The 60,948-nt window shown below is 35.8% G+C and overlaps 2 protein-coding genes across 4 annotated transcripts in view; both read right to left on the bottom strand.

Moving 5' to 3' along the window:
- Positions 1-568: 568 nt before the first annotated feature.
- Positions 569-45,286, bottom strand: LOC117333302 (carbonic anhydrase 2-like). Of its 3 annotated transcripts, none has more exons than XM_033892535.1 (8): positions 45,185-45,286; positions 5,132-5,161; positions 4,707-4,877; positions 4,361-4,509; positions 4,125-4,217; positions 3,668-3,731; positions 2,558-2,715; positions 569-2,059 (listed from the first exon to the last, which is right to left on the bottom strand). In XM_033892535.1, exons 1-8 carry the CDS (start codon positions 45,276-45,278, stop codon positions 1,835-1,837), a joined length of 984 nt encoding a protein of 327 aa, XP_033748426.1. In that variant the 5' UTR covers positions 45,279-45,286; the 3' UTR covers positions 569-1,834. The 3 variants fall into 3 exon arrangements, with proteins under 3 accessions (XP_033748426.1, XP_033748428.1, XP_033748427.1); XM_033892537.1 differs by lacking the exon at positions 45,185-45,286 and adding an exon at positions 32,812-33,009; XM_033892536.1 differs by lacking the exon at positions 45,185-45,286 and adding an exon at positions 9,300-9,405.
- Positions 45,287-52,565: 7,279 nt separating this feature from the next.
- Positions 52,566-60,948, bottom strand: part of LOC117333301 (mesenchyme-specific cell surface glycoprotein-like) — an 11,461-nt gene continuing 3,078 nt past the window's right edge. The window contains exons 5-10 of the mRNA XM_033892533.1: positions 60,654-60,768; positions 60,095-60,277; positions 58,060-58,143; positions 56,284-56,519; positions 54,550-54,770; positions 52,566-53,540 (exon numbers count right to left, since the gene is read on the bottom strand). Coding sequence (XP_033748424.1) covers positions 53,411-53,540; positions 54,550-54,770; positions 56,284-56,519; positions 58,060-58,143; positions 60,095-60,277; positions 60,654-60,768 — 969 coding nt within the window. The 3' untranslated portion in view covers positions 52,566-53,410. The remainder of the gene's footprint in view (positions 53,541-54,549; positions 54,771-56,283; positions 56,520-58,059; positions 58,144-60,094; positions 60,278-60,653; positions 60,769-60,948) is intronic.

The raw sequence follows: 60,948 nt of genomic DNA, 5'->3' as shown, positions 1-60,948 counted from the left end.
TCTCAAAAATTGCAAAATATTATGATATTTGACCCAAAATGGCACAATTCTCTACACAATTTTTTTTCTGAAACCTATTTAAAATTAAATATCTCTATCCCAAAGACAGAATTAATCTTGTTTGGACATATGTTGTAAATTAAGTTTTTCCGCTATCTTACCTTTTCTGTGGGCTTCCATTTTGCGCTGTAGGCAAAACTAAATTTCCTGTGTAAACACACGTTCGGAAAATCCGGATATTTAAAATCCGGAACCAATTTATTGATTTTTGTTTTAATAAATGTGAAGCCTGTATGTACTACTTCATACTGAATATACCAATTATAGTGTACATTTATTTTTTCATTTTTTATGCATATCATAATACAGGAGTTATTTGCTTAACAAAAAAATTGCCCATGGCCAGGCTGTCTTACTGTTGTGTGCTACCTATGTAGTCGAGTAGGAAATGAATCTAACAATACGGCGACAACTGCTTTGCGTGTCAGTAAAGGAAGTGATCTTCATGATGGATGGATGGAGTCAGTCTTTAGATAATATTAAACAACTGAAATAAATCTTCAAGACATTTTATGTTAAAATATAGTTTATTCTATTTCATAATTCATTAAGATGACATATTGTACATTAATATTATTTTAGACATATACTTCATTCAACAAGACAGAAAAAATTCACGTGAAGCACATTTCGTGATTAAGTATTGATCGCTCTATTAACGTATGTACACCTGTGGAACAACGACAGCCAAGATTTATATAGCACTGATTTGATCGTGGTTAACTGTAATATGTGTATCGTACCATAACGTAATAGACACAATTGGAATGAGAAGCTACTAATACAGAGAACAAATAAATGTTGACAATAAACGAGACAAAGCCAGTAGACAACTACAAAATAATACAAAGACAATATCACAAAGGAAAGTAACAAACACACATGTGCAGATTGGAGGTAATGCGGGACCGAAACCATATGGCTATATATATATATGAAACTAGTGCATTTTCTGTGTTCTATCGAATAGTACTGTGGTGCTTGATAGACTCTTTCTAAAACAAGTTACCCAGAACCTCTATATTGCTCAAACAACCACAACATTAGCCGGATATAAACGGCTAAAGTGAGACTTTGCGAATTGAAAATATGACGAAATATATTGATTTTCTCTTGAAAAGTGAAATTTGAAACTGATCGAAACACATTTAATTTTGATATTCATAACCATATAAAGACCAATGATGACTTGATTTTCAGGATCCCAGTGAAAATCTCGTCTAGCCATAACTATGCTTTAAAATATCCAAGCTATGGTTGCATATCTACCTTTTCTATCAGACCCTAGGTTCAATCCGTCTTTTTGTAACGATTGATCATCTCCAGATTAAATCCTATTGCACATAACACATTCAGCAAATGTCGCTTTGTTATTCCATTCGTATAATTAATAATTTAATACAAGATGATATACTTTTCTGAAACAATGCTGGGATTTCAAAATCTTTCATTGGTAGGCACGTCAATGTATGTAATTAAATGTACATTGTCCATCGAGTCAACTGTAAGTTTACCTTTTTATCAAAATGTCCATCTATACATCGATGAAAGCAAATCGAAAACGATGTTTCAGTTTGTTATGACCCATCAACAAAAATCAACGTACTCTGACTTTTTCTCGAATCTTCAAATAAACAATGATCAGTTGTTTTCACTATTATGATTTGTATCAAATATCACAGATTTTAGCTTATAACATGCCTCTTAAGTTTTAATCAAACGACATTGCCTTAAATCAACAACCGTAGGTTTACTTATAAGATATATCAGATCACTACAGTAACAAACTTATACAGACGGATAAGACGATGATGTAAAGCGGAATCATTATTTGGCCTGCACCATTTTCGCCCCCAGACTGGTACGGCAGCATGGTGTCGAGGTGACTCCCGTATACTATACGATGATTCAGAGGCTGGACTGGGCGAAAGTCATCCGTGAGATCAAGATCCGGCTCACCCGGGTAATTTTTCTTCACTCTATTGCGGAATTGTTCCAACTGTATAAGCAAGAGGATAAATGTAAACAGTTCAATAATCGTATGCAAACAACAATTCAACCCGAATTATAATATATTGTTATCACCATATTAAGAAATATTAGACTTAAATTTCACCTTTTCCTTACAAAATGTAATCTATTCCGTAAAATTTGTAATATCAAATCACATTCAACAAGTAAACGTGTAAATTACGCATTAAATGAAATATCGTGCATTGTATCAGAAAAGTCATAACATGGTACGCAAATGTTCTTAGGTCCTAGATCTTATTTTATTTTTATTTTCCTATACTGATCAATATGTGCTAATTATATTAATTCCGCCATCTCAGAGGATATGTAATGGGATTTCAACTCGATCTTGGTGAAAACCAACTTAGTTTAATTCAAATTGTTTTTGTTAAAGTCTGTCAGATGTCGGATATCTTATTCATTTTACCAACAAATTGTTACCAACGATACTATTTCACTGGGAAGAATTTGCAGAAAACCCTACCTGGTACTCTGATACTTCAATGGGTTCTCTGAATACGGTCCAAATCACACTCTCGTAACAGGGTGGTGTAGTGAGACTTCCCTGATATCGGTAGTACAGGTCAAGGTTGTTTGCCATTAACTGCCGGAGAGGAATTGTGGGGATATTCACGTGATCATCTGAAAATATTCCATTTCCTGTTTTAGTTATGACCTACCAACTTACAACGGACGAAATCACGTGCCACAAATTAAAAGTGAACGAATCAATATGGGGATGTATTATCCCCTTAATTAAATCAGTGTCTAAGGTATATTTGCTTATATCGTATATCTATTCATTTACTTATGTAAAGTTATGAATTATTTTCCCTCGAACTTAAGTCATGAGATTTTTGAACGTTCAAAACGTGACAAAAATGATGTTATCACTGTAGGTTGTTGTGGAGTTTAAGATAGTTTTCGAAAATAACATAGAATACCGACATACTAATGACAACTGAAATTCAATGAAACAACATACAAAACATATACACTTGACCCATGAAAAGCACAAGAAAAATTATACCAGGTGATCCTAAGGGATAAGCGTCTATTGCTTCATCAACGACAACCGCCATACAAATCTAGGTTCAATCTAGGTCTAATCTAGGGTCTTATCCATGTCTAATCTAGGTCTAATCTAGGGTCTTATCCATGTCTAATCTAGGTCTAATCTAGGGTCTTACCTAGGTCTAATCTAGGTCTAATCTAGGATCTAATCTAAGTCTAATCTAGGTTAAATCTAGGTCTAATCTAGGGTCTAATCTAGGTCTAATCTAGGTCTAATCTAGGTCTAATCTAGGGTCTAATCTAGGTCTAATCTAGGGTCTAATCTAGGTCTAATCTAGGTCTAATCTAGGGTCTAATCTAGGTCTAATCTAGGGTCTAATCTAGGTCTAATCTAGGGTCTAAACTAGGGTCTAATCTAGGTTAAGTCACAATCTCTAGGGTGGTAATAGAGTGACCACTCGGCATATCAACACGAATCAATGACGTCTAATCCTGTACGGATGACTTTAAATGATTTCTAATACATTTATTACAATAAAAACACGTGTATTTGGATGTTTTTGTATTTGGATTTACCTACCTTTATGTGTTATATCACTGAAATGACCCAATACGTCATCGAAGTGTCGATTGTGTCGTCCTACCTAGAAAATAAATCCTAGACGATATCACATGTCGAATTATACAAGGACAGGAGGGATGTTACCCGATAACAAGGGGATTTCAGCTATAAAATGTAAGTGAGCATACAAAAGTAAAATTCGGAAAATGGGAAAGCGATCTTGATGACATAATGCCTTATTTAAATGGAAATGAATAATGATTGATTCAGTTGTAATTATGGAATCATTGTTTACGAGCAGGGGATGAGAATAACATCGGTATGGTTTTATTAGCATCGATTTACAAATTTCTTTATCAAGTGGACTCGTTCGACATGTCTAATTCAACATTTCTGCTATGCTTTTGAAAACTTCTCTTTTCTGATGCCTGTTTCCATGTAGCAGAATGTGATTGTGCGGACGTTTCTCTCTCACCTTGAAAAAGAAACCGAGAACCATAAGACCTTCATCATGAACCATAGCCTCCTTTATACTTGTGTACTTGTTCTGGTAATGGACGATGTGCATCTAAAAAGAATATAAATTGATACTAAAATAATCATAGTTAATCAGCCAAACTAATTTTTATATACAGATGATGTTCTTCAGATGAAGTTTTAGAAATCCAAATGCTATGTCCAAACGACCTTTTTGTTACATGTAATATTTACCTCCATGGGAAAGTTCTGGTTGTCGAGATTGTGTTCGGAACCACGTTTGTCTACTGCTCCCCAGTGGAAATGGAACTGAGCGGCCTTGTAAACACCAGGTAGCCCTCCACCCTGGACAGTGAGTGATTTACCATTAAGGTCTACTTGAACTAAAGATAAAACAGGAAATGGTCAAATCCTGTAACGGGTGTTCGTATCTGTATCATTAACCTAGCTATATAAGACTGTTATTTTCTTAAAATCTATTCTAATGATTCGATATGCACTTCCTATCAACACATCTATTTGGATACGTATTTTACATATGAATACCTGTGGTGTTGTTAACGATATATAGCATTAATACCTGTGTGTCCGTTGTTGGTGAGGCTCATGTTAACAGCCGACACACTGTTGTAGCCGTCTAACTGTAGTCCTTTTAAAGCCTCATCATATACTACAAGCGTCGTGTCGATACTGACCGGGGACTGGCGCTTTCCAGCGCACTGAGGATAATTCTTATGCCATTGCCGAGGGCCTGTAAATTAGAAGTCACTTTGCTATACTTTGTACTATTGTTTGCAACAGTTTATGTACAAATACTTTCAAGAAATATAATTACATGGAAATATCTTTTGCTATACCTGAACATATAACTCGACAAGGTGATGTATGTCTTAGACAAGATATTAACGTTAATGTTGCCATATTTTAACATTAATAAATGATAAGATAGGTGATGTAGTGGTTTTTTTTATATTGTTATAATAATTTACGTGATATGGTACTCACCGATATCTCCTTCGTAGTCCCACTCATTTCCTGCAAAAGTCAAAACAAACCAGTGATGTAGAAAGATTTCCCATGTTTTACTGCTGAACATATTGCAGTTATTTTGAATGAAATGTGCAATGCGAAAACGGAAGTGTCATCGAGTTCCATACATCCATTCACACTGATTACATCGTACATAAATTACGCAGGTCTTCCTCACTCCAAACGTTGAAATAAATCAGACTTTTTTGCCAGCTGTGACATTTTGTAACCACAAGTTAATTGTAATCAAGGATTATGATAATATTATGATCAGAACGAGTGGTGAATACTTGTCCGTAGTTAAAATAATTACCATTTAAATGATGCATCAAACAAAGTAATGACGCCGACATGTGTACCAGTTAGGAAACAATAGAATAAATCAGCAGAAACCAGTGTTATACCTTATTTAGTATGACACAGGTCGTCGTGCCGGAGATCGACATGAAAATGAACCCATATACATTATGCAGATATATTTCAAAATACAATTAAATTGTTGACAGGGCAATGGCTATGCCACTTTTTCTTTGGGAAGGTCACTTATCCATGTAAAATTCAAATTACAAAACCGTATGTATTGACCCTATATTACACGCGTTTTCTTATTAATGGATGCATTATTTATCAACCAACGATGCATCCATTATTATGTTAATTTATCCGTAGATTTGATTTCCAGCGGCATTGTCAAATGTCTATTTTCAGTACAATATTTGTTGTATTTTCAGTACCAGATTTAGAATAGTTTTTATAAGCTGTTTTGTCTGACAACAGAAACCTAATGAGACTACAGTTTTTTATATCAAAATCAGAAGTCTGGACATTTTTGTAGATAATGACAACGCCGATATGTTTGCATTTCTGTAAAATGAGATATATATGAACTATACATACGTACACACTTGTTCAATAAACAATTTTCCCTGTACATCAACAGCTCGCATCGGTATAGGATGAAAGAATTTACTATCATATCCTATATCGATCAGGGTTGTTTCGACTTCTGGTATCGTGATTAAACCAGTACTCCTCTCAACCATGTCCTGTTGGTCAGTGGAGTGTGATGATGCTTGATTTCCACCTCCAACCAATTCGAAAACCCGATCCAATAACACTTTTATTTACAATCACCCGATTGTATTTGTTTGTAACAATTGTTTCATTCTAACTAAAGCTGTAAACAAATCACAAGGATAGAGTTTTGTATCATTGATTAAGTCTTACATCTGTTTATATTAATTATACCGTACTATAAGCCGATAAGCAGGTGAAAGGCCACTGTAGTTATATCTATTAACATGTATAGCGTAATTTTACTGTCAATACAAGTAAACACATTTTCTACGTTTCTGTCAACAAAATTTAAGTATAATCCCGAACTCGTCAATAAAGTAAATATCAATTATGAAAAATATTTTGTTTATCTAAAAAAGTGTAACATGTAGTGACAACAAGTGGTAGCTACCGATACCATAGTGTTATATCCATTGATTACCGGTCCATCAATTGTATTTCTTAGCTTGTATATCATTTTAGACTAGCTATATTAGAAGGTTTGTTACAATCCAATAAACAAAAACTTAATTCGGTTAAAAAGCTAAAAACATGTTATAACTATCTGTCTTATTAGAAAACATGTCATAACTATATATCTTATTAGAAAACATGTCATTGCTATCTGTCTAATTAGAAAACATGTCCCAACTATCAGTCTAATTAGAAAACATATTATAACTATATGTCATTTCATATAACATGCCATAACTATATGTTTTATTAGAAAACTTCATAACTATCTGCCATGTAAGACACCATATTATAACTATATGTCTATTTAGAAAACTTGTCATACATAACTATCTGTCTTAAAACATGCCATAACTATCTGTCTAATTAGAAAACTTTTATTATAACTATGTCTATTCAGAAAACATGCCATAAAAATATCCGTCTTATTAGAAAACATGTCATATCTATCTGTCTAATTGGAAAACAATCGAGTTTGATACCCAGTGCAATGTACATGTATCAAAGACGGTCGGTGCGCACAGCTATACTGTTATCAGGCTACTGGACGACCAGAGAGTGCAACACCAGCATGTTACTTTCGTTTTTTAGCGACATCCGTTCAATAAATGACTATAATCGCAACAAAACATAAACAAACGAAGAATAAAGACAGAATATATCGGATCAGCAACAATAACAACATAAAGGTATATGAGAGGATGCGACATACCGGTCTAAATCGTTTCCATACTATATTTAGCGTACCTGTCTATCGGTTTTTCCATTCAATAATCCGTTCGTTTGATACGTCAGTTTAACACTGAGATAAAGTGTAACACAGGGTCCTTTGAGAATGTTGTTAATACATCAGGTATCATTCAGTTAATACACGCCGGTAATTATTGAATGCGATTCTAATTGATATACAGGTTTTTAAGACAAGTTAATGTAAGGACAAAGTTTAGATAAAAATACAGATATTGGTTTAGGGCAGGTAGGTGAGAGCTTATCACATTAGGTTTTTAAAACTAGCACTTGGCCAGCGGTAAAAACTATTGTTCAAATTCAAGGTATATCTTAAATAGATTTGTAAAAGTAGAGAACATAAGTCCACTTTACTATCGCAGACTAGTGGGAATTTCCCTTTAGCTTAGTGGCCTTGAGAGCGAACGATTGCTAGTTCGAATCCCGGCTTAGACATGGTATTTTTCATTACTCCTTCCTATTACAAAAATTAACTCTCTGCTGCCCCTACAAGAGGCATCGGACCGTGACTTATCAGAACACAATCACCTGTCTTGCTCGTGTTATATATATGCTATTGCCTTAGGTTTCTTCATAGCACGACTAAAGTAGATTCTTAAACGCCGAGGTAATTATCGGATACCGGACATATTCGTTTGGAAGTTGCATAATGGACGGACAGGTTAAGAAGTCGGAGAGGTATACCATTATGTACTAATATGTTATATATACAACAACCCAAGTAGAAGACGAATACTATTTTGTACTAATATGTTACATGTATACATATAACAACCCAAGTCGAAACAAATACTACTTTGTACTAATATGTTATATACACAACAACCCAAGTCAAACACGAATACTATTTTGTACTAATATGGTATGTACGCAACAACCCAAATCGAAGACGAATATCCATTGTACTAATATGTTAATATATATATATAACAATCCAAGTCGAAACAAATACTATTTTGTACTAGTATGTTATATACACAACAACCCAAGTCGAAGACGAATATCCACTTGTGTTATTATGTTATAAACAACAAAAGAAATCGTCATACCAAAGATTTTATCGGCAAAACTATTCAAAACTTAGATAAACACAATTATTGAGGGTCAACAGAAATTAAGAAATAACCCGTCTAGGCATATTTAAATAAGTAAACTTTTACTTGTTCTCCAAATACCGTTATTATGTAATGGATGTATTAGGATAATGGTTTAAGGATGCCGTAAGGTATAAGCCTTGTTTATGCTAAAGAAAGGACGCCTATAAAGATGTAACTTTAACTACCGAGTGTTTAAGTTTTTGTACAGCTTCATACATGTTTTGCCGAATATAGCATTATTTTAAAGGTCAAAAGTAAAAAAAATTGATACACGTCGTTTGTGTGAATTTGTTCTCAAGTTATAAAGACAAAATGTTTCAAATTATAAGTCAGCCAATAGGAACAACATCCTTAGGCTGGGTAGTGTTAACCCTCACATTAATTAGCGTGACACTCATCTGCATTGTCAGACAAGTATATATATATATCCAATACTCCAATCGGCTACAATACGGATTCCTTGTAAAAGCGTTATTATGAATGTGAAATATCTTAACCTAACGTAGAAAATAATTAGTTACAAGTGAGCAGTTCACATTGATGAAAAATTCATGACAAAATTAATATAAAATCCAACGCCGTTTTGTTCGCCATGAAATACCTTGGTATTCTGAGCGAAGCGGTGATTAGTAACAACACATGACTGTATGTTTGGATTTTTTTGATACCTAAACAAGCTCTTGAAACCAACATACATAACATATTACCAAAAACAAACAAATATATAACTAAATACGAATGATTAGGTAAATATATAAAAATCTACTGACCTACAACACCATTCTTGGCGAATCCCAACACAGACGAAGACAGGCATGTACCCAATGCTAAGAACACGAAAATATCTGCTGCAGTGGCCATGTCTGACACCTTTAACACAATCACTGCATTCTAAAGTTGGCATCGCTTTTATTTCGCTTTTGTTACGACCAGTGAATGCTGAAACTCTGGTCATTCACCCATAACTGGATACCTGGTATGCGTATTGAACCATGAGTCCCCGGGGTCCCGATAAAAACCTGACACACTGTAGATACATCTACTCCAAGGCAGCCACATTTAGGTTATCATTATAGATATTAATTCATGATATTCATGTCTAGAAGTTAAGTTGTGTCCTGTTTAAAGATGTTTAAAATGCAAGGAATGTTGCCATTGGTAACGGATCACAGAGTAACGTACACTGGCCATGTAATATATGGATGATCTCATACTAGTAATATTTAATTAAGAGTTCCTGTTCAAGGGTTATTATCACAATATATAACGATCGTTTTAATTGAATTGACATACTAGTTTGATTAATTATATATTCCAGGAACTCTCGTGTAAAAGTCTTCTGTTACTACTGTCGGTAACGAAATGATTATCACGAAATGTATTTTACTTGTTTTTGTAGGACATTTTTGTATAAAACCGCTTCATATTCATATGGCATCAATTGGTCTTAGGTGTTAGTATTATATGATATCATGAGTTATTAAACTACAGTTAATCATGAAGCGCCTTAACCACATTTTACGTTTCCATATGTTAAGGTTCCATAACGTGAACAGGTATTCAATTTTATGTAAGTAACCGAAGTCCTTCCTTAAGGTTTGGAAATTAAAGTAAACAGTAATACATTAACATTGACCCAGATATAAAAATATACGAAAGTAACGTTCAACAGAAAAAATAGCCGATGCACTCTTTCGTAAACAAGATCAGTATGGTGTCGCAACAGCAATCGAATACTACCGAATAGCAATCTAAAAACCATAATTAGCCATTCACCCGATTCAGACACGTATAGAAATCTAGATGATTCAAATACAACGATGAATCATCATTTCCCTACAATTGCTCGCCATATAATGAAAGTATAATAACTGTAGCAAATCGAGACACCTACTGACCCCGAATCTAAAATAGCACACCTGTAGGTCAAAAGAGGGTCGAGGTTGATTATATCTCTAGCCCTTTTAGCCGTTTTTTTTCAGAATAGAATATCATTGCTGTTTTGTATCAATCAAATATCCAACAGTCCCCGGACATTAAATGTCAAATGAGGTCCATCAACTTTGGTACTCAATTATGTATTTGCTAATAATAAAATGAACACAGCACTATAATCTAAGACTATTGTATTACCATTTCAAAAACCTGAATTTGAGGTATCAATTGTATTGATGTTAGGGGGCAACTGTTACAACATAAACCTTGTTACAAAAAATATACACCGATTTACAGGTTAACACTTACAGATACATGTGGCATAACTTTATAACACTAGCAAGCCGAGAATCAAGCATGTATCCAAATATCTGCTATGTTCCACTTTGTTTGCGCTATTAACAATAGTCATAATTGTATAATGAACTTCTTAGCGGACTGAAGTTAGCAGCGGATTCGTTATCCTGCTGGCAGTGGATTCGTTATTCGAATCCCCAATAACGAATAACGAACCCGCTGCTAACTTCAGTCCGCTGAACTTGTTAATGTCTCATAACACTCAACAGGCTAGCCCACTCAAGGAATCAGCGTGTAGATGTGTGGTTGTTAATCAGGAGTCAGAATCACAAGCTAGAGGGCACATAAGAGGAGCTCAGAGACATCTTTATTGAAATTCATGGAAATAAATCAAATAAAATGAAAATTAGAAATTTTAAAATTTATGATTAGATAAGCATCTTCAAGAAATGTGTCCTAGCTCTGCATGAATATTATCAATGACTTAACTTTATACATTTAAGACACCACTGATAAATTCCCAAAATCTGATAAAAATACCACCAGGTACGTAAACATAAGACTAGTTATACATTACACTTTTAAAATAATTCATTTTCACATCACCTATTTGGTTACAAAATATACCTTATTTCTTACTTATCAAATCTTTTCTGCTGTATCGTAATCCATGATCCAATCTTTAAACACTCTTTAAGTCAAAAATCAGCTCATGAACTTAGATGAGTATATATACCTCTTAATCAAAACAATAATGACATTCGATAAGGTTTTCTTTGACACTGCCAAAAATAACATTTTCAAGCTTAGTTCTGGAAAATATGGAATCAATCACTGTTTAACTGCCTTCAAAGATTTAGCAACTAGTGTACATTCTGTGTACATTCTGAACAGAGATGTTTGCTGTTGAACACTACAGAAGTTTCAATTTGACTCAACAAGTTTCAAACGGTGTAAAAAAGAATCATTTGAAAATATTCTGTGATTTAATCTATACTGAAATCGCCTCAGACTAATGTCTTCTTTCTTCTTCTTTTCGATTGTCGAATTCGGTCACAGTTTCTACCTATTCTTTTTGGAATATTGATAAGGAACTATAGCGGCTCGTGTGAACGATGTCATTAACATAAAAACACATTAGTCACTGATTACCTGTTTAGTAGGATCTGAGGCTGTGTAAGCGTGTGTGGCTTATGTAAAATCTTCTTAGCTTAAAACGAATCAAAGTAAACAAATGAAATGTTTATTGCATGGAAAAACTCTAATTGTGAACTGATGAATTGTTTGTCTGTACAAAGGTTAACAATGGTATCATCTTGCTCCATCCATCATGCGGAGACTCTTAGTGGTGGCGTCTCAATGGTTGCCTTGGAAAATAATAAGATATCGTTTCTTTTTTAACATTTAAATAAAAACAAATTGAACCTATAAATGTGTGTATCATATCAACATTATATACATAAATATATACGTTGTATTCTAATCAGGGGGTTTCGGAGAGCCCGCAAATAAGGTCTGCTGTTCCCCGCGCCATGATGATCGTAGAAAGCAACTAAAAGTGCTCAACGGAAGAATGCTTCTCTTTTTTTTTTTTTACTTCGGTGTATCTTTAAGGAGACATTGAAGAGACCAAAATGGGACTTCTGTCCCAAATTAACAATTGGGATCTGAAATCTTTCCTTTCTTTCCACACTGCCGTGTCTTCCTGTGCTTTGGTATCCTCTGTATGTCAACTGACATATCGCTGTGTTTTTTATTGTATGAAATGTTTAATGATATAATTAACATCATACACCATTATAAACATCCATAAATCGAGCGAAAACTATCAGATTTAAACAACCTACTCAATCAAATGTAATAAAGATGTAACTGGGACGTAAGTGGACGATGATGCCAGTTATTACAGACTATGACAGTTTTGACACTTTTTGTCAATTAAACTGGGTTTTGCTACAAACAAAATCTGGCCTTAGTCATTCATCATCTAACCAGAGTTATTTCCCCCTTTTTATGTTGAATCCTGTCGACGTGAACGTATCAATGCTGTTTTAGTTCGTTTACATGGAGACTGTCCCTATGTCAAAATCTCCCAACATCAACATATGTATTTATCCAATAATACTTCAATAAATACTACTTTGAATGCATAACAATCGCCTTATATTGCTCTTTTATAATTACTTTGATTATAATAGTAATTCTACTTCTTATTTTAGTCATACAAAACTGTAAACTGTTTTTTTCTTACCGATTACGTTTTTTTATCATGAGCAACAAAACCATGTGATAACATGATAGAAAAAATACATGTACAGTGTATAATACCATTCATCAACAATACCTTTTATCTACTGTATCCTGTTTGTGTTTAAATGATTTTATAATCTTACTAGAGCATTTTGGATTGTTTTTTTTTTATTATAGGAAAATGGCATGAAAAGAAGGGGGGGGGGGGGGGGGGGTTAGGAAGTGATAATTAGTCGAATCTTTCCGACCTTCTCAAGACGTTTTGCACAACTTTAGCGATTTTTATATTGTCAGCTGAGGAGATATTCCTGTCATCATTGCAAAGTATACCTACATTAACAGGACCGTACCAGGTTAAATCAGCAATAAGAGTTCCTCTTAAGTTGTTGTACAGGGGAGAGTTAAGGAAAACATTATGGGAATCTTCACAGGGATGTCCACATTGACAAGCAGGTAAATCAACGAGATTGGCTCTAAAAATATCATAGCTTAGTGCACCTGTTCGATTTCTTATTCAGTTATGTAGAATATAGGACCATAACTGATAAAATGCTTGTCATATATACTGTTTACTGTCATATATCGTTTTAGATTAGATTTGAAGGAACTTAAAGTAGGCGAGTTTCTGATAGTGTTATTTAAGTCATTCCACAGTTTTGAAGTAGAAGGAAAGAAAGAGTTTTTGATAGTTGTAGACGAAAGTGTTGTTCCCTAAATAAATCTGCATTTCGTAAATTATAAGGAGCTATGTTGCCAATATACATTAGTAGTAGGTCGATAAGAAAAGTAGGTGCCAGATTATTGACTATAGAATAGAATAAGGAAAGTTTCCGAGCATCTCTTCTCTTCGAAAGAGGTAACCAACCGGTTTCTAGATACATGTATAAGAACTCTGTTTTGTGAATATGGGCAGCCCTGTGACTATTCTTGCGGCCTCTAGATTTATCTTTTCTAATAACAATGAGTTTGTTGTACCGCAGTTGTCCCATACTTCACATGCATATTCAAGTAATGGTCGTATATAGGTAAGGGACATTTTTTTCTAATGTGTTCCTGTCTAAGATAAGTTTTAATTTACGGAGGGTGGCTATATATTTAGTCACCTTATTTACTATAGATTCTACGTGTATGTTCCACTTACAATCATCAGAAAGAATGTTTATGGTGGTTTGTTATTTTAATCGGGGTTTTGTCGAATGTAAAGGACGGAACAAAAGGAAGTTATCTAGTTGATATTACGAGGGCCTCGGTTTTATTAGGATTAAAGGACATTCATTGGACCAAATTTCAAGTTTTAATAAGTCGCGTTTAGCCTCCGTCTCAATAAGGTTGAGGTCATATGACGCGTAGGATAGAGAGGTATCGTCAGCGAAAAGCCTAGATAAAGATGAAAGATTACAGGAAATATTATTTATGTATAGAAGAAAGAAAAGTGGACCAAGAACTGACTCTTGGGGGACACCAGTATTTATAGGCTTAAGAGGGGAAAATGAATCATTGATAAATACGGCTTGTTTTCTTTTTGAAAGATAACTACATGTAACCACCCAACGAAGAAGAGGTCCAGAGAAACCATAATTGTCGAGTTTATGTAAGAGGCCTTTATGCCACACGCGGACAAATGCCTTAGAAAAATCACAAAAAATTAAGATAGAATGTTCATATTTTTTTATGGAAGAAATGATTGAATGATATATTTCAATAAGTTGTTGTGTTGTGGAGTGATTTGGTAGGAATCCAGACTGATACTTATAAATAAGGTCTTTTTCGATTAAAAAAATGTAGATATACTTATATACTACACGCTCAAAAAGTTTACCTATACAACTTAAGCGAGATAGGTCTGTAATTAGAGACAATGCTTGCGTCATTGGCCTTAAATATAGGCATGACATGAGCAATTTTCCAGCTCTCAGGAAATATACAGGACGACAAAGAATAATTGAATATAAAAGAAAGTGGTATAGAAATTTCACTTGAGAGTAATTTTAGCATTCTGTGGCTAATACCGTCAGGACCTGACGCCTTTTAAACATCTAGAATGTTTATAATGTCTTCAACTTCACTGGAAACTATATGAATTTCTGATAAAATAGAATCTGTCCTCTTTTCAAAAAAGGGCAATTCTTTATCTATGACATTTTCTGACAGAGTACACACAGAGCTAAAATATTTATTCAACAGTTCACATTTCCTATTGTTGTCATATATAATTTCATTTGTAGTACTATCAAGTAGGGGAGATATATCTGTGGTTTTTTTGTTTTTTTGTTTACCTCTGATAAGGTTTCCTAGAAGTTTCCAATACACTTTTGGGTTGTTATTACTATTGTCTATAACTGTGTTAATGTTTTCATGGAATATTTCTTTAGCCCTCTTTATCATATTATTTACTTTATTCCTCATATGCTTGTATTTATTCTTATTGGACTCTGAATTATTATCAAACATTATTTTTTTTAAGTCTGTCACTTTTCCTTATATTACGTCTTACCATTCCATTCATCCACCATTAATTATGTCATATAATCATTACGTCGACACTAGTTTCTTGGAAAGGTAATGTTCCCGTATATAAATAACCATTTATGAATGAATATGCCGTACCCAACAAACCTATTTTTCTGGTACTGTTTGACCCTAAATGGCTCCAACTGTCCATAAAAGCAATGCAAAAACAATAACGAATATTACAATAACCGTTTATATTGATATGTCTAACGGATTGACTTTGATATTTTTATGTTCCTTTCGGTAAAAGTCCCGGCCTATCACAAGGAGACTTCACACCAACATACCGCAGACTCCAAAAACATGCATACATACTCACCACACGTATGTATATCGCACGCACGGGAGGCCGCCTTTAAATGACCTTGACGGTTAATAGGACGTTAAACAAATAAAAACAAGAAAAGTGTACATTCAATAACATATACAAATCAAGTTAATTCTGATAATTCAATCTGCTGTGGAAATTCACTTTTATTGACCAAATGTTTTCTCTAAGAAATTTTCACAACTGTGTAAGCCAATGAAAATACTTGTTACAAGCAAGATTAAATAATGTATATAGCATGATTCAATAATGTGATCATATATATCAAATATCATGGATTTTCACAAAGACGGTAAACCTAATTTTATTTTCAGGCCCATCGACAATGTCATGGTCATTTAGGACCAAACTTCAATTTTCAAGGACGTTCAAGGAAAGAAAAAATAAAACTCAAATAAAAATGTTAAAAGGTAAAAAGCTTATATCAAAACGAATTAATTGCAAAACCATATTTTATGATAAGGTTTTAATGCACATAAGTAATCAAACATATGCGGTGCGGAAATTATATCGAATAAGCATTTCATAGAGGTAACATTATGAAACCATCATCTTTGTCCTTGAGTAATGTTTAATTCATCCTACGTTTGCCTCCAGCTTAGAAATGACCCTTTTTTGATTGGTATCTTAGAAACAATAGTCAAAAGTGATTCCATCACAGTAACATCGTAGACAACATATGTTATCATCTGGTATATACCTACAGGGCTTTTCTTCCTCTGATTTAGATAAATATGTATTTATGGACACCTATCAACCAGCGTTTTAAGTAATCTAGATGAGGGACAAGGCCCGGTGAGACAGAACACATAAGTCGTTAGGTACATTGTAGTTCATATGGTAACATCATCTTCACTGGAACGAGTCGAATACTATAATGTGGCTTTTATAATGTTTAATGTATTGATAATGATATCAATTAAAGAAAATGTACAGAACTGCTCAGCTGAGGAGGGTAATGGCTAATATTATTATTGTTAGGATTTTATTGAAAAATTCACACTGAATTTATACATGTAGCAAGATTACTCGATATGTTTTATAAGAATCACATCTAACGCCAGCTATCGCAATGTATATTTCATAATATATAAATAGGAAATATCTGTTATAATTACTTAGTTGGATAAAGTGCTTAACGGCCCATCAACACTATAAAGGTCATAAGGGCCAAACAAGTGATTAAAAATACGAGCAAAATGGGCAAGAGACAAAATGACATAAAAAACCGAAACATGTAAAAATGTAAATATATATTGGTAAAATTTGGTACACTCACGATCAGTTTAAAATAAAAAAGTGGCTATGATTACTCAAATCTTGTGATAAAGATCAATAACTTTCAGATTATTCAAAATCTTGGTTATAATAAGTAATAATTATTTTCACATTAACGTTACTGGTCAATTTGGTAATCGTGTAACCCACTCATTTACTGTAATGGATTTAATGGCTAAGTTTGGAAATAATAAAATTGTAAAATAAGGTCATGGGATACTGGGAGTATTTGAAGTCGCAAGCTCATCATATCTATATATATTAGAACAAAAATAGCACATTCAGTGTGACGACCTTACGTAGATTTAATCTGAACCGACATACATTGGCGTACGTGATGTACCAACTGATTTAGAAGATAACCCGGGCTAGAGTCATTTGTCACCCAACCTTGGGGCTATACCTATAACGGACATAATCATATCACACGCCCTTCTTCTAATTGATCAAGACACTGAACCGAGAACACTGCTTCAGAAAAGAAAATAATGAGATATTTTTTCAAATATTTAAGACTATGTCTATTGAGGATACTTATTGATTTTGATATCCTATTTATATTACGAGTTATTTAGATTTATTGATATAATTAGGATCAGAATATTACGGCATCTGACGTATTCAGAAAATTGTTCCAATATGTCGGCTTCAGACCTCAGCATATCTACATGTATATATCATATAACAAAAATAGCACATTCATTTTAATCTGAACGGACACACATTGGTGTATGTGATGTACCGACTGATTTAGGAGATAACCCGGGCTAGAGTCATTAGTTATCTATTCCTGGGGCTATACCTATCAACGACATAATCATATCAAACGCCCTTCTTCTAAATGTGTCATAACATTGAACCGTGAACAATGTTTCAGAAAATGAAATAATGGTATTTTTTTTTTAATGTTTATGACTATGTATATTGTGGGTATTTATTTTCCGATATCCTTTTAATGTTACGAGTATTACAGAATAAACTTTCGGCCGTTATTTAGATTTATTGATATCAGTAGCACCAGAACATTACGGCGTCCAACATATTCAGAAACAAGAAATATCTTTAAAAAAGATAAACGGCATAGTTTTAATGCTGGTGGTTATAATGTCAAACTGCTGGTGAAATAAATTATAACCACTTGGCCTAATGCGTTTCAGCACGGATAACAAGATTATATCAGTTTGAATCATTTTTGGTAATAATAAGACTGCATTTGAATCAGGAATATTTATTAATGTGTCATTTGAAAAGATGCATCCACGTATTCAGCTTGCATTCAATCTTAACTTTGTTTCGTTTTTAAAGGCATATCTGCATTTTGCATTTACCGCTACATTAACTAATCACATACTTCATCTTGACCAGTAACGCCATCTGTCGCGTCATATCCGGGGCCAAAAGAATATTATAAGGTTATGCCGAAAAATTGTTCCAATATGTTGGTTTCAACATGCGCCAACATAACCCCATATGATGTATATTGTCTATAACGTTTTAAGTCTCTGTATTAACAGTTTACCTAACACAAAATGCAAAAGTCAAGCATTTAAAAAATTTAAAGCCCCATACTCCCAAAGAAATATATATATAAATGTTCAAATTTTGAACTCTTCACAGATTTCAGACTTAATATATAACTAACAAATCATTGCGAATCAAAAACTGCAGGAAAATGTGTATTTATGAAAGTATAAGGGAAATTCTCAAAAATAATAACTTGGTCCCACAACGCAACGGGCGGGTTAAAAATCAACAAAATAATTGCGGAACGCCGAAAGCCTGCCAAAACGCAGACAGATTCTGCCAAAAAGAAACGTAAAAGGGATTCGAATCGGCAAAACCACAGGATTTCATTACGAGAAGAATTGATTCGTTGGAACTTACCAAGTGAAGAAAAAGGAACAGACTCGAATTCCGATTTTGCCGGACGTTAATATGTTGATATGAAAGCATTATTAGGAAAGTTCACGTATACTCGATATGTAAACAATGGCCATGTGTGTAGTTTATGTTTAGTGTACGTTGTTGTAGCCTCGTTCTCGGCTCTATGAAAAATCTGGCGATATGAATAAAAGCGGCAAGTTTTTTTGTACACTGATGTCGCAAGGATTCTCCCCGTTCAGGCGTCCAGTCCACGGTCATTTCAATGTTAGGAGAGCGTGAATCAGCATCTTAAGTTGCCATTAATACATGTGTGTAACTAGAATTTTAGGTTATTTGGGAGAATGCGGCTTTAAAACGACTATAAGAACCTCATTATAAACTAATTAGTACAAGTCTCTAAAACAGTGTCTCTAATAAAAGTCAATTAAATACAAACTATAAAAAAATGCTCTATAATAGTTTTACTAAATATATGATGTGGAAGGATACGTTAACTGAACCTTCTGCTTATATTAGTAATACCCATCAAGTATATACCATGGGGCCGCGGTGGACGAATGGTTAAGGTATCCCGACACTTTATCACTAGCCCTCCACCTCTGGGTTGCGAGTTTAAAACTTACATTTTGTACGTGGGGAAGTTGCCAGGTACTGACCGTGGGCCGGTGGTTTTTCTCCGGGTACTCCGGCTTTCCTCCACCTCCAAACCCTGGCACGTCCTTAAATGACACTGGCTGTTAATAGGACGTTAAACAAAACAAACCAAACAAAAAGTATATACCTCGTTACCATATACTTCTTGTAATGATACTACCCATGCAATGGTCATCACCTGTATGATGGATTTGTGCTGCTGCTGTAGTTGGTTTCATTTTTAAAGCCTAATCCCACTTACGTTTTTTTTCAAAATTGGAGCGTAGCCGTTTATCTTAGGAAATGTTTTCTTTAAGATGTCCTGAACATAACACATAGTATTTCCGCAAAGTTTTCTTTCAATTTATATATTTTTTCTTTAAAACGTACTGTACTCTAACCGTTGCCTATCCTATTACGTTTTGTTAGATCATCTAAAATTTTCAGTATGAATTTTAATTAAAATCCGATTATATCATACTAGTGTTTGTTGTTATTATTATCAATCAGTATTATTGTTATTACCCAACAAAACATTTAAAACCAACACCATAATCAAGTAATTACATGAATGTATCATTCACTGGTAATACCCTTACAGCTTGGTCTCGGTTCCCAGGATGTCTGCCCTAAGTATGGGCTCGGGTGAAAAATGCGAGTCCAGTGATCGTCACTGCGGTTACAAAAAAGTCACGATTAGACAAAAAATCACCTGAAATTTGTTATGAAATTTATATTTTTGAAACCAGTTATGTTTTCGTGTTGTATGTATCAAAAATATCACAAAATTAAAGCATGTCTCTGGAACGTGAATAGTTCCGCTTGAGGGCGGGCTTCACAAAATCACCCCCTGATAACTGAACATCGTCGACTTACAGCAACTCGAATTGTTGTAGAAAAATGACTTGTGCTCGGCCTCGGCTCGTGATACACTAATTCACCCCCATGCTATCCCATAATGCAAATTATTGGACATATATACAAATTACTGAACATGTATACAAATTATTGAACACATATTAACAAATTATTGAATATATATTTACAAATTATCGAATATATATTTACAAATTATTGAACATAAATATAAAATATTGAATATAAATATTAATTATTGAACATAAATATAAACTATTGAATACAAATATAAATTAATGAACATAAATATAAAATATTGAATATAAATATTGAATTATTGAATATTGCAACGTTTGACACGCCATAGAAGGAAAACCTCTTTGATATCAGTTTCTTAAATTTCATTTGATCTTGAATGGTCATTTTCTATACAGATCATTTTATTTGGCTTCGTGTTCGTGGAACCAGAGTTACAGAATGAAACATATTCGACCGAATGTGTCATACATAGATGATCCAAAATAACATGAAAAACAGAAAGAGAATCCAAAATGCAACATGCACAACTAGGGACCAAGGGAAACGTACATATGAGATATGAGAAAGATCCGTTGAGGACTTTCTGAGAGACAGCGACCCCAAACTTTAATTCTCAAAATCCCAGATAGCTGACTGTCTGCCACGTTGTTTTCCGACTGGTCCCAAAATGCATAACTAAGAGGAACCTACATATGAAATTTGAGAAAGATCCTTTTAGTACATTCTGATAAATAGCGATAACAAACTTCAATTGTCAAAATCCATCTGAGTTTAGCATCAAACTGCCGTCTTTGGAAAGTTATTGACATATAATTCTCACAGGATTTCAGACACGTTCCTCTTATTAAACTTGTACCAGTGTTATACCATTAAAAAGTCAAATTTCGCGCTGTTTTTGTGACGTCATCACTACAGGCGACCGTTCCGGCTTTAAATATTGTTCGTGGAAATGAACACAAAACCTTCAATTTAATTTCCACATTTTAACAAAAATATTCCGCCTTGAGGAAATTCACCTTTTAGACACTGTAATTACATAAATGTTACAAGGTACATATACATTGATCAATCGGTTTTTAAATCCGGCAGCACAAATTTTAATGACGTCAAAAACACTTATCACAGTGACGTCAAACAAAACGACGTAACGAACAGTATTCTTCATATCAATACATATAGGGAATTATGGTCTGATAACTTTCTACTTTGTTCGGTAAGGTGATATAGTGACAGTGAAGAGCAAAGGGGGACATATAGGGCGCTAAACAATAAAAAAAAATTTATCTTTGACGTCGAATTCCAACGACGTTACGTTTCAAAACCATGTCATTTATTAATTGGATGTTCAATTAAAGAAAACACTGTTAAAGAGTACATAAAAGGACAATGTTAGAAACCAGTCCAATATTTCATTAAATTTTTAGCAAATATTTATATAACTCGACGTCTTTCCGAACACGTAGAGTTCATATGCTGTGTTTGTTCAATTATGTCGCCAGTTCTGTTACAGCATCACGCATCGTTGGATAATTAACATGTTTGTTTCCGAATCGGTTTTGTGAATTATTTATTTTCGATGATTTTAATAGTTATAGTTCGCCACATTTGAAACCATAACCATGCTAATTATAAAGCCTAGAATGTCTGTGAACGAGTCTCCATAACTGTTCAAATGTTCAATGGTGACAAGCCTCCTTACACACAAGTTTCTATTAAGCTTTTTACAGATTTACCAGTGAGGCTTTTTATTCACTCAATATATTTTGTTGCATGAATAATTTAAATATCTTAGCCACACGATCATGAAACACAGACCTAATCCCGATATTTCAACTCCCAGAGCTAAGCAGACAATGCGATTGTAACACGTGCGTGATCCCAGCTTCTCGTGCGAGACTAAGGTCTAAGGGAGACAAATCGAATACTGTCATTGGGAATAGTTTCGCCATTACATATAATCGCATATTCGTTATGTTACTAGCAGATGGACTGTGCTAACTAAAATCAGATATCACAAACTCATCTGTATGCTCCTAGTATTATCTCGGTTTTGGTTTGGTTTGTTTTTGTTTAACGTCCTATTAACAGCCAGGGTCATTTAAGGACGTGCCAGGTTTTGGAGGTGGAGGAAAGTCGGAGTACCCGGAGAAAAACCACCGGCCTACAGTCAGTACCTGGCAACTGCCCCACGTAGGATTCGAACTCGCAACCCAGATAATTTAGTGTGCGATGAGCAGCAGGCCAAACAAGTGAGAACAACAAAACTCTTTACAACGTATGTGAAATCATAATGATATACATGTGTGTATAACGGCAGTACGGATTTGACAGATGTCGTAATTTTTTTTAGGAATTATCTCCCTTGCATCGTGCTTTAATGTTTGGATAAGGACCAAACACGGTTGTAAAACATCAAAAAACTATCTTCATCTGGTGGTTGTATATACCGGCAATGCTTTTAAAATGGACAAAATACAAAAATGCATGATAAATGAATAGAAGTGAATATGCGTTCGTTACACCTCTGCACCACAGTACCAGATATTGCTATAGTAACTTTAAATCGTTGGTGTTTATTTAATCAGGCTGTGCCGAGGTACGGACAAAAGCCCCCCCGGACATTAGCCCCCCCGGACATTAGCCCCTAGGACAAAAGCCCCCCCGGACATTAGCCCCTTCACACTAATCAAAAAGTGGACAAAAGCCCCTTCATAAAAAAAATTATATTTTTTTTTTTTATTTTTTATGTTTTTATTTATTCATTTTTTTTTAAATTACAATATATGTTTTAGCAGTGGTTATATTAAGTGCTACATATATATGTAAGTGACTTCAGTCACCAGTGGCTTCTGCAATGTAAACAACTACTTGAACTGTTACATAAACAATAAGCTGTTACACAGGTGTTTGGTAGGTTTTTCATTGATTTTACTGTTACATAAACAATAAGCTGTTACACAGGTGTTTGGTAGGTTTTTCATTGATGTTGTATTCTCCTCGAAGGAAATATATCATTAATAGCTTCATGTGTATCAACAGTGAAATTTCTATGTTTGCACAGGTATAAATTGTTTTTATATTGTTTCTTTGATTTTAATCATTCCTAAAATTAAAATTACAACACAGAGCAACATGTTTTGTAGGCATTTCTTTGATTATCAATATTTGCAGTATATTACAAATTTCAGAGATAAAAACAGCAGTATATATACAGTTTTTGTTTTTCAAAAGTACAGATTTATATAAAGTATACCAGCTAAATTTATAATGAAGGGGCTTTTGTCCGGGGGGGCTAATGTCCGGGGGGGCTTTCGTCCGGAGGGGCTTTTGTCCTAGGGGCTAATGTCCGGGGGGGCTAATGTCCGGGGGGGCTTTTGTCCTACACTCGGCTGTGCCTGTATTGTCGTGTGACGCCTCTTTTCCTCTATAATATGTCACGGCTATTTGATCTAGATCTCTGACAGTGACCGATGTGTCAGTAACGCAGACACGATTGGATTTGAGAGACGATCATTGTAAGGGCATGATTTGCTTATAATTATTAAAAAATAAATAAAGAAAGAAAAAAACTATAAAAAAAACCCGTTAAACGCGAACACTCTGGAAAAAAAATTCATCGGCGATAATCGTCATGTAACACCTTAAACTGAAAAATAGATTCAGTACATGCTTTTTGTATTAACACATATCCACATTGATCAAAATAGCGACAGACATCAATGTTTTCTGGATACCAGTGGTACAATATTATCGACAGTGTTTCCTGTTTGTGGTTCAACCGATCGAGATCAGATTGCAGATAGAACTGTAAACCCCGCCGTATTTTAGTTCCGCCATGATCGTACAGGTTATGTAGCACCGAATCCACGATCTTCGTCGGTATCGGCGGAGTCGCCGTTTAACTTATTTCATATTGCGGTTTACCTCGCAACTAGGGCTGTTCAAATGTGTTTATTTGTAATTTCAGTTGAAAGTCACATCTGACATTGTAGGTCTCCGCTAGGAGACTGCTGTATGTTCGAATAGTGAATTATACCGCTGAAGACACCCAGCCCTGTCACATACTACTGACTCACTCTTGAAGACACCCAGCCCTGTCACATTATACTGACACTCACTCCTGAAGACACCCATCCCTGTCACATACTACTGACGCTCCTGAAGACACCCATCCCTGTCACATTATACTGACACTCACTCCTGAAGACACCCATCCCTGTCACATACTACTGACGCTCCTGAAGACACCCATCCCTGTCACATTCTACTGACACTCACTCCTGAAGACACCCAGCCCTGTCACATACTACTGACGCTCACTCCTGAAGACACCCAGCCCTGTCACATACTACTGACACTCACTCCTGAAGACACCAAGCCCTGTCACATACTACTGACACTCACTCCTGAAGACACCCAGGTCTGTCACATACTACTGACTCACTCCTGAAGACACCCAGCCCTGTCACATACTACTGACGCTCACTCCTGAAGACACCCAGCCCTGTCACATACTACTGACACTCACTCCTGAAGACACCCAGCCCTGTCACATTCTACTGACACTCACTCCTGAAGACATCCAGCCATGTCATATTCTACTGACACTCACTCCCAATATACAGAGGGGGTGTTCTCTGAACGCCAACATTTTTTTAACAATAGGTAGGTGTTGTTTCAGGAAACAATGGGAAGGCAATTATATACTGCTTCATATAAGTTGTCTTTTTTACCTGTACAGTCACCTGAGATTTACCTGTGTTCCACGCGGCAAACAGAATTGTATTTTCCCCTATTTTCTTACAACATACATGCATGCATTAAAGTTTAAATATCTGAAACATAAATGTATATAGAGAAAGTTAAAAATGAATATACATGTACATGTACCTCTCAACAAAGGCAATATAGCCAGTTTGAGGGCGATATGCTGGAGCACCTACGGCAAAAACCCGTTTTTTGTTTTTTTTTAAATAGTAATAAAATAAAATAAATGCAAGAGCAAAACCCCATTTATAACTTTTGAAGATCTTTATAATCACTTACAGTCAAAATTTATTAACCTGAACTCGGATTACTCGAAGACCCTGTTTACTATAAGTATTACTCCGGTACCGGTCAAAATCCTTCTTTTTCTTAGTAATACAAACTCGGATAATTTTAATTTAGTTGATGTCTTCAGAGAGAGGTACGGACAAAAGCCCCCCCGGACATTAGCCCCCCCGGACATTAGCCCCTAGGACAAAAGCCCCCCCGGACATTAGCCCCTTTACACTAATCAAAAAGTGGACAAAAGCCCCTTCATAAAAAAAAATTATATTTATTTTTTTTATTTTTTATGTTTTTATTTATTTTTTTTTTTTTTTTAAATTACAATATATGTTTTAGCAGTGGTTATATTAAGTGCTACATATATATGTAAGTGACTTCAGTCACCAGTGGCTTCTGCAATGTAAACAACCAGTTCGAAAAACAACTACTGGAACTGTTACATAAACAATAAGCTGTTTCACAGGTGTTTCGTAGGTTTTATATTCTCCTGGAAAGAAATATACCATTAATGGCTTCATTGTTTCTTTGATTTTAATTACATTGTATTCCTAAAATTAAACGTATTACAACACAGAGCAACATGTTTGGTTAGGTACATTATGTACTTATTATATTATAATTTGAGACACTGCAAATAGGGATCAAATGTTTATTGCTTTTGTAGACATTTCTTTGATTATCAATATTTGCAGTATATTAGGAAGTCAAAAATTATGTGTAATCAGTAACAATTTGTTCATCATGGAGAACTCTCCTGAAATTTTTAGCTTACTTAATAATATAAAGTTTGAAAAAAAAAATTATGATGTTTAACCACAGACATATAATGATACACTGACATTGAACCAAGGACCTTCATTTTGCACACAATTATTCTCCAAATTTCAGAGATAAAAACAACAATATATATATATATAGTTTCTGTTTTTCAAAAGTACAGATTTATATCAAGTATACCAGCTAAATTTATAAAGAAGGGGCTTTTGTCCGGGGGGGCTAATGTCCGGGGGGGCTTTCGTCCGGAGGGGCTTTTGTCCTAGGGGCTAATGTCCGGGGGGGCTAATGTCCGGGGGGGCTTTTGTCCTACACTCCTTCAGAGAGCAACATCCTGATATTTCAAGAAATACATGGCAGAAGAGTAGACCAAGAAAAAGCCAGACTCAATTTTTTTTAGTATTTGTAAGGTAATACTCTATTATTTTAGTATCTGTAAGCTTATTACCAAGTATTTTTGATTCAGGCATATATTCCGGTTACAGATCTGACCATTCCTTCCCAGAAATTACATTGAAATTTGATTAGTTTAAAAAAGGTAGAGGTTTGTAGAAATTTACTAGTTCACTGTTACATGACCAAAATTATCTTGATATTATAAATAATACCCTTAAAGAAATAAAAGCCCAATATTGTCTTCCTATTTACAATCCTAAAATGATAAATAATATTCCAGACAGATATTTACAATTAGTTAAAGACAATCAGGTATTGAAATTATAGGAAAAACAATTTTGTACACATCTTTAAAAAAACCCAAAGCAGGTTAAGTGAAAACAATCTCAGAGATGAAATGCAGCAGATGGAAAGTCAGAATAATGGAGATTAGGGAAAATTGAGTAAGAAAAAATAAGAGAATATTTTAGTAAATAGAATTAAGGGAAGTATAATAAGGGCAAAAGCATTATGGATTGAGGAAGGTGAAAAAACCAACAAATTGTTTTTACAGTCTAGAAAATAGGAACTTTATGTCAAAAGTAATTCTAAAGTTACAGCGAGATAATGGGGAAGTAATAACAGAACAAGGGGCTATTTTAGATGAGGTTAAATCTTCATACAAACAATTATATGGGGTTCATAGTGATATTAGTGAGGTTAACTCGGATGATTTTTCTGATATATGATATTCCTGAATTAAATGAAGAAGAGGCAACTTGTTTAGAAGGTATGATAACTCTTAATGGGGCAGCTCAAACACTTAAAAACATGAAAAATAATAAGAGCCCCGGGTCGGATGGATTTACTTCAGAGTTTTTCAAATGTTTCTGGAAGCAGATCTATACATTCTGGTTATGTAAACGGTCAATTATGTGTTACCCAGCGTCAGGACATTATCACTTATATACCTATGGAAAATAAATCAAAATATTTTAGAAAGATGATGATGATGATGAGTATGATGATGATGTTATGATAAGTGTAAATCATATCTGTTGGAATGGATCTTATGTGTTTATGCATTAAAAATGTCCTTTAAAAAAAACAAAAAAACGGACATACAATAATTTTCACACGTATAATATTGTATTGCCATTTTTAAATTAGATATTAGATAAAATGAATATTTTAGATATACATATAAATGCATTATGTTTGGTTATAAATCCTTAATTTAACCTCCAGGTAAGTATCAACAGGTAATTTTTACAGGTAAATTTACATGTTGGCATTGAGACTCATTTTAGGAAAAAGACTATAATCACTATCAAAACAAACTGCCCTAGAGGTAAATTCAAAATGTTGGCGTTCAGAGATACACCCATACAGAGCGGTAGGCTGAGTTCGGAATGGCGGTGTAAAGTTTGGCGAATTAAATGTTGTGATTGTCTTTGTCACATGTTTGGTTAAACCCTTTATCGAAACCATTATCTTAGCTGGTTAAGCGAAGTCAAACAAACCGTCACGTAGGCGTGTCTTGATATAAAACAATGTTACAGAATCGAACAAAGGCTATCAATAACAAAACAAAAAGTAATTCTTATCTTCTCAAATATATACTTATCTTTGTAGTTGTGGTTGTTCGATTAAAATTATGGTTTGTTTAATATGAGAACAAAATAGAAGCCACCAAAAAATGGAAATGCTTTATTTTTCGTTCGAATTATTATTTTTTTTCATAAAAAAGAGAGAGAAAAGAAAGAAATTCGTCGCCTCCTAGGACATGCAGCAGGATACAGCTGCCATATTCTTTACCCGCTCCTGAGGCGTTTTATGCTAACGTGCCAATAAATACAGCAGTTTTATTGGAAATATTTGATATCAGCTTGCTATTACCATCGTTCTTCTGTATCTAACACCCAATTTGTTTTGAAAACAGCATATGTCTTATGTTTCATGTACTATCAATTGAAATTGCAGGCGGTAGACACTACTGATTGCACCCTACTGTACTGTTTGTGTAAAATCTCACTACTGATGGCACCCTACAATATGTTCTTTTAAAATCCCACTACTGATGGCACCCTACAATATGTTCTTTTTAAATCCCACTACTGATGGCATCCTACTATATGTTCTTTTTGAAATCCCACTACTGATGGCATCAAACAATATGTTCTTTTTGAAATCCCACTACTGATGGCATCCTACATTATGTTCTTTTAAAATACCACTAATGGTTGCACCCTACTAAATGTTCTTTTGAAATCCCACTACTGATGGCACCCTACTAAATGTTCTTTTGAAATCCCACTACTGATTGCACCCTGTTAGACGTTATTTTGAAATGCTACTACTGGTTGCATCCTACTAAATGTTCTTTTGAAATCCCACAAATGGTGGTACCCTACAATATGTTCTTTTAAAATCCCACTACTGATGGCACCCTACTATTTGTTTTTTTGAAATATCACTATTTGTGGCACCCTACTTTATTTACTTTTGAAATAAATTATTGAAAATTTTGAAATGTTTTGCATTATTGGGCTTTGCACCTCCGCTTCTAGACTTTAAAATTTTGTTTTGTTAAATGTATCGGAACCTCAGGTCCTAGAATCACTGACGAGTTCTAATAGGAATACACACCTGTATGGTGACCGTACCATCACTGACGAGTCCTAGGAGGAATAAACATCCAAAAGGTGTTAGTCTTGTGTATCTATTTGTACCATTCAGAGACGCGGTAAATTAAAACGTACATTCCAGAAATATAATGATATACTTGAGAAATAATATGATTTTGGTGTTTCTATATATTTAAGTAAATCTAAGACCAGTTTATTTAAGTGCAGATATATCTTTACAACCTATGAACCTTAGGAATTTATTTCAGTTCGTTAAAAATGTCATCACCGTCATTCCATGGAATAAACTACCATAAAATGCACACCTTTATGCAAATAACCTAGGTGTAAAGCCCAATCGTCACGTAATCCTTTCTGTATTTTTTTCTTTTTTTCATCCGCTTTCCTATTGGACGCTTTGTACATCCTCTCTTTTATGTAACATACGTAACAAGATATATGTAAAAGTTTACATCATATAACCGGATCTACCGTTCAATAATGACCAGTTACTGGATTACACAGGCTTGATAGATCCGTGATTATACTTTTCATGATAAAACATATTTGACAAACAATTTTCTTACAATGTATAAGGTGATCGTTTATTAGGTAACAAGTCAGGCGTTAACGTTGTATACCGGTGACTTATTTGAAACCTGGTCTTTCTTTTTGATTTTATACTGATTCTGATTAAGTAGAAAAATATTTAGGATAACCAAAGCGTCCTAAAATGACGAAACCGCTGAATGGTACAGTTTCAGTATAATTATCTTAATACTAGATACATATTATACATACCTATGTTCAAGTTCAAGTTCATTTATTACTTTGAGTCTTACGACTCATCAGTGTAAACATATGATCTACAGGATATTTACATATATACAAAATGTTAAATTGGCCACAGGAGAATGAACAAAGCAATAATATGATATAATAGTAACATCAATCAATATTATTATTACAATATATATATATCTCATGCTTGTGATCGGCACTTATTTGCCGCTAACAGATATTTCCCAAGATTACACAAGTCTTTAACATTATTTGTATTAAGTAATTGAGTAAGCTTATATACACTTGGATTATTTCTATAATATTATTTGAAATACTTCTGTCTTAAATCAGAATACCTAGTACAAACTAAAACAAAATGAAATTCGTCTTCTATATCATTAAGATTACATAGAGTACAAACTCGTTATTTTCTGTCTTTGTGATACGTGCTAGATAAACTATATACTATTCATTACATACCTCCGCCGTTATTTTCTATTTTTATATTATACATGTCCTTATTTTCGCATTTGAACATGCCTGTTTTGTCTTTTATTTTCATGCCATAATTGTCGGTGTATAAACATTTTTTTTCTGAAGTTATATTGCACAAATGTTATTTCTGATTAGAAAAATGTAAACTTTATTTATTTTACAACACGAAACAAGTTACATATATCATTTGATATTAATCACGGTTGTTGGCCCGGATGGAAGCGCGCGAGGGGTCTTGCTGTGGGAGGAAACCGGAGGTCCCATACCTTTTCACATCCGATCGGAAAATTGATACCCGGCCGCCTAGGTGAAAGTCAAGTGTGTTACCACTGTGCCAACCGAACACCCATTAAGAAAACGATTGTTTCAATAAACGGATATTGCAGTAGACGCCCATACAACTTTGAATGTTTAATTACGAGTTGGCTTATGTTAGTCATGCCCACTTAATGGAAGACAGAATAAAATCCACGATTCGTCAGTGGGCCCACAATTATTCGCCTCTAACGATATGCATTGCATGAGATACGGCAAGCGTATCATTCGCCCGCTCCTACACGGTTAGTGATGCTACCTTGGATAAACGCAACCTTAGTCATTGGATTAAATATGCAATTATCGAGTTAGCAAAGCATTCTTTTATAGAACACACTTCCTCACTATTTCACAATTTATAATTTATGGCTTCGCATAATAGAAAACTTCATTCCTGATCTTTTGCAACTTACGAATTATTCCTTTATACCGGATCTACGTAGTCTAGGGAAATAGTCTTTCTTCAGTCACTAAAAACAAACATGGAACTACACAAATAAAAAAGCAAAATAATCAATGTTTGCAAATAAGGCCCTAGGCAAATATATCTTTTTATAGCTGGTAAAGCAACCGGACGATTTCGCCAAATGATGTTCATTTATCATGTCTTGTTTGCCATTCTGCATGCTGCTAGTGTGGTAGGGAGTTCGAATATGTTTACTTTCCTCTCTACTGTAATCAGGGATTAAATTACAATAGTGTATTGCTATCTCTATTGTACATTTACTCTCCTGCGACATTTTTTTTCAACATGTGCAGACGTTCATTAAAGACGCCAATTGTAAACGCCGTGACGAACTGACAATGGACCGGAACTATTCAGAGACAATGATAAGTAATATGTTGTGTATGCGCACGGCGTACGTGTACAATATACACACAAACTGTATCATAGCAATTTCCCTCCCCATATCGTCTCCAATCCTCGCCACCTTCTTCCCTAGCTCTTTCCGTTTTTACTTCCTGTATTCAAATTGGTTATACTCGTCATTGCTATATAATGTTGATCTTTTTATATAGAGTTTAAGATGAAGACTTGCTTTGTTTAACGCCTTATCAAAAGCTATGGTAATTTAATGACTGCCTTCTGTGTGTGCAAGTGCATGTGTGTAATGTATGTACATGTATGTGTTTTGGGGAAACACAGTATTTTTGTGTTTGTCTCTTTGTGATAGCAAGAAACTGATTTTGACTTTATAGTGCAACCTCACTGAAGCATGCTGTCAAAGACATTTAGCCGAATACCTCACCCGGTCACATGTTACTGACAAATGGGCAAATCAGTCATTTAACTCCCAATACGCTGAATGTTTAATAGGAATAGTAACTACCATTTTTATAGTCTCTTGTTTGTCTCGGCCAAGGGACAGAATCCAAACATATCCGCAGAGAGGCGAAAATTCATCTAAAGGCCAAAGTGAAGCAATGTCAAGAGAGACATTAAGAAGAAAAAAGTATTTAAGAAAAGAGAAAAGATAAGACCCCAAATTTAGTCGTCTCCTATGATCACTTACGCCCTACCTACACGCGCAGGGTGAGGACATCATGCGTTTTGTTAAAGTCATGTCCAGTTTATTTGGTAATATACAATAAAATATATTCGAAATAAATAAATCCACAAAATTTACATACACAGGTATAAGCATCCAAATATCAATCCTAATTTAGATAATAAAACGCCAATGATTAGAAAATAACTTCTTTATTCTAGACCTAATAATAAAACTGACTAAAAGGATAAATACTTTCATTATTTAGATAAACAATAGAGTGAGAGCGTCAATACAACACAGGCATGCATAAAGAGGTGTTGAGTGATGATGTGAGACACGGGTAAAGAATACTTACCTATAACTGATGCTTGTACATACGGCAGCACCACAACAAGCAAGACAATAATACATGTCATCCTATCGACGGTAGTATAATGTAGGGTTCCACTAGAATCTTATAATTTAACCGATTTTAACATTGTCCAATACACAACGTACAATAATTTAACGATGTAGACAACTAAACCCGTCGTGTATCGTTATATACTATGTTTGAGCCTCCAGGGAAGTAAGGTTGCCTATCCTATAACGATAGAGAGGACGTGATAATTTATACATCTCAAAGCTACTTAGTGTTTTTGCAAAACGAATATACATTATTGTATATGCGTGTTCGTTTCAGATAAGTCCGATATTGCCTTTATATCACGTGAGGCGCCACAGGCAAGGTGATCATGCAATCAAAGCATCTCTTTCTTGGATTGCATTATGTAAATATATATATAGGTGTATTATAATAAGTGCAAACCCTTACAGTGCACTACATGTACACGGACAATTCATATATGCCATCAGTGGAGATGGTTTCTTGTTTCTTCAAGATGTGCATTTTGACTAGAAGAGTCTTCTCCCAAACAACAATTATTCACACACCGTTAAGACTTGTGGACAAAACATACCTAGTTTGTTTTCGAAGGTACTCAGTATTGGTTAAAAAACGGCATGTATGAAAAAGGTGGAGCGTAAGCGCACGACAAAGACCAAGATGAGATGTACTATTGATATACCCAACACAGAATTTCGGGAGATGTACAGAGATCAATCGTTAAGATCCCAGCAGGAAATTAACCATTTCCATTCACAATACGAAGTACAATTATACGCTGCTAATTTTGATAGACGATTTTCCATATGGTCGTTGTCACTACCATGATTTTCATTTTACGATCGTTTTACTTTGATTTGACCTAGATTTACATGGACATTACGATCTTATCCTGCTGGAACTCCTGGTCTTGTATTTGTACATGAGTCAGCGTGTAAACCTATTGATACATCGTTTTATTGATTTGTAGATAGATATTTTAGGGTATGAATTCTCTCGTTTTGTGTTGGAATGTAACGCCAAACTGGTGGGATTATCTCATCCTGTGACAAACTTAATATGGTTCTGTTTGATATACACTTTACATACAGGGCATTGATGGCGATAAATCACCACTGTATCAACTTTTCCACTCGAACTATTCAATAGCAACATTTACCGCAAAACGACACAATGCCCATTTACATCCACGCTTCATTACCGCCACCTGTAGAATGTATTACTACTCGGCCCCGGGATAACACGTGATTGAGACAACGCGATGTGAGTCACACGGATGACGACTGCTCATTTTAGTGTGACGTAAAGAGAAATCTATCAATACGAAAGCCAATATTATATTTCACCAACATTTGCAGGTTTTACACAATGCTCATTATAACCAGGGATGAAGTATGGGTTCTTATCCAATCGCTTTACAGCGAAATCACACCCGTTATCTAAACAAGAGGCCCATGGGCCTTAACGGTCATCTGACAAACACTTACACTTACAGCAGGGACACACACCCCAATCCAGCATTATTACCATAAATTATTTATCGCAGCCAGTTATGTTTTAGATCAAATTTGGTTTTTATCCATTTAGCTTGTCCAGGAAGAGCAGCATCATAAAGCAAAATTTTAGCCAAGTTCCCATTTTTGGGGCATGCCCCTCTGTCCCAATGGGTCAGACAAGACTCATTTATATCAATTAGGATTGCCTTTCCCCAATGATGTTTCATACTAAATATGGTTGTAATCAATTCAGGCATTAAGGAGGAATTGCATTTTTAAGAAATGTTTAACCTAAGCGCTCCTTTTGCCCCATCTTTTTTTCCCCAGGGGTCAAACCTGTCTCATTAAAAAATATGATTGCCGTCACCTTATGTTTCACATGAAATTTGGTTGTAATCCACCAAAAGGTTAGGGAGGATTAGGATTTAACAGCAAATATTCACCAAAGTTCCCCTTTTGGGGCCCTGCCCCTCAGGCCCCAGGGGTCACACTAGCCTCGTTTATAAAAAATATGACCACCCTTCCCAAAGGATGTTTCACACCATATTTCGTATTAATCCACCCAAGGGTTAGAGAGAAGTAGGATTTATAGCAAAAATTCACCAAAGTTCCCCTTTTGGGGCCCCGCCCCTCTGGCCCTAGGGGTCAAACCAGCCTCATTTATATAAAATATGACCTCCCTCCTCCAATGATGTTTCACACCAAATTTGGTCATAATTCACTATGGGTGTTAGGAGGAGTAGGATTTTATAGCAAAATTTCATCAAAGTTCCCCTTTTGGGTCCCTGCCCCTCTGGCCCCAGGGGCCACACCAGCCTCATTTATATAAAATATGACCACCCTCCACCAATGATGTTTCACACAATATCTGGTTGAAATCCACCAAAGGGTTAAGGACGAGTAGGATTTTATAGCAAAATTTCATCAAAGTTCCCTTTTTTGGGCCCGTCACTCTGGCCCCAGGGCTCACACCAGCCTCATTTATATAAAATATGACCACCCTCCTCCAATGATGTTTCACAACATATCTGGTTGAAATCTACTAAAGGGTTAAGGAGGAGTAGGATTTTATAACAAAATTTCATCAAAGTTCCCCATTTGGGGCCCCACCCCTCAGGCCCCAGGGGTCACACTAGCCTCATTTATATAAAATATGACCGCCCTCCCCAAATGATGTTTCACAACATATCTGGTTGAAATCCACTAAAGGGTTAAGGAGGAGTAGGATTTTATAGCAAAATTTCATCAAAGTTCCCCATTTGGGGCCCCGCCCCTCAGGCCCTAGTGGTCACACCAGCCTCATTTATATAAAATATGACCGCCCTCCCCAAATGATGTTTCACAACATATCTGGTTGAAATCCACTAAAGGGTTAAGGAGGAGTAGGATTTTATAGCAAAATTTCATCAAAGTTCCCCTTTTGGGGCCCCGCCCCTCAGGCCCCAGGGGTCACACCAACTTCATTTATATAAAATATGACCGCCTTCCCCCAATGATGTTTCACACCAAATTTAGTTGTAATCCACCCAAGGGTAAAGGAGGAGTAGGATTTTATAGCAACATTCACCTAAGTTCCCTTTTTGGGGCCCCGCCCTTCTGGCCCCAGGGGTCAGACCAGCCTCATTTATATAAAATATGATTGCCCTCCCCCAATGATGCTTCAAACCAAATTTGGAAGTAATCCACCCAAGCGTTAAGGAGGAGTAGCGTTTTGAAAGAAAAAGTTTACGGACGGCGCACGGCGCACGGCGCACGACGACGGACGAAGCACGATGACTATAGGTCATCCTGACCCTTTGGGTCAGATGACCTAATAAAAATCGACCTGAACCTAAATGATATCAATGTTAAAACATACGATATAATATTACATATAAAAATATATGCTACAATATATCATATGTAATTTTATTATTCCTTAAGCTGGTCAAACAGTATATTCCAACTTATATCTAAGGATTTATGTCGACGTTAAATGTCTACGTGGCGTTATTGCCTAATGATGTCAAACTTTGATATACGCATGCATACTGAGTTTAAAACGTCTTATCATAATCGTTGGGTATCTAGGTGTAATGTGACCTTGAATGTGACCTTGAATGTGACCTTGATACACATACTGAGAGTCTGGGTATGGGACGTTTGTCGGGTTAGCCGCTTTATGACCCGCCGTTACCTGGTGCATACACGTTTATTTCACTAAATGATGGTCACGTGTTTTTTTTATCAAGTTAGATAAATTGATTTAGGAGCCGGACGGCCTTTGTAATCGTATGACCTTGAGAACATCCCACAACCGTACCAGGAGATGACATGCAGTTCTCACTGATATATTTCCGCCCAACCAAAGATTTTCATGTCCTCCATGACGTTTAATGGTGAGTCAGCAGATCGTTAAGGAGTAGATACAAAGAAACTTAATTGTGTCAATGCAACAATGGGTTATTCAACGAGGTTTAATATTAGGTGTATAGAATTGACACGAGTCTAAGAATTTATTTTCCACATACGGTTATGTATGCCCAAGGGCCTTAACGGTCATCTGACTCTAAAGAATCTTGTACTATTGTAGTATACATACTCAGTAGCAAGTATAGTGGATTTCGAACCAACCCGAAAAATAACAACTCTTGGTCAGGATCATTTCAGGCAAGTTACAGCTCAATGGCACCAGTGGAACTGAAGAAGTTTAAAATATAACAACACTTTGTCAGGACCACCTTCGGATCATTACAGGCAAGTTTCAGCTAAATCCCAACAGTGGAACTTGAGAAAAAGTTTGAAATGTGAAAAGTTTACGCACGGCGCACGACGACGGACGAAGCATGATGATTATAGGTCATCCTGACCATTCGGGTCAGATGACCTAAAAATGAGAAAACCATTTTTTCTTAGTTATAAAAGCTCGGGAATAAGTAACGCAAAGTAAGGCGTCTTTTTCTGATGACGTCTACGTTTATACTCGAATTGGCTGCAAAACACAGTTCTAAGACTGTGTGTTCCAAGTTGATTTGCTTACAGAATTGTTAAAAATGGGATGAATTAAACACAGGTGTGGTTACATCAATGGTACAGAAAAAACAATCAGTTTTTATTTTCCCTGTGTTCCATTGCATCTAGACTAAAGATAGATTGTATCGATTCGAACAGGAAACATCGTTCTGGTGTTTTACGTAGATTTTAACAAAGATTAACATTACTGTAATCGCTAACGCATGTCACAAACTAAATAAAACGGTGAATGTTGGTACAATACAGTGATATCGCAATAAGGTAAATAAAGCGGTACATGTTGGTACAATACAGTGATATCTCAATAAGGTAAATAAAGCGGTACATGTTGGTACAATACAGTGATATCTCAATAAGGTAAATAAAGCGGTACATGTTGGTACACTACAGTGATATCCCAATAAGGTAAATAAAGCGGTACATGTTAGTACCATACAGTGATATCTCAATAAGGTAAATAAAGCGGTACATGTTGGTACAATACAGTGATATCTCAATAAGGTAAATAAAGCGGTACATGTTGGTACACTACAGTGATATCTCAATAAAGTAAATAAAGCGGTACATGTTGGTACCATACAGTGATATCTCAATAAGGTAAATAAAGCGGTACATGTTGGTACAATACAGTGATATCTCAATAAGGTAAATAAAGCGGTACATGTTGGTACCATACAGTGATATCTCAATAAGGTAAATAAAGCGGTACATGTTGGTACAATACAGTGATATCTCAATAAGGTAAATAAAGCGGTACATGTTGGTACACTACAGTGATATCTCAATAAGGTAAATAAAGCGGTACATGTTGGTACCATACAGTGATATCTCAATAAGGTAAATAAAACGGTACATGTTGGTACAATACAGTGATATCTCAATAAGGTAAATAAAACGGTACATGTTGGTACAATACAGTGATATCTCAATAAGGTAAATAAAGCGGTACATGTCGGTACAATAGTGATATCCCAATAAGGTAAATAAAGCGGTACATGTTGGTACAATACAGTGATATCTCAATAAGGTAAATAAAGCGGTACATGTTGGTACCATACAGTGATATCTCAATAAGGTAAATAAAGCGGTACATGTTGGTACCATACAGTGATATCTCGATAAGGTAAATAAAGCGGTACATGTTGGTACCATACAGTGATATCTCAATAAGGTAAATAAAGCGGTACATGTTGGTACCATACAGTGATATCTCAATAAGGTAAATAAAGCGGTACATGTTGGTACAATACAGTGATATCTCAATAAGGTAAATAAAGCGGTACATGTTGGTACAATACAGTGATATCTCAATAAGGTAAATAAAGCGGTACATGTTGGTACAATACAGTGATATCTCAATAAGGTAAATAAAGCGGTACATGTTGGTACCATACAGTGATATCTCAATAAGGTAATTTGTATTCGCAGCAAGCGCCAGAAAAACACTCCAATAATCTGTCTACATTCGCAGTAAACACTTACGCAAAGGCTATTAGATGTTTAACATCAATGACAAACAATAGAACAACTCTTGTAATTACATCTATCTACGTAACTCCTAATGGACATATTTTATTGCTATCTTCAAAGGACATAATCTGATACGTAACAATGTTAACGGTGCTTTAGTGACTAGCTTCTTGGTGATAAACAGGAACATGTTCTATTAATTGTCGCATCCTGTTGAACTGCGACATCTGATGGCTCCATCAATTTGTTTATTTTACAATATCGAAGACTACCACCGCCTGACGCTAATGTTAAAGCCCGTATTTACTTGTAGATGATAGAACTTTATTCATCACATAACTTACCTGTTTTGTTATGCAATACGACCACGTCATAATTATCGTACGGCATATGAGTAGCAACACTATCGTGACGTAAATAATATATGATATCGCATTTTTAATTGTCTCTGTAGAGAAAAACAAACTTCACCAGTCTAAATTTGTCTCTCCTGCACAGACATTTGCGATTTCATAGTATCCTCATAAATAGGAGTCGTGTAATAAACAGAATATCGGGTCATGGAATTTATTATATCATAAAAAATGATATGCCACTCGGCAAAGGGCTTTATAGACGCATGCAAAATGATTGAACATTCCATATGCCAAACCACATGTGTAAAATCTGCTATGAAATAATGTATTCAGTAATTTATACAAAAAGCAATTTAATGAGCAGAAGTATAAGACCAGATGTTCTGGAATGGTAAGCGCTATCAGCTAATCAAGTCGACATTATGTCATGATTACATTTGTTTGTCCTATTTGTTTTTCAGAGCTATATACGTTCTCCAACACTTGACGGTTATTTAGCATGTTTAGCTAACTCAAGTTAATTTTTTTCTAATTTAGGAAAGGGACGGGTTTTTGCAAACAGAGCGAGGTCGAATGTCACAGCTGGATATCTATCACCACCAGTTTCAATATTATCGGTCCTTTCCTGAACTTGGTAGGTATCCCATTATTGATTGTGATGATGATTAAAGTTCACACCAAGATTTGTTCATTCAAGAAACCACAAGATAGACACACTTCAATAAATATTCCGGAAACCGCGCTGTAATTAACTTGTGTCACTGTACGTGTTGTTTACAAAATCTGATTATCAGTTTACTGATACGAGACAAGAATTCCAAAATGAAACTTTACATTTTTATATTTGGGATATAAATTCGCTATGAAAGTAAGTTGAATTATTAGATAGTGATGATTTATTTTGTGGCGATAATATACGTACGGAGTGACATCGGCCCACCACTGTGCCAAACCTAAAAGTGACTATTCACGCCCGAGGCTTACGCTTATCAAATCAGTGTCTGGGCCATTTTTGTCGTACAGTTGTGAATTGTTTTGATGATGGCGAAGACTCATTGTACATTGATATTCTGTTAATATTTCACCATGAAATTATACTTGTTACCATCCGAATCCCAGATATTTTTTGACGACACATCTTTCAATTAGTATCGTCAATATTGACCCCTGGTAAATCAATATACGACATACGACATCAAAAAGAACACGCGTTGGTAAAAGTAGTCCGTCGTCAAATGTCAGAGGGTAGACCAATCAGAATTGTTTGAGGTCATATGGCCAATCGTAGGCTTTGAAAGTGGTTACATACTGTGGTGTGTAAACAAAAACAATAACACACTGTTACAAAGTTTGTGTCATGTGATATTACATGTGAAACAAGCGTAGTTGTGAGATACTGTAAATGATATGCATCTCTGTAATAATTGAATTCTTCCAATTAACAACATGTTTTCCAAATCACCTTATGCTTCAACCTAAGAACATTGTCGATTACCAGCGCCCTTTTCACGTATATAACATATTTTGCAGAATGTTTGATAGGAAATGAGTAATAAATAGATGTGAAATTACAGAATTCCAGAAGTTGTATATTAGAGCATTCCGGATTAAAAATGGGCTCACAAAAGCCAAGCTATGCTTTATTTCGAATCATCTACGGTACATAACAATACCATCAATTGCTAAGAAAACTAAATAATTAATTGCCGGATTATATCAGATGGGGATTTCATGGTAGATAAAAAATCGGTTAAGGGCCCGTTCAATCAAAACCAAAATATGAACATATCATTTGACAATTTCATATTAATGTAATTTTATGACTTCATTTGTCAAAATAGTTGTGAATAAATTAGCAATTATTTATGTGTTAGTTTGTTTGGCTGATAAACTCTTGTGTGTACAGACCTGAGGATATTGATATTTGGCCGTGCCTCGAATTCGATAGAAATTGATAATACACGTGAGAGCACTAGCCCAGGTCGGTAATTACATTAGTCACAATATAGATGTGGTATTATCATCGCACGTCCTTCAGGAGTATTTGATGTTGATAAAGAAATAATAATCTGTATCAGCCGTGAAGAAAGTCTTGCTTTATCCGATTTTAAACGTAAATATATCTCATAAAAATCGCATTACTAATCACGTGATCGATGACGGGTCCAACCCCGAGTGCATGTTACTAATCACGTAATCGTTGATTAAGATAAATCATGACTGTTCAATTATTGACTCTTTAGCTCAAACTGTACTCTTAACTGAATAAAATATCAGAAAAACGTAGCATTATATTCATAGATACAATGTCGCCAAATGAAAACTAAAATTAGTTTCATGTGTTCGACCTCACAGTGGATGTAAATCATGTTCCAGAGGGATACCCGATATGGCATTACCATCAAACGACATCTTAGGTACGCGGTATCAACAGCACCCTTTTATCAGACTAGAGATCCGCCTACATGTACTCAGTAACATCTCTTAAAACTACAGGTCGAGGATGTTTGGCTAACCTGACCTGTCCGTCATTCCCTTTTTATTAATGACATACTTTTACAAGTCTGCGTACTTTGGTCACCTACGGTACACCTTCAAACATTCGGATGCCTTTATGATAATCGACAATGACAAGTCTGTTCTGTTTCTGATGATCTGTTTTGTAACTTCTGAAAGATAACTGTCTTGTAATGATGATTTGATCTAGAAAGGTACACTTATGTTTGTACTTTGTTCCGGAATCGTTAATGGGCTAATGTGACTGTATAAAAAATGGATCCTCTAACAAACGTTTCGTCCATTCGTTAAAAATACTAAAGGTATTTTTTTCCGATTTACGTAAAAAATAGAACATTGAAGTCTACTTCAGCTATTGATAAAACATTGTTCTTACCATTTAGCTCCAACGGCGGTTTTTTATTATTTAATTTTTAGGGGTTTTTCGTCCTCGCAATAGCCGGGGTAATATTAAGACGGGTGTCAACGAGACACCTAGAGTAAGAAAACAAAGCAAATAAAGAGCAGTTAATAAGGAAAGAAAGCATTTAAGATACCAAGTGTTGTGGAGTAGATGATTTGATTTGGTCTCTTCATTATTCCCTTATAGAAGACACAGAAGAAAATACTCGATTCTTCAAGTTGCCCACTTTTAGTTGCCTTCTGTGAAGCAACGAGATACAATGGGCTTTATTCTTGACCTCTCCAATGTCCCTTGAACTGAAGGGAAACCACCCTCGACCCTGCAGGGCGCGGCGCTCACAATTAGCCGCCTCTCACGACACCCAGTGAGCTATAGCAGGCATATTATTTCCCTGTTCCTGTATGATTGGTTTGGTTTATTTTGTTTAACGTCCTATTAACAGCTAAGGTCATTTAAGGACGGCCTCCCGTGAGTGCGACATGAATGCGTGTGGCGAGTGCGTATGTGTGTTTTGGGAGGCTGCGGTATGTTCGTGTCAAGTCTCCTTGTGATAGGCCGGAACTTTTGCCGATTTATAGTGTCACCTCACTGAAGCATACTGCCGAAGACACCCAGCATTACACCCCACCCGGTCACATTATACTGACAACGGGCGAACCAGTCGTACCACTCCAAATATGCTGAGCGCTAAGCAGGAGTAGCAACTACCATTTTTAAAGACTTTGGTATGTCTCGGCTAGGGGACAGAACCCAAAACCTTTCTCACAGTGGCGAACGCTCAACTAAAGGCAAAAAGTGGGGCATTGTCAAGGGAGACATTAGGAAGAAGAAAGTTGTAAAGAAAGAAGGGAAAAGATAAGATCCCAAGTTTAGTCGCCTCTTACGATCATGCAATGGGGGCAGCAGGTACAATTCTTACGAGCTCTCCGTTTTATTACAAATGCAAGTAACAGAGTAAGTAGCCTTTATACACTTAATATGGACATTTTTATTCCAACAGTGCCATCACAATAATATTTCGATCGAGTCAAATATGAAACATAATTAACATCGAAAGCGCCATTGTTTGCAGCTTAAACTACAAAGCAACATTTTCCATGTTTAAATATTGATTATTCAATTCGCAAATTAGTCACCTACAGACGGTTTTTTTTCATTCTAAGGCTACAAAATAATTAATGACTGAACACGGTTAAATATTTGAAACTATCTGTTATTGTAAAACATGATCCGTCTTGGGTACTGATGTGATTCGAGATTTGTCACCTTACGGAATAACTATATCGATTTAACACAAACTGCCTGGTTACCTTTCTATAGAACACTTATAAATGCAATACCAACACCTTTACGGTCCGATCAGCATCAGCGAAGACACTAATGTTGTTTTTGAATAAAGGTAATGTAATTGACAGTTAAAAGTTAAGTTGGACAAAAGAAAGGAAAGTTAACTCTGTGTCAATTGGACGAAAGCTAACTGAAATACATGTGCAATACAACATGTATGTCAGTAATGCCGGGACGATAGAAAATACAGCGCAAGTCACAGGCGAGCCGGGACGATAGAAAATACAGCGCGAGTCACAGTCAAGCCAGGACGACAGAAAATACAGCGCGAGTCCCAGAAGTGCCGGGACGATAGAAAATACACCACGAGTCATAGTAGTATCGGGACGATTGAAATACAACGTGATTCCCTGTAATACTGGTTCGATAGAAAAACAAAGCGATTCCCTGTAGTACCGGGACGACAGAAATAACAGCATGATTTACTGTAATACAGGTTCGATAGACAATACCCCACAATTCCTAGTAGTACCGGGACGACAGAAACATTATAATGCAATAACTAACTATATTACCGTGAAGGAGTGAAGGATACCAATGATGCAATAATATATTGAGTGTTACTTAAAGGTGTATGTATACGGTAGAAAGATAATATATTCTGTCCCTAAAAATGGGTTTTGTGTAGGGTTATATCCACATTTATTGGAATGGCTCTTCTGTTTTCGGGAGGCTCACACAAACAGTACTACAGCTGACCGGTATTCGTGGTAACAATTTTTATGACTATTCATTTCGACGGAGGTTGCATACTGATGCAATGTATATTGGCATATCGTTACGTAAATAAAGGTACCAATTCAGGATTTAATGGCTATGAGTTGATAAAACGTTAACATTGCAACGCAATCTAAAAAACAAGAGTAAAGAGGACGATAATACAGACAAATGATGCACAATACGTATGCGTGACGGTGAAACTAATGTATCGTCGTTACAGTGCATCACGTTATAAGCCAACCCATTGGAGCAGGTCTCTCAATGTAGTAGGTTTTACCTGCTAACCAACTATTTAACAAACTTTTCCATTCAAACCACAGCCACGTGCATAACCATACGCTAAACTTCATGATGTATTAACATGACACGTGGTTGATTATTACACTTTTAACGGCCCACACAGTGTAAAGGTCATTAGGGCAAAATATTGGCATAACTAAACAACATCAAACAAACGAAATAAGTAAAGTTAAACAGCTAGGTACACTCGCGTCAATAGTTTAAAATGACAAATGTGACTAGGGTTACTCGTATCCTGTGGTACAGATCAACAGCACTTGGTTCAAATTTTGTATATGTTAACATTTCCGTAAGCTTCAGACTCGCTATGCTGTTATAGAAACTTTCTCTTGCAGGTTGTACATAATTGCAATTCAATAAAAGGTGTTAAACAGGACACCCAGTAACAATTTTGAATAACATTTTTACGATCATAATTATTAAACATTTGCTTACTTGTGCATGTGTATTGAAATATAGGCAGTATTCATTTAATAGAAAGAACGGAATTATATTATTTATTTCAAACTGCATTATTGATATGAAAACATTGCCAATAAGATCAATTAATACATGAACATATCAAGCTATGCTTATCTCCCATAAATCTAACATCAGTAAAAATACATAAAGGAGTTGCAGGGCACTAAGAAACATAATTGTATACCGACATCTAGAAATGAATTACTATATTGTCTTAAACACACACTACAGATACTGTATATTATCAATACGGAACCTACCTGCTCCTGCGGAGATCGGATCCACCAAATGAGCAAGGATCAATAAAAAGATCTCCAGACCAACTGCAGAGCTTGTCATTGGCACCAAAACCATGTTCGACATCTGACAATATCTTCTAATAATGTGAATCTTAAACAGGTGCTTATATACATACCTTCGCGATAAGGATGACCTCGCGCCTGGCTCGAGGGGTCGGACTAAGGCGGGGAAACCACGGTCACTGTAGTAACGCTCGCCATAAGTAGTCCCCAGGTAAATCATGCACCATCAGTAGTTATGTAAACATATGTATTGTCTTCAGCAAGTCACGTACCAAATACCGACGTCAAATACGTATGTGATGCATCCACTTAACTGATCTGAGGGGAGGTTATTTCCATGTCGTGAATAGCGTGCTTGAATCAGATCATATAATTTACCCATTAAAATTCGTTCACACGTTTTTCCTTTTCAATTCGAATTACTGTTATCTTTACCATTTCTCCTTTGACCTATATGACATACCAATATACACATGTAAGATATATTTATGTGTACATACAAAGCTGCATCTACAATACGATGAACTAAGACATATTGTCATCAAATGTTTTGTCGACATACCTTACCTTTTAACATTGAGTTTTCAATCGTAATCTTTTCGCGTAGCTATCACAGAGGTACGCCTCACTGTAATTTTGTTTATTGATATGACAATCGATATATAATGTGTAAGCATTTATACATTTATGGGTTTCATATACGAAGGCAGTGTCAACTTAATACATACAGGTTATATCAGGGGAGGCAGTGTAAACTTAATACATACAGGTTATATCAGGGGAGGCAGTGTAAACCCAATACCTACAGGTTAGTACGCTGGTTATATCAGGAGTAGACAGTGTAAACTTAATACATACAGGTTATATCAGGGGAGGCAGTGTAAACCCAATTCCTACAGGTTATATCAGGAGTAGGCAGTGTAAACTTAATACATACAGGTTATATCAGGGGAGGCAGTGTAAACCCAATTCCTACAGGTTATATCAGGAGTAGGCAGTGTAAACTTAATACATACAGGTTATATCAGGGAAGGCAGTGTAAACCCAATACCTACAAGCTAGTACGCTGGTTATATCAGGAGAAGGCAGTGTAAACTTAATACATACAGGTTAGTACGCTGGTTATATCAGGAGTAGGCAGTGTTAACTAAATACCTACAGGTTAGTACACTGGTTATATCAGGAGAGTGTAATCTCAATACCTACAGGTTAGTACACTGGTTATATCAGGGTAGGCAGTGTAAACTCAATACCTACAGGTTAGTACGCTGGTTATATCAGGAGTAGGCAGTGTAAACTTAATACCTACAGGTTAGTACACTGGTTATATCAGGGGAGACAGTGTAAACCCAATATCTACAGGTTAGTACGCTGGTTATATCAGGGGTAGGCAGTGTAAACCCAATACCTACAGGTTAGTACGCTGGTTATATCAGGGGTAGGCAGTGTAAACCCAATACCTACAGGTTAGTACGCTGGTTATATCAGGAGTAGGCAGTGTAAACTCAATATCTACAGGTTAGTACGCTGGTTATATCAGGAGTAGGCAGTGTTAACCCTATACCTACAGGTTAGCACGCTGGTTATATCAGGGGAGGCAGTGTAAACTCAATACCTACAGGTTAGCACGCTGGTTATATCAGGATAAGACAGCGCAAACCCAATGCAGTCAGGACGGTAGTTACATGTATATCAGGAGGAAGCATTTTAAACTCCATATATACCGTGAATTCGCCTAGGTAATATTTTTAGATCTGTCATTAGTGTAATATACATGTCGTGACGTCATATCATGAAAATAATGACTCCTAATTCCGTCAAAATCCATTTTGCTCGAAAAACAAACAAAAGAAAAAAGAAAAATCAATATTACTCACAAATGGTTCAAGTGTACGAATGATGCTTCCAATCATTTGCTTGGCATGATTAATTTCACTTTCAGCAGAGCTGTCTTTCGTAAAATGGGATAATGCGTAATGCGAGGGTCTATACGGACGGAATAGAACACCGATTTAGGTCTAAACAGGGCTTTTGGGGTACAAATGTAAATAAATATATCATTTATCTATATATCTGAAGGTAAGTGTTATGTCACGCCCGATTTTATTGTATTTGTACCAAAATCTTAGCGACACCAAACGGTGTCGGAGAATTCCACGTTTTCATATAGTAGTGCGATCTGGCCCTACACCAGACATGGTGTCGCGGCCAGAGGAAACTCGAGCTACAGAACCGAAAGCTTTCCTCACAGGGACGAACGCTCAATTAAAGGCCAAAAGTGTGACATTGTCAAGGGAGACATTGGGAAGAAGAAAGTTGTTAAGAAGAAGAGAAACGAAAGAACCTAAATTTAGTCGCCTCTTACGATCATGCAAAGGGGGCAGCGGGTACAATTCTTACACCCCACCTGCAGGACAGAGTGAAGCAATGTCAAGGGATACATAAGTTATAAGAAAAGAACAGAAAAGATCTAAAATTTGATTGTCTTTTACAAATCATGTGACATGTACAATTATTACGCCCTATCTGCTGGGCAGTAACATAAGCACATGTTGATGGTATTGTGTATGTAACAAAGTTCGTTAATAAAACGTTACTATGTATAGTAATACTTGTTTCCAAAAAATTCCTGAATTGCTGAAAGAAGGAATACTTAAAATGAATATCATATTGTTGATTGATAGATACATCTCGACAGCGAAAACAAATTATTGACAACAGGGGGAGCCAAGTAAGCCAGGACAATCGGTCACTATTATAAACAATTATAAAATGTTTACTGACCAGTCGAAGGACAAAGCAGCTTTATGATGCAGTATTATTCGACAGAACAATACCGTATCTATAAGGTTAAATGTACATGTATAGGCGATATTCACGTGTGTGTCTTGGTAAACTGTCTTATGTCACCCTGAGGGTTTGTACCCACGTGACCCTCGACAATAGACACACCGTCACGGTTTTTTCATTCACCCCAGGGTTGTCTTCACATCAGGATTAAAACATTGATCTACCTACCTGTTTATGTTATTTGATACACTCAGACACATGTAATCAAGCTACATTTGATGGCTTTTGTGGTAATATATATTACCGTTAATGCATCAACCAATGTTTAAACAAATATCTTGCTGAATGACAAAAATATAGCATAGCATGACTACTATACATGAGTTACTATACTCTACCGATATAGATCGATAAACATTTATTCTAAGTTCTAAGTCAATACAGAAATTATCACACATTTATGACCAGAGAATTCCGTCAGTGGACTGTCAAGTTACGTGTATTTGTGACCATGTTGATGATGCTATTTTGGTTGTCATATAAATAGTCGGCCTAGTTAAGATAAATCATCCGTGGAAGTCTGTCGCGATGGATTTCATTTCTGTTCTACTCCCGTTATTGTATGTATAGTATGCTTGGACGCATTTGACATGGATTGTTGTTTTGATATAGGTACCGCTGACAAGTCAGATATACAAAAACTCGTAAAATTCAGTGAATATTGACTTCAGTAGTTTGTAGAACATAATGTTTTGAAAGGCGTTTCCCCGATTCGTAGTTTGATAGAATATTTATTTACCCATGATCATAATGAACATCTTTTGAGTACGTAAACAATACACGCTTTAGATGTTTTGTAACACGTTTCAGTTCACTTATTTTATAACGGAAAGTGGAGATAAATGACATCAAATATTGTGACCAGATGATATTCAGAAATTTTGTTATTATGCTAACAAGTCCATCGAGCTTGCTGTCAGCCTCGTTATTAATCGATTACACGACACATTCCAACACCTTTTTACTGGGGGCAAAGGTCACTTATACTACAAACCATAGTCTACAATGGATATAATTTCGATATAATAACCCGTTATTAACAAGGGGAGCAGAGAACGACGACCACATATAACTCCTCAGCTTCGTGACATCAAACGATTTACAGGAATGAATTGACACTCAAACACACATCTACAAATAATTTTATTTGATACAAATCAGCCAAATTCTATTGCTGATGGACACATATAACTCACATTAGAATGGACTGTACTCTCCTGTATTGGTGTAATATATCGTCGGCAGCCTCGCCACCACATGGTTCTAATGCTTGTCCGGTTTCCTTGGTAACTACATCTTCGATTCAAGGTATTCACTGACGAGCCCTCGACCTTCTTTACTATTCATGTAATAGCCATCTTAAAACCTACTGGTTTATAGTTCTATTTCTGACAAAAAGAATGTTATAAATAAGCCTATTTCATAATTTTTTTGGGGAATTTCTATACTTTCATTACAATTACGTTTTATAATTATATATATATTTTATTATTCATACTATCATTTACATTTTGAAAATATTTTAAACTATTTTAATATTATTGTAACTGAGGGAAGTCTAATGTGTATTTACCGGGGATATTCCTATCAGTAACGATGTTTGACTGATTATCATATACACATACATCCTGGAGAATAAGCTTCATTATTAAGCAGAATACGACAAACAACCCATACTTTCTGTGGGACGTATATCCTCTTAAATGTCGAACCGAACGTGTGAGATCGCCTTTTATTGACATTTCATATTGCCAAAAGTTTTGAAAATATCGCTGAAGATTTAAATACAACATATATCATCAGAAAATAAGTAAAATTGGGTATTTACGATGCAATGTAAATATGGTAACTACAACCCAATAATCCCTATACAAAGGTAACAAGGATGTGGATATACCTATGTACACAAGTCTATCACTTGTAAGGATGTCATAAAGATTGTGTTCAGATTAGCCGCCATTGCAGAGTAGCTGGTTTCGCGACACGATTCAAGTAGTATATGATGTATGTGTGAACCTTGGTGACTTCAGTCAGTTCTATTGGTAAAATATTACAGGTACCTCATACCGATTAAGCATTGCTTCTTGATATAGGTCATTTCGAGCTAAAGGTAAGGATATCTTTGGATTGCACATAAACATTATAATCTATGCTTTGAAGCTGGAGAAACACTCAAGTTTGCAATATCTTAATCATTCACAATATCTCAATCATTCAATTGCCTTTTTCTTTTCTATTCATCAAATTTGAACTCGACTAAAATGTCATATCAATGCAGTATCATTTCTGCCATTCTATTACGTTGAGCCATTAATCATCTGCAGTAAATACATTCACGTGTACAGTCACCACGATATAAACTAATATAAGTATATACCCATTATAATGTAAATACATGCAACTTTTGCAAGTGAAATATGACCATTGTCAGTATTTATTCTGATCAGGACAGGAATAGTTACCGATTTATTGTAAATACACGAGACAAAAAGTACTTGTGAGATAACTTATCAAGTAATACGTCAGTCTAGAACTTTTTTCTGATAGATGTGATGACTTATATTGGTTCCATTGGCGAGTTATCCACCTTGGTTCACAAACCCACGCTGTACACTTTTATAGTATGAAGCTTGACCAGCGGAAAGTGCTTAACCTGCCGGATCATCTAGTCTCCATGCACAATATCTTTTGTTCAAAAAGTATGTTTTATATCCTTTTAAGCTTTCTGGACGGAGTCCAGCAGATATATAGCAATCTGTCGACGTTCTTGTCGGCAGTAGATTCTCAAAAACAAGTTATTGATTTATTGAAGTGGTTAAACGACATTGTTCTAGTTCTAACCGAGCTTATGACAGCCTCAAAAACAGTAAATCTTCCGGAATTGAGCTCAGGATACAGGATTCGTGTTTATATGAACTAAGTATACTTTTAGTTTATTAACACAATATCACAGAGACTTTTCATTTGTAAGACCTATTAGCAATATTCGTTGTAAGTCGCAGCAAACAATTTGCTGCAAACCATTGGATAATGTTATATTGTGGGCCTACACTTGGCCGAAGAAAAAAAATAAATACTACGTCGCACAATTTAAGAAACTTTCCGGTTACTCGAAGATATTGGAATGAAGTTATTACAGATCCATCCAGGGTATTATGACTATCACGATACAAAGGAAAACAAATAGATGGTACGCATGTATGTGTACAGATAAGATGTTTTGTTTCAATTAATATAATGCACTTTAGTAAAATTATCAAAAGATAAATTTGTCTTATCCGGGACTATAATTAACATTATTACATATTATAGATGTCCTGATTTAAGTATCAACAGAATTTAAACAATGTTTGACGTTTGCGGTAAATGTAAGAGTACCTTTTATATTTATTGTTACAATCTGTAGTATATTGTACAGTAAACATAATCGGCCCTATTACTAGATTGAACTGAGGAACATATTTTTTAAAAGAGCGCAAAAATTCCGCAAGCAAAATGTGTATAAAAATTTAACTACGTTTTGAACTCTGAAACCATTATTTTGTCGTGTGCGAGCCGGACATAACACGTGGAAATTTAATCTACGTCAGGTAATTATAACTAGAGCAGGGTATTTACTCGCAGTCGGACATGTCCAGAGAAAGTGGCCATTGAACTTCAAAGTTACTAACTTGCGTATAACTGATAGTGTAGTTAGTGGACTAGGTTTTATATACATACAGTAAACAACGTATTTATGACAATGACGTCTCTATTGAAGTATCTTTTCATACGCTATCCCAATTTGTGACCGGAATAAGAACATTCATCATTGTTATCAATGTTGAAGCTATCAGCAGCGTTAAATTCAACTTTTGGTTTGGCCACAGACTTGTCTCGTGTATGTATCAAGTATCACTGGTCAACACATGATACAGCGTTATACGAGTAAATCACCCATCAATGGTCAGTAGGAGATAACATTGGCATGGTCACAAGTGCATATTCCTTAACGAACATTCCTGACATTCATCATATACTCGTCAAATGAATGAAATTCTTAATCAGGGATAATTGTTAACATACATCACCGATATCAGAAATTATTAAACATTAACAGCGGCGCAGTAGCACCTCCTCGAGAGAGGTTTCAACGCATTAAAATGAGAATGTTAAAACGTGGAAGCAACAAAAGACACTTTTCGAAACATTTTGCCCATTTACAATCCTATAATGATTTAAAGCTTTACAAGTGATAATGAGTACTAAGCACTTAATCCTTTAAGTTAACAATATTTCATGTATCGTGTTTGGGCAAATTACATAACGGCTTTAAATATGACACAAATTTCATCGAGATAAGTGGTACAGGTATTCAAATTATAAAACATGTGCTGTTATTGTTAAGATTTCATTGTGCTGAATTGTTGTAATGTTTGTGTGGGATGTAAAATGTAAGATGGTTTGTACTTATCACACGTTGAGGTAAGAAGAACACAGAAGATATATACTCAGTTAATCATATTTAATGATAAATAACCTGGCAGACATTTTTTTTAACTATGCATCAGCGTATTTCCACCATAAAGCTTACCTCGGTACTGGAAATAAAAACTATAATGGTAGATATTTTGATAAAAGTGAACTTGTACAAATAAGTAATATCATTGTTGCATGGATAAACATTCAAATTAGACGTTAACATGTTCCTTACTCAAAACGGGTTTATAGTTTGCAGTCACACTCAATCACTGCGGAATTCCTAATCTTGATGAGAATAATTGCTCAGTTCGACTTCACTGCTATGTCTGTATGCCTTCTGTTGTGAGAACAAAGAGGACGAAAGATAAAAACCGAATTCAATCGGACAAAAGTTTTGATATCCATCAACGCTAAAATAAAACAACAAATATTGAAAATGAAATAAATCCAGAGTGAACAACATTTTGTTGATGCATGAAAAAATATATACAAATCTTTACATACATTGTGGCATAGCTAATACGAACAGCAATGATATGACTACGTTTTAAAATAATGTAGTGTTTTCCTGTCCCCGGCGAATTCCAGTCATTCGATGCCTAGAGAAAAGCAATATACAGCATTTTCCACAGAGGATACATGTAGTAGTGTGGGTAGGCAATCTAGTACTCTGAATCAAGCGAGTGGTAATCTAATACATCATTATTTTATATAAGCTTTGTGATATTTTAGGATGGCGTCGCATCATCACATGCAATTGTTATAGAATTCATAATTACATGAAACCTAACACAGTTATCTCCCTTTCAACTAAAACACTTTAGACGTTGAAATAAGTTTTTGGCACATGCATTGTACGTGCCTCCACGAAATTTATTTGGCACTGCCACTGCTGCCTGAACCACTCAAACCTTTTATCTGTAACACTGAGACTGTACCACTGCCAGACGCCGTGCTCAGTAGAAGTGGCATGTTGTTGGGACTCTCATGTGCGGGGATGTACCTGTCAATCAGGGAATCAAACTATATTTGTAGAAAGCTTATTTCTAGACATAGTAAATGAAAATCAAACTTATCAAATATAAACAAGAATTATTATAAAAAAAGTTGACAGCATTGCACAAAATGAAAATACTTCTTTTCGAGATTAATAGACAGTGTATAGAGATAAATAAGTTCGGAACTTTGACGGAAAATGTTGTTCTACAGCTCGCATAACAATCGTCGTCAGGCACAACAAATTAAAATATGTAGATAAGGCTATGTAGACGATCGACTGTCAATCTAGCAGAGGCTTATAAGCCACATAATGTATCGTTCTGCAAAAAATAAGCCTTATCACTGATTGGCCGCTTAACAGCCCAAATTGGCACTCCTCCTTTGAGTACTAACAGTATCAAACTTCAACTAGAGATCAAGGGGAACCTACGTATAAAATTTGAGAAAGATCTCTTCACTTCTTTCTGCGAAATCGCGATAACAAACTTCAATTGTCAAAATTTACATCATTGACACTTTTGTAAGAGCTTATATTTATCAATTAGGAGCGATTTGCAGACCTGCCAACCTTTCAAATTCAAAAATAGTAATTTGGCCCATTTTTGAGCAAAAAAAGAGTAATTCTTAACAATTCTTGCCAAATCTATTGCATCAAAAAGAGTAATTTGCTACTATTTCGAGAGAAAAAAGAGTAACGACCACCACAAAATAGTAAAGATTACTATAAAATAGTAGTAGTTGGCAGGTCTGGATTTGTTTTGGTATTTGTTTAATGTCCTACAAACAGCTAAGGTAAATAAGGATGGCCTCCCCTGGGTGCGATATGCACGCATGTGGTAATTATGTGTTATGGGAGGCGTTAGAAAACCGACAACAAAGTGCAATTGCGAAAAAGCCTACCGACGCATCCATTACATTATTGAAAAATATATTTTGCAGAAAATTCGTAGTACGTATTACATAATAACTCAAATTTAATTTATACTCTAATTCACAAAGTTATTTATCCTCACCTGAGATCGTCTGGGCCGACATCACTGATGAGGCGCTGGTTGTACAGATTTTCGAACGTGTCATCTGTCCTAGTTATTCCACTCCAGAGACTCTCAAACTGTACAGAGTTCACATCCCCAGTGACGGAGTAGACGGCAATTAGGCCCGGCCTTTCTATACCAGCAAATATCACTGTCGTATTACCGTCTTCAAGTACAGCTAGACTTTCAATTTCTGGACCCTACGATGAGAATAACAACATAGACCCTACGATGAGAATAACAACATAAACTATGTTAATCGTTATAGTGGGTACGTATAGCCTGTCTGGAATACCCTGTGTACACCGGGAAAAATAACGTATTGTAATATTTTGTTTTGTGGCATATCTTTTAAAGAGACATTCCTTCGTTTGTAAAGTGAATGTCGCCCAAATAAAACTAAATGGGGATTATAAATTTCCCTCAAGCAGTAAAAGTTATTACCTTTATATTCATACGACAGTTTTACTCTTTATGTACATTTAAGGCGTTACTGTCATTACTAGTAGGCACAAAAACTCATACAATCCTCATTCGGGCATAGATTTTATCGATACAAATTTTGCACGTTTTTAATGTCCGAACAAAGGAATGCCCCTTTAAAGACAACAGCACCATTTCACAGTATATCAGTAAATATAATTATAACCATATATTATTACATTCCTTTTATGCAATTATGTTGCACCTGGAGGAACTCGGAAATCAAAGAACACTATCGACTCTTCAACAGCAGCCGCCTACTTCAATCATTACTTATCGACGTCTACAACTAAGTGTGATGATTTCAATTTCCTAATTATTAATTTTCCTTTTCTAGATATCAACATCTCCGCATTCCTTCCTTTTTCAGTTGATTCGATATTCAAATGTTTATTCCTATCATCACAATTTTCGTGACCGATGCAGATTACTATTGAGAATTGACATTCAATAACAATACAGGGTTACAAGGGAAGCACATTAATGAAGACCATGTGAATTTTTAAGTTCGACATCATGATCCTATTTGGAAACATTCTAGTTCCATATGCGATATATCGCCAGGCTTGTTTGATACCTGTTGCCACACCAACTCTCATTCGAGATTGTGACTTAACCCAGATTTGACCTAGATTTCTATGGCTAGAGTCGTCAATGATGGAGAGGACGCTTGGTGATCCGGAACAACCGGTCTTATTTCCTTGTTAGTTACAAGTAGTTAAAATGATTAACGGTCCATCAACACTATTAAGGTCATAAGGGCTAAATATGTTATTAAAAATACGAGTAAATTGGGCAAGAGACAAAGTGACATAAAAAAACGAAACATGTAAAAATGAAGATATATATTGGTAAAATTTGGTACACTCACGATCAGTTTAAAATAAAAAAAAGTGGCTATGGTTACTCAAATCTTGTTATAAAGACCAATAACTTAGATAGTTCAAGATATTGTATATACTAACAGACCCGAACAGAATCTTCAGACTTGCTACTTTTTTTGTATTATCAAACCTTGGTAATGATGTTGGTATTCATTTTAGTTTTGTGGATGGCTTTGTATACTTAGAATGTAACCATGAATAGTATCGAATCTGTTGAACATCATACACCATTCTCGAACAGTATTGACACTGTATAAATGCATCACACTGCACACAGTGATATTTAAATTTTAAGCAATATAATCCTTCAATCATTAAGTAAACATAAAAAGTATTGCAGACATACCCTTGCATCAGATCGGGAATCTTTTGACGCGGATACGACAGTCGTTTTCGATTTTCCGTTAGCGTTGAACAGATCACTTCGGTGCTGTGCAATCATTTCCTCTACCTCACTTCCGCTATCGTAAACTTGGTTAAAGTTGCTAAGGTCGTATAAAGATATGCTTCTGCCGCCAAACGTATACAGATCGTCATATGCATCCCCATGCTTCCCTTCCAGGTTACTGACCTCAAGACGTCCTTCAATTTAAACGAATGTCAACATTAGGGTAATTGAAGAAATTTAAATTAATATTTAACTTTCGATTATCAAAAACAGAAATCCACCTTATTTCAAAATACAGCTATACATGTATGAATGAGCAATGAATGACGCATGTTATTATCACAACTGCTTGGAATCAATTAATGTGCCTTGTCCGGAAATTGTTTTAGACACTAATACATCGAAAATAATAAATCGCAAAAAATAATTTACCAAGCATTAAACTGCATTCTGTTTCGGGTAGAAACGCTCACTGCGTTACAGGAGAACAGCACGATCCACGTGATTTATGTTTTCCCTGTAGTGCAGTGGCCACTACTCTACTACCAGCTTATGTTAACATTACAGTTGTTTCATGCCTTTTATGGCCAACAGTATACAATTGTTGCATGCCTTATCAGTCAACAGTCAAAGCTCTTCCCCGAGGTGTTGGAACCAACACGGTGAACTTTCCCGAGGCCGCTTCATCGTAATCCTTTGGGTGTTTGGGCGCGCGCGGATGTTCCTCGCCAGTCAACAGTCAAAAACATTGACCGTCAACAGTCGAAAATACTCAATTTACTTTTACATAACAATTTTAACTGTTCTCCCATGGTGTTGGTACCGACCAGATTAACTGTTTTACCTCGACCGAAGACTGTTGACATAAAACAACTGTTTTGTAATCTGACCAATGAAGTTATTATACAAAGTCCCGCTTTTGTGTCCTCAACTTAGCGTATAACTTCTTCAGCTTTTCGTTCAACTCGGATTTGTCGGCTGCCTAAAACTCGCTGCTTGATAAAGCTGTTGATCGCAGTAGGTATGAAGAATTCTTACTGCCAACTTCGTGCTATTTTGAGTATTTACAGAGTCCCTGTTCTCTGTCAGGTTAAAAAGCCGTCATCGTTAATTTGTTTAAATCTAGATATCGAAGCCATGCTTACAAGCAGTCGACAGGTAATCAAATTTACCGTCATCTGAACGTTTGTAACTAGGCGCGTTCGATTCCGCAGCGCGTGATCGATAAACAGTTCAGGGATAGCATTCACAGTAAATCGCGAGACCAGTCTTTGGAAAAAAAATGGTTATTATTCATTTATATAGCGAGTCAGATAATAGTTGAAAATATATGTTTAAGACATATGCAGTCTATTTGCGATTTAGATAATACATCCAATAAGAACTGCTTACATTCCATGCGATGCACTAAGGCTAGTCATCACACTTCGCTAAACATGTAGGACCCATCATTACACAGACAATGACAACCTCGGGATTGTCTCTGTAGCAATGAGACCATTCACCAACAGTTGCTTCAATCGGGTTTAATTTGTTATCTACTTAAAGGCTCCATTCATACTGCTATTGTGATGTGAAAACAATGGGTATAAATGGTTATTTGTTTCAAATCGGTTTAATTAGTTCCAAATCAGTTGATGGCTTTAGCGACGCGATCTGCTTTATAACATAAGCGATACACCGAATGAATAAAATTGAACTGGGACAATTTGTACATCAGTGAAAATGTCTTACCCAAATTTTTGTTAGTTTGAAGATTCCATAGAAATCCGTTTTGACTAGCCCAGTATGGTACAAGTGCTGATGCATCAATGTGATCTAAAACATCGAAACGATATGAATATACTAGACATAAATCATTCAATTACCGAAAGGAAATATTAACACTATACCTTTAACTTGCATAAAAGTTTCTCCGTAAACATACATACTGTTGACTATATCATAATATTCCAACAAAAAATGTCACATCATTGTGAATGTTCCATGTTAGAAAGGAAGCTGTATTGTACATATAAAATGCAAAAGATCCAAAAGATCACAACGGTTAGATTTTCATTTCATAATCAATAAGTGCATTCTAAGTTAATCATGGAAAGCACAAACATTCAATTTAAATTTATGTAAAGAGATCCCAGAGGGATCTTTGCGCTCACTATTGATTTTGGTTTGGTTTGGAACAGCTAAGGTCATTTAAGGACGGCCTCCCTTGTTTGCGATATGCATGCGTGTGATGAGTGCGTATGTGTGTTTTGGGAGGCTGCGGTATTTACGTGTTAAGTCTGCTTGTGATAGGCCGGAATTTTTGCCGATTCATAGTGCTACCTCACTGAAGCATACTGCCGAAGACACCCGAGCAGGACACCCCACCCGGTCACATTATACTGAAAACGAGCAAACCAGTCGTCCCACTCCCAAAATGCTGAGCGTTAAGCAGGTTTGGTTTGGTTTGGTTTATTTTGTTTAAGGTCCTATTAACAGCTTAGGTCATTTAAGGACGGCCTCCCGTGAGTGCGACATGCATGCGTGTGATGAGTGCGTATGTGTGTTTTGGGAGGCAGCGGTATGTTCGTGTTAAGTCTCCTTGTGATAGGCTGGAACTTTTGCCGATTTATAGTTCTACCTCACTGAAGCATACTTCCGAAGACACCCAGCAGGACACCCCACCCGGTCACATTATACTGACAACGGGCGAACCAGTCGTCCCCTTGGGCGAGCGCTCAACTGAAGACCAAAAGCAAGGCATTGTCAAGGGAGACCTTAGGAAGAAGAAAGTTGTTCAGAAAGAGAAAAGAGAAGATCCCAAATTTAGTCGCCTCTTACGATCACTAACGCCCTACCTGCAGGGCAGGCCCGCCTTTGAATGATTTTTTTTTTGATTTTGACAATTGCAGGGTAATCCCGCTATATCGTGTTATATAAAGTAATTAAACGTTTTGAAGGAAGAGAAAAGATCAGTCTTTCGTTTGACTGACATGAATCACGCCCACCACTGAATGGTTAATATCAGTCAAACGAAAGAATGATCTTTTCTCTTCCTTCAAAACATTTAATAACTTCATATAATACGATATAGCAGGATTAACCTGCCATTGTCAAAATCCAAAATGGCCGCCTGTCTTGGTTTGGTTTGATTTGCTTAACATCCTATCAACAGCTTAGGTCATTTAAGGACGGCTTCCCGTGCGTGCAATATGCATGCTTCTGGTGAGTGCGTATGTGTTTTAGGAGGCTGTGGTATGTTCATGTTAAGTTTCTTTTTGATAATCCGGAACTTGTGCCGATTTATAGTGCTACCTCACTGAAGCATACTGCCGTGACACCCAGCAAGACACCCCATCCGGTCACATTATTCTGACAACGGGCGAACCAGTCGTCCCAATCCACATATGCAGGAGTAGCAACTACCATTTTTTAAGACTCTTGTACGTCTCGGCTAGGGGACAGAAACCAAAGTCATCTTCACAGGGGCGAACGCTTAACTAAAGACTAAATGTGAGGCACTGTCAAGGCAGACATCATGAAGGAGAAAGTTGGTAAGAAAGAAGAGAACAGATAGGATCCCAAATTTAGTCGCCTCTTACGATCATAAAATGGTGGCAGCAGGTAAAATTCTTACACCTTACTGTCGGGCAGAAAAAAGCGATTACAGATGTTAACTGAAAAATACTTGCACATAATTTACAAGTGCGAAATCTGTATAAAGATAAGATCCATCAGACGAGGAAAACATCCTTAAGGATTATGAATAATCTGACAATGAACCTACCATCTATGGTTAATTCAGCCACCCTTGACTCTTCGTTGAAGCCACCTGATCCTGCGATATCGGAGTAATCCTTTGTGCTGCCTTCATTCGCCGTGAGAAGGTACGACTTGCCTTTGATCATAACAACCTTGATGGCGTCTGGTTGGTACATACCCATTACTGGCCACGAACGAATGTTAATACCTGTTACATATAACATAAATAATCAGAATATAATCGTTTAACTTTCTGTTTAGTTAATCTAGTAAAGCATAAACTATTTAACAAATGATAAATAATTATATATGCATGACGTGAAAACGACATAGTGAGATATCCACAATATCGGTATTAACGTTAGACAATATTCTACTAACCAAATAGTTAATGTCTTTTGTATTAACATTTATATGCTGGTGCCGCACATATATGACCATGTATATGACCATGTGATGATCTATCTATATATTTCAGGAATTATAATCACACCAGGGCCAGGGAACAGCTGATATTTCCCACAATTCTGATAGGTATATATATCGATACTCGTTAAAATATTCAAAACAATAGTTTATTTTACTTCCGTCTTTATCGCTGACATCAAGTTTTGAATTGGTCCAGTTTTTATAACCAAGAGGATGGATGGCCGTGATATCGGGAATAGATAGATTTAACACCGCCACTGCATTGTTTTCCTGAAATGAAAGTTCAGTAGAATGTTAAATGCTGCACGGTCGTCAATCATTGACAGACGAACCAACCGTCCCTTTAAAAACACACAGCGTAAAACGCGACAGCAACTACAATTGAAAAAAAACCTCTTGTAGGTCTATCTGCAAACACAACCCAAATCGGTATTGTCAATAGCTTATGTC

This window comes from Pecten maximus, chromosome 8 (assembly GCF_902652985.1).
Source record: "Pecten maximus chromosome 8, xPecMax1.1, whole genome shotgun sequence".
In the NCBI taxonomy this organism is placed as follows: Eukaryota; Metazoa; Mollusca; class Bivalvia; order Pectinida; family Pectinidae; genus Pecten; species Pecten maximus.
The sequence above is the reverse complement of the archived record's forward strand: the minus strand, read 5'-3'. Positions and strand labels throughout refer to the sequence as shown.

Coding starts and splice junctions, on each gene's coding strand:
- LOC117333302 (XM_033892535.1), bottom strand. CDS start 45,278: ATGGTTTTGGTGCCAATGACAAGCTCTGCAGTTGGTCTGGAGATCTTT. Junction 5,162..45,184: donor TCCGATCTCCGCAGGAGCAG/GTAGGTTCCGTA, acceptor TGACTTTTGCAG/GAAATGAGTGGGACTACGAA. Junction 4,878..5,131: donor GGACTACGAAGGAGATATCG/GTGAGTACCATA, acceptor TCTAATTTACAG/GCCCTCGGCAATGGCATAAG.